The following is a 72,089-nucleotide window of genomic DNA, read 5'->3' as shown; positions in this document are numbered from 1 at the left end:
AAGCACACTCCACTGAACACATCACACTAATTTTTAAGTTATTTCGGTGTTTGGTTTGCATGAAAACGAGTGCCCTCGAAACCACTTTTTGGCGGGAAAAATGCTTTCTTCGCGGGCAAAGTGGTTTTTAAGCTAGGCTTTCGAAATATTTTAATGAAACGTGTTTGGCGAGACTCTGTGGGATGCCCCGGAAAAGTTTGGTGGCCCCGGGGCCTCGTTCAGGGGCCGAAATGCCGAAAAAGTGGCCAAAACCGACATGCCTGCAAATGGCCCGTGGGACGGCCCCCGTACGCAGACGGAGGGTCGTGGCACCCCGGGACTTTGGATTCCGACTCTCCAGGGGCCCCTGACGCGGGGCCCCGAATCCTGGAACTCGAGGGCCTTTGCAAAAAATCGCCCCTCCCCCGCCATCAAATCATTTAAAGGCCTGAAAGGCTCTTTCAGTGTGAGAGTGAAACAGCCTCGAGGAAGAGATTTTGCATAGAGGCTAAAATATATTTGCCTTTACTCTAGGGCCCCGTGCTTTCGGTACGTCGCTCGGGGCGGGCCCAGGGGTCACCGTGCCGAATTTGGGGCCCCTGGGACCTTTCCATGAAAATCCCACTCGCCCATTTAATGAATCACCACAACGGTTTCGCGGACGCCGCTTAGAAACGTCCGATCGACTAGGGGGCGCCATTTTCCTTCTCGCCACGGCCCCCTGGTTCGGCCCTAAAAGTTTGGTGGCCCTGGGGCCTCGTTCGGCGGTCGAAAGGGTGAAAAACACGTCACGGGGTCAAAAAGGTCAAACCGACGGAACGCGCTCCCGTGAGGAGACGGAAGGTCGCAGGGGCCCGAAACTCGCCGAGTTCCGTCGTCTCCCGTCCCTGAGTGGGGCCCCCGAGTTTGAGGGCCCTAGCCGCTTTCTAAGCGTTTCCCGACCCCCGTTTGTGATGAGGCCTTTGATTGTGCTTGGTGACTGATGTGAGCAGCGACGTTTTATTTTTTTGTGATGTCCCACTGGGTCCTACGGACACCAAAATTGTATCACGTTTAGAGGGGGACGAGACCTTTACTTTGAGACCACCCACGGCCCCGTGGGCCCCCGGGGGCCAGAGATGGAGATGGAAATACACATTTACCTAAGCGAAAACGCAACGGATCCGGCCGTGGCTGGGCTCTTTGGAACCGTCTAGTTGAGCTGAAAAGATTGATAAAAAAATTATGAATTTTGGCCGTGTTTTGGCGGAGATATAAGCCGAAAACCACGGCGCGCCAATCAAAATGGCGTCCGCCGTTGACCTCTCGACCCCTGGAACAAAACGGCTCGTATCTTGGCAACGCGAAGACACAGAGAGCTCAAACTCGGGTGAGGATGTCCCGCGGGGACCCTCTCCTGAACGCGAGAGTCGCGGGCCCCGGGGACGCCCCCCCACGGTCGCTGGGGCCCCCGACTTTGAACGGCTGTAGCTCGGAGGCCCTGTTGAGCTGGACATCGTGGGTGGGCTCTTTGGAAAGGCCTCGCCCGGCACTGTGAGTTTGGGGAACATGGAGCAAGGGGCTCCTGTAAAAACGACCAAAAACAAAAGAAACCCATTTGTCTGGAGATTGTTTGTTTTTTAAAATCAGTTGTCGTGACAATTAACGAGGCTGGGGATTGGTTCCAAACAAGGGTGTGAGAAGCCACCATTTCGCTCAGCTCATCACATCTACTGACTTTTGACAAGCAAAGGTGAGATTCTCTAACCCTGTTCTCTAACATCATAGTTTATGCAGTCGTAAATCATTTTAAATTGTACTATAAAGTGTTAGCGTGCAATGATGTTGTATTATACATGGCTTTATTACACGTACATGACTATTTTTTTTTTTTTCGGGCCTAAATTGATCAATCCGGGGATGTTATTTAATGCCAAGTTCCCTTGGAAGTCCTAACATTTGTATTCATTTCATTTTTTAACATCAATGAAGCCCCATGTACAATTGTCAGAAGCTGACTCATATTTTTTTTATTCTTTAAAGATGGTTAAACGATATGGAAATGGTAAGTAGTTCCTTAGGCCACCACAAAATGTTACAAATGGTTTATTGCACATCACATCTTAGGCTTTTTTGTGTCATACACTGTATGTTTGGACTTTTTTGACAAATCTTTTCTTACAGCTATAAGGTGTCCAATGTGTCCAGCCCGGCTGGTGCACATCTCTGAGCACCTGGGGAACGCCCACGGCATGCACAACCTCGGGCAACGGGCGATTCTGACTAAATACGCCCGCCGCAGAGTCAGGCTGTTCAATCTGGCTTGTCCGCTCTGCGGAAAGGTTGTCAAGTACCCGGAGAAACATCTCCTAAATGGGCACCGGGACTTGACAGTAAGTCAGTGTAAAAAAAAAATGACAAGATGTTGTTGTTTGACCCGTTGTAATCATGTTTTTAATGTGTTTTTTCAGACCTGCTCGAGGTCAAAGGCAGTGCGGGCGTTGGAGAAGTCGGTGACCATGGTGAAGCTGCAGCTGCTGTGGGACAGCAAGCCAGCCGTCCCCATGGCCCCCGACTTCTCCCAGGCCGAGGCCCCACCCGATGCCGCCGGGGACGAGGCCTCGTCCCCGGAGCCTGTGCCGGTAGACCGACCGGCTCCGGTGTGGGCCTCGCCGCCTCAGGTGACCGTAGGACCGGTCGGACTGGACGAGATCATTGGTGAGAATCCGTTTATCATCGCAATCCTAAAAATTGCTAAAATGAATGAATGGTTAATTGATGGTTTGTTTTTCAGACGAGCTGTTTGAAAACTTTGATGGCCTGGCGGCGCTGTGGATCCCCGAAGACCTGGAGGCTGCTACAGGTATGAATCCCCTGTGTCATCACAATCCTAATAGTGCTGCAGATAATCGATAAGTGGTCAACTACATTGATGGTTTGCTTTTCAGAAGTACAGCCTCCCGTCTTTGCAGATTTGGTACCATTCGGGCCCACAGCGCCGCCAGAATCCTGGCATGTTGACATGGGTGCGAGTCCATTTATCATCACAATTCCTGATAGTGCTGCAGTTACTCGATGAGCGGTCCACTAAATTTATGTTTTGTTTTTCAGACGAACTCCTCCCCGAATTTCTTTTTCCGTTTTGATTTGTGTCACTGTGTGTGTGTGTGTGTGTGTGTGTGTGTGTGTGTGTGTGTGTGTGTGTGTGTGTATGTTTTCAATAAAGCGTTTATTATTTTGACTTTGGGTGTGTGTGTCCATTGTGTTCTTGTCTTTAATCTTATAAAACAACAAATAATTATTAGAAATTGACAAACTAAGCTCACAGTATCCATTTTTGATATCTGGTGTCTGATTTCCAAGGTCACAGCAAAAACTCACTCCACTTTCACAACTCCTGGGCATGAAATGAGCTCACTCCACTTTCACAACTCCTGGGCATGAAATGAGCTCACTCCACTTTCACAACTCCTGGGCATGAAATGAGCTCACTCCACTTTCACAACTCCTGGGCATGAAAGAGGTCTCAAAAAGAATATAAATGATAACCACATGGGTCAACCTTTTTCATTCAAACTCATACGTTTTCATGATGGAAGACACTATCCTAGTATTTCACATGAACTTTGACGACTGTGAATTCTGCGAGGAGGATGGGATGCCGAAGGAGGAGGAGGACGAGGAGGAGGAGGTGCGGGACAACCCGGAGGGACCCTGCAGGAAGCCCGGCTGCCTTCAGCTCAAGGCCGAGTTGGCTGATCAGGAGAAGAAGGTGGCATCTCTGAAACAGGCCCTAAGGCGCTTTATAAGATTGAGGCGGGCAGAGCAGAGACGCGCCCAAAGACCCCTGCCAACTCTGGGCCAAAGGACACCAGTAGCCGCCGGGTTCACCGCCAGAAGCTGGCAGAAGAGGACACGTCCGCTTCAGTAAGTACATCTTTTGGTGGGTCTGTTTAAGTTTAAATGTGTGCGTGTTCGCTGACTCTTTGTCTTTCTCTTTTTTTGCAGGGGAGGCCGAGTCAACAGGAGAGGATCACCATATGGGGAGTGACATGGAGAGTGACCTGGAGAGTTCTTTTTGTTTTGTTTTTATTTTAAATAAATGTTCTGAAATTTTCCATTTGTCTTGTCTTTTTTTTATGCCAATTGCTGGCGTTATCATATCTTAGTCTAAACATAAAGTACTACAAATAAAGTACTACAAATATAGTGTAGGGTTAGCACTTGGTGCTATGGACTCAGGGGAGGCCCCTGAGTGCAGTAAAATAGTTCCCATCATGACAGGAACTTTAAAAAAATACACATTTTGAGGGCCCTAGCCGGCCATTGATTGTGGATGGTGACTGAGGGCAGAGGAGCAGCAACGTTTTATTTTTTTGTGATGTCCCACTGGGTCCTACGGACACCAAAACTGTATCTCGTTTAGAGGGGGACGAGACCTTTACTTTGAGACCACCCACGGCCCCGTGGGCCCCCGGGGGCCAGAGATGGAGATGGAAATACACATTTATCTAAGCGAAAACGCGACGGATCCGGCCGTGGCTGGGCTCTTTGGAACCGTCTAGTTGAGCTGAAAAGATTGATAAAAAAATTATGAATTTTGGCCGTGTTTTCGCGGAGATATTAGCCGAAAACCGTCGAGCGCGTTCTAAAATGGCGCCCGCTGATGACGTCACGATCTCGGGAACAAAATCGCTCATATCTCGGGAACGCGAAGACCCAGAGAGCTCAAATTCGGGTGAGGAGGTCCCACGGGGGCCCCGACTCGAACCAGGGCGGTGGCGAGCCGCGGGGACGCCCCCTAGTGGTTCGCCGTTCGCTGGGGCCCACGATTTTGAACGGCTATAACTCTGGGACCCGGGCGAGTTGGACCTCGGGGGTGGGCTCATTCGAAAGGGCACGTCCAGCACTACCATCGATTAGAGTTTGGGGAACATTGAGCAAGGGGTTCTCGAGATATAAGCCGACAAAGCTGCGCCTTTGACCGGACCTAACTCCCTGGCCCCGAGGCCCTCGGGGACGGGGGTGGGCTCGTTGGATAGGGCTCCTCGAGGCCTACTGACGACCCGAGTTTGAAATTTTTTCGCCGTGTGGTTTTTGAGATATTCGTGAAAAACAAACATTCCCATGCGTTCAGTGGTTATCTGGCTGTCACCCATGTCTCCAACGGGACTTCCAGATGATTAAAAACTACTTTTTCAGGCCCAACCACCTCTACTGTACTAAGCACACTCCACTGAACACATCTCACTAACTTTCAAGTCATTTCAGTGTTTAGTTTGCATTAAAATGGGTGTCCTTGAAACCACGTTTTGGTACTGTGATAAATGCTACGTGGGATGGGACACATTTTCTGTGAAACACATATTAATGAAAGTTCCAAATCATGATAAAAACTATTTTACTGCACTCAGGGGCCTCCCCTGAGTCCGCAGCACCAAGTCCCATCCCATAATTCCACTGACCACGAACCCATAGTTTTTTATAATGTAATAAATGCTACGTGGTATGTCCATAGCTCTGGTCAGGAAGGGTCTAGAGCCTCCATTTTTGCACTCAGGTCTAAGTCCCATCACCCTCTAACAGAATCCAGAGTTTCAAGAAGATTGGAGAAACTCAAAATCTCGACCCGAAAAAACCGACAGTGGTACCCCTGTCGGTTTTTTCGGGTCGAGATTTTGAGTTTCTCCGATCTTCTCGAAACTCTGGATTCTGATAGAGGGTGATGAGACTTAGACCTGAGTGCAAAAATGGAGGCTCTAGACCCTTCCTGACCAGAGCTATGGACATACCACGTAGCATTTATTACATTATAAAAAACTATGGGTTCGTGGTCAGTGGAATTATGGGATGGGACTTGGTGCTACGGACTCAGGGGAGGCCCCTGAGTGCAGTAAAATAGTTTTTATCATGATTTGGAACTTTTCAAAAATTGCCTATCAGAGAAACTGTCAGATCCCACGTAGCATTTGTTCCATTGTAAAAACAGTGGTTTCGCGGTCAGTGGAATTATGGGATGGGACTTGGTGCTACGGACTCAGGGGAGGCCCCTGAGTGCAGTAAAATGGTTTTCATCATGACAGCAACTTTAATTCAAATGTCTATCAGAGAAACTCTCTGAATCCCCATTCAATCGATGGCACGTGGGATTCTGTCCGATTGCAGCTTGTTGAATGAAGGGCGGGGTTAGTATTTTACAAAAATAGTGGGTTATTGGACAAATAGTGGCTTCGAGGGTCATTTGCCCAAAAGGGTGGACTCCCACTCCACTTTCACAACTCCTGTGTGTGTGTGTGTGTGTGTGTGTGTGTGTGTTTGTTTTCAATAAAGCGTTTATCATTTTGACTTTGGGTGTGTGTGTCCATTGTGTTCTTGTCTTTAATCTTATAAAACAACAAATAATTATTAGAAATTGACAAACTAAGCTCACAGTATCCATTTTTGATATCTGGTGTCTGATTTCCAAGGTCACAGCAAAAACTCACTCCACTTTCACAACTCCTGGGCATGAAATGAGCTCACTCCACTTTCACAACTCCTGGGCATGAAATGAGCCCACTCCACTTTCACAACTCCTGGGCATGAAATGAGCCCACTCCACTTTCACAACTCCTGGGCATGAAATGAGCCCACTCCACTTTCACAACTCCTGGGCATCAAAGTGACCTTAAAAAAGACTATAAAAGATGCCTGCACGGGTCAATCTTTGTCAAATTCATATTCCACAAGGTTTTTGCACACACACACAAGCTCACACATATTGCAACAGGATCTTGACGGGTTCCTCACTTTTTTTTTACCACTCAACATGGGAATCGAGGACTGCCCGCTGTGCAAGAGGCCATACCACCAGCTGAGCCAGCACCTCACCAACACCCATGGGATAAAGAACAAGGACGAGCGCAAGCTGCTTCTCGCCATACCATCTGGGAGGGTGGACGTCCGGAAGGGAACCTGCCCCGTCCCTGCCTGCGGCAAATCCAGCTCCAGGATGGACCGCCACCTTAAGGGCCACACAGAGCTGACGGCCGCAGCTCGCCGGCAGATGATACAGGCTCTGAAGAGGAAGAAGGTGTTGGAGGGCCTCGCCGAGCTGAGGGCGACCAACCCGACGGTGCCACTGACCTCATCCCTGGACCTGGATGATCCGGAGGAGGAGGAGGAGGAGGAGGAAAAGGAGGAGGAAGAGGAGGTGCAGGACGACCCTGCTCTGCAGTTGCCCTGCTCTAAACCTGACTGCATCAAAGTCAGGGACCAGGCGGCCGACCTCAACGAGCAGGTGGACACCCTCAGCCGGGCGCTCAGAGACGTGACCCGCCGCTACCGCATCTTGAAGAGGAGGTCGATGCGCACCGGCTCCGCCCAGGTCGCCAGGGTGACCGGTAGGCTGATGTCCGCTCTCGGCCCCCCCGAGTGTGGAGAGGCCGAGGAGGAGGAAGGAGAGCCCCGTGCCGGGCCATCCGGAGAACCGGCCGGTGAGGCCCCCTGCGAGCAGCCTCCCGCCCCTGACCAGTCACCTCAGCAGGAGAGGCACCCGTTCCCCGACCACGTGCCGGTTCTGAGTGAGTACTTTTTCTCTTCTCCCTCTGCGGCCAATGTTGTGTGTTTTTGTTCTGACCCCATGTGCTCTTGTGTGTTTTCTCTCTTTTCGCAGATCTCCTCCTCGAGGAGTTCCGCGGCCACCAGGAGGGCGCCGACCCCACTCCGAGGCTGGTCAACAATGTGGGGTCGAAGGTGTTCCGCATTAGGAACTTTGTGGCGTTCATGGCGGCGGGGCAAACGGACCTGGCCAGCTTGGCGTTCCTGAACCAGACGGCGAGGATGCGGTCTTGGCACCAATCACTGAAACAGGCCAAGATCGCGGAGCCGACCATTCAGATGTATTTGAAGAATGTCTCTCAGTTTCTGGCCTACGTCACCGAGACCCCGCCGCCCAACTGCCGGCTCTCCCGTACTGTGATGGTCGGCCTGAACCGGGAGATGAAGAGCATGCTTCGATCGGTGAGGCGGAGGGTGGTCGTTCATGAGGTGGCCGTCAAACAGGCCAAGGAGGGCCATCTCATCCCCAAGGCCGCTCTCCGCCAGTGCGTTGCCTCCACCAAGGTTGCCATTCCTGAGATCCTGGGTAAGTTTTTGCCTCCTCTTACCTCTCAAACCTTGGCGTACCACACACACACACACACACACACACACACACATGCCACTTAACGCTGTCTTTTTTTCCCTCACAGCGCGTCTAAAGGAGACTGGAGACAGGAAGGACCAATGGTCATTTTATGGCCACCTCACTGCCTACCTCGCCTGTATCTACGGGCATCGCAGTGGGGTGTTTCAAAATATGACCATTGGGGAGGTGGAGGCAGCGCGACAGGCCGCCATTGATGGATGCTACGTAATTAATGTGAGTGGTTTTATCTCTCTCTCTCTCTCTCTCTCTCTCTCTCTCTCTCTCTCACACACGTGTCTTACATCGTTTTTCACTGTTTCCACAGATTTCCTCCCACAAGACCAACCAGGCCTTCGGAGCCGCTCAGCTGTCATTGGATGAGGAGGAGTACGGGTGGATGGTGGAGTTCCTGGCCATGAGAAAGGAGTTAGTGGGCGGTAGCGACGCCCACTACTTCTTTTTCACCTCTAAGCCCAGCTCATGCAAGAATCTTAATCAGTACTTTCAGGAGGCATGGGCTGGGCTGGACCTGCCAGGAGCTCCAACCTTTACTGATGTGAGGACGTCCATCGCAACCCACGTGAGTTTCCCAGCCCGTGTTTCTGCCTTGTGAACTTCTGATGTGCGCGTGTCTGTTTCCAACTGTGCTTTCCTCTCTGTGCAGGCCAAGAACACCCACAGCCCCGGGGACAGGCAAAAGGTCTCCCGATTCATGTGCCACGACACCTCCACGGCTGACCGCTTCTACGCTCTCAACTTGGACGCCAAGCAGGCAGCGGAACAGCGTAAGCTATTCGAGGTAGCCGTGGAGGGTGAGGAGGCCCCCCCGGGGACCCCGGAGCGCCCCGCCACCTCCTCCAGGCGAAAGGTGGCCAAGAGGACTCGTAAGCGGCCGCCCCCCGCTGCCAGCCCTCAGAAGACAGAGGAGGGAGATGACCCGACGGAGGAGGACCCGACGGAGGAGGACCCGACGGAGGAGGACCCGACGGAGGAGGAGCCGACGGTAAGTCCAACTTTTGGTGGGTCCGTTTAACCGTTTGTCTGACGAGTGGGCGTGTTCGCTGATTCTTTGCCCTTCTCGCTCTTTGCAGGTGGAGCACACCCCAAAGAAGCGGAGGCTGAGGCCCCGCTACTACCCCGTAGTCAGGCTGTCTCCTCTCAAGTCCCCGAGCAAGGTGACCCAGAAGCTCATAAAGACAGCTCGCAAGAGGACAGCTCTCCAGATGACAGTAGTCCCAATGACAGCCCTCGAGAAGACAGCACTCCATAAGTCGGCACTCCAGAGGTCGGCAGCAAAGAGGCTGCGGAAACAGACAGACACTTTTTATTAAATGGCACGTACTTTTTTGTCATGTTTTGTAGTTGTATTTTTGTTCTTGTTCAAATAAAAGTGTTAAAAGTTTCTCTAGTCTTGTCTTTTTTTATGCCAATTGGGGGCCCTACCACCGCTTTTGTCATGATTTGGAACTTTCATTAAAATGTGTTTCACAGAAAATGTTTGTCCTCGAAACCACGTTTTGGTACCGTGATAAATGCTACGTGGGATGGGAAACATTTTCTGTGAAACACATTTTAATGAAAGTTCCAAATCATGATAAAAACTATTTTACTGCACTCAGGGGCCCCCCCTGAGTCCGTAGCACCAAGTCCCATCCCATAATTCCACTGACCACGAACCCATTATTTTTTATAATGTAATAAATGCTACGTGGTATGTCCATAGCTCTGGTCAGGAAGGGTCTAGAGCCTCCATTTTTGTACTCAGGTCTAAGTCTCATCACCCTCTATCAGAATCCAGAGTTTCAAGAAGATTGGAGAAACTCAAAATCTCGACCCGAAAAAACCGACAGGGGTACGTACCACTGTCGGTTTTTTTGGGTCGAGATTTTGAGTTTCTCCAATCTTCTTGAAACTCTGGATTCTGTTAGAGGGTGATGGGACTTAGACCTGAGTGCAGAAATGGAGGCTCTAGACCCTTCCTGACCAGAGCTATGGACATCCCACGTATCATTTTTTCAATAGTAAAAAACTGTGGGTTCGTGGTCAGTGGAATTATGGGATGGGACTTGGTGCTGCGGACTCAGGGGAGGCCCCTGAGTGCAGTAAAATAGTTTTTATCATGATTTGGAACTTTCATTAAAATGTGTTTTACAGAAAATGTTTGTCCTCGAAACCACGTTTGGGTACTGTGATAAATGCTACGTGGGATGGGAAACATTTTCTGTGAAACACATTTTAATGAAAGTTCCAAATCATGATAAAAACTATTTTACTGCACTCAGGGGCCTCCCCTGAGTCCATAGCACCAAGTCCCATCCCATAATTCCACTGACCACGAACCCACAGTTTTTTATAATGTAATAAATGCTACGTAGGATGTCCATAGCTCTGGTCAGGAAGGGTCTAGAGCCTCCATTTTTGCACTCAGGTCTAAGTCCCATCACTCTCTAACAGAATCCAGAGTTTCAAGAAGATTGGAGAAACCTTTTTTTCCGACCCGAAAAAACCGACTGGGGTACCACTGTCGGTTTTTTTGGGTCGAGATTTTGAGTTTCTCCAATCTTCTTGAAACTCTGGATTCTGTTAGAGGGTGATGGGACTTAGACCTGAGTGCAAAAATGGAGGCTCTAGACCCTTCCTGACCAGAGCTATGGACATCCCACGTAGCATTTTTTCAATAGTAAAAAACTGTGGGTTCGTGGTCAGTGGAATTATGGGATGGGACTTGGTGCTATGGACTCAGGGGAGGCCCCTGAGTGCAGTAAAATAGTTTTTATCAAGAATGGAACTTTTCAAAAATTGCCTATCAGAGAAACTGTCAGATCCCACGTAGCATTTGTTCCATTGTAAAAACAGTGGTTTCGCGGTCAGTGGAATTATGGGATGGGACTTGGTGCTACGGACTCAGGGGAGGCCCCTGAGTGCAGTAAAATGGTTTTCATCATGACAGCAACTTTAATTCAAATGTCTATCAGAGAAACTCTCTGAATCCCCATTCAATCGATGGCACGTGGGATTCTGTCCGATTGCAGCTTGTTGAATGAAGGGCGGGGTTAGTATTTTACAAAAATAGTGGGTTATTGGACAAATAGTGGCTTCTTGGGATGATCCCACGTAGCATTTATTCCATTGTACCAAATATAGGCTTCGCGGACAGTTGCTCTACCCGGCTTAGTTCTTAGCACTTTTTGACCGGGCATAACTCAGGAACCAAGACGACTTTGGGCTCCATACTCTGGGATCCTCGGGGGCCCATGGGTACCTTTACACACCCAGAGTTTGGAGCTCCAAGTCGGCTTGGTTCCCGAGATACACCCGGTCAAAACTGGAAAGGAAGTGGCCGTATCTCGGAACCAGAAGGACCTAGGAGCTGGGGACGGTGGGGTCTGAAGGGGACCCATGGGCCCTCCCCACACCAAGAGTTTGGAGCCCAAACTCGGCTTGGTTCCCGAGATAAACCCGGTCAAAGCTGGAAAGGAAGTGGCCGTATCTCGGAACCAGAAGGACCTAGGAGCTGGGGATGGTGGGGTCTGAAGGGGACCCATGGGACCTCCCCACACCCGGAGTTTGGAGCTCGAACCCGGCTTGGTTCCCGAGATACACCCGGTCAAAGCTGGACAGGAAGTTGCCGTATCTCGGAACCAGAAGGACCTAGAAGCTGGGGACGGAGGGGTCTGAAGGGACCCAATGGGCCCTCCTCACACCCGGAGTTTTGAGCTCCACCTCGGCTCCACCCCCAAGATACACCCACTTATACATAAGGGTCTTTTGGACAAAACGGTCAATATCTCGGAAATAACGAGTCCCAGCGGATCGTCCTTTGGGGTGGTGAGGGGCCCCTAGGGGCCCTCTCAGACCCCAGAGTCCCGAGCCTCTGGGACCCTTCCTTCTGAAGTGCACCCTTTCCTGTTGGGCCCCGTATCTCGGACCGTGGGGGAGCTAGAAGCACGGGCTAGGGCGCGTTGGAAAGGGCCCCTGGGGACCTTACTCTGACCCGAGTTTGGTGCCTCTAGGTGGCTTGGTCGCCGAGTTATAGCCGTTCAAAGTTTGGGCCTATGGAGGGTGGGATTGTGTCCGATTGCAGCTTTTTGCATGAAGGCCGGGGTTAGTACTTTTCAAAAAGAGTGGGTTATTGGACAAAAAGTGGCTTTGTGGACAGTGGGAAGTTTGCCCAATATAGTGGGTTATTGGACAAAAAGTGGGTCCGTGGGATTGGGGGTGGGGTGGGGGGGTGGGTGGGGGGGTCAACGGGAAGTTTGCGCCATATAGTGGGTTATTGGACAAATAATGGGTTCGTGGGATGGGGGCGTGGCCCGGGAGTGGGGGGGGGGTGGTCCCGGGAGATTTGGTAAATATAGTTGGTTATTGGACAAATAATGGGTTCGTGGGATGGGGGCGTGGCCCGGGAGTGGGGTGGGGGTGGTCCCGGGAGATTTGGTAAATACAGTTGGTTATTGGACAAATAATGGGTTCGTGGGATGGGGGCGTGGCCCGGGAGTGGGGGGGGGGTGGTCCCGGGACGTTTGGTAAATACAATGGGTTATTGGACAAAAAATGGGTTCGTGGGATGGGGGCGTGGCCCGGGAGTGGGGGGGGGGTGGTCCCGGGACGTTTGGTAAATACAGTGGGTTATTGGACAAAAAATGGGTTCGTGGGATGGGGGCGTGGCCCGGGAGTGGGGGGGGGGTGGTCCCGGGACGTTTGGTAAATACAGTGGGTTATTGGACAAAAAATGGGTTCGTGGGACGGGGGGGGGGGGGGTGGGGGGGGTGGGGGGGGGTCTGGTCACTCTATTGGTCAATCGGACAAATAATGGGTTAGTGGGACGGGGCACGTATGGCGCCCCACCAAGGACGAAGGCAGAACTGCTTGGGGTGGCCTCGGGCTTCGGGGCACTTCCGTCGGGCCCCTGAGGGGGTCGGGTCACCCCGACACTGCCCGCGTGGGTCGGGCACCCGGGGAGGGTCGGCCTGCGGCGTCGGCCGACCCCCCAAAAATTTCGGGGGGTCAGCGCGCTCGTCCGCCAACCCCCGTCCTAATCGCCGCGCCCCGTTTACTGAATGGACGCTTTTTATTTTTCTGGACTATCTAGAGTAAGCACAATCATAACCAGAGTCAACCCAAATCAAAGCCTCCAATATCCCTACTTGGATAACACTGGTATGTCATGGTCCGATGGCTCTGGCGGGGTTAGGTTTTTGAGGATATTACAACAGCCCTTCCCCCTCCTGGTTTCTCAAAAGGGTTCAGGGACTGAGGAAATGCACTGGCCGACGCCTGTCTGACTACCTCGTCGGGTTAAAACTTCGGGACTATCATGGGAAAAACCTGTCTCCCCTGTGGGTATCGAATCACTGTGCTTTTGTGATTCCATCATTGAATCGGGTATGGACCCCATTACACTTGGACAAGGGCCCCACCCAATCCGAAGGGTTAAGCTTAAATCTGAATGGATGAAACCAAAACCTCAACAAGTCTATTGACTCCGTATGCCAACCTCAGAGTTGCCCCTGATTAGGTTAACAGTAACATGTGTACGCCTAGATCTGAATTGTTTAAGGTGAACCTGAATTACCACTCGGTGAAAAAACCATAGGTCTACTATGGGTAGGTTTAGGGAAGTAGCAGGTAGACGCCTAGATCTGACTGGTTTAAGCGAACATGAATTGCCACTCGGTGAAAAAACCATAGGTCTACTATGGGTAGGTTTAGGGAAGTAGCAGGTAGACGCCTAGATCTGACTGGTTTAAGCGAACATGAATTGCCACCTGGTGAAAAAACAATAGGTCTACTATGGGTAGATTTAGGGGAAAATAATCCAAGATCAGGGGCCCGAAGGCCCCAGAAATGGTTAGGCACTGGCCCACCTTCTACTGACCACTAAAGGTGGCCCAACGTCCAGGAAGGAATCGTAAAAAGGCAGTGTTCAAAAAATCACCACAACTATGTGGTTTTCTCTCCAATACTGATATGTGTATATATAATACAATGATGATAATAATAATAATAATGTCAGCCACCACAACAACAAACCACAAAAACTGTCTCATGTTCTGTCATCCTAATTGTGTTTCAATGTTAAGGTTTTTAATCCCTACATATCTACCCCTTGTATAACTGTGACTTGTTGTCTCTGTTTTTCTATTTCTCTTACAGGGCCGTGTTGGCGGGCTGACCAGAACCGGATTCCAAGAAATCCAGATGCTCTCGGCTCTAAACCTTTCTTTCAAAGACCATGCCGGATCCGCCTGGAGACACGTGACCCTAAGTGCAGGTAGACCGTGGGTCAGAAAATGCTCAACCAGATGTCGTCGCTTATTGATTTTATGCATAATATTGTGCGCATGCTGATAGGCTCTGACCCTGAGCTCGTTTTTTGTCTGACCCACATATTGTCTCTGACATCTTAAACAAAAGGCAAGGTAAATACAGTTTTTTGTCTCATGCGTCAGAGGTCTGGGTATTTTAAAGATTTTTTTAATTAAACCTGCTCATTACCCATTGTCTTTGTATAAAGTATTTACATCGACCCACCTTGCCCAGTGGAGCTGTTGTGCGTAGTTTGCTGTGTACCAGTCTGTCTTTTAAATTCAGGTTACGCTTGTATGCTGCGATGGGCCTATGGTGTTGCAGGAAGGGGGTGGGCTCGAGGAACTTCAAGAAATTCTCCTTAATGGACCGGTTGAGAGAGACGCATTGTTTGGAGAAAAGTGCCGTAAGTGGGATCATTTTAGACCTTGTATGTGTTTCCACCTCGGACTGTTTTTTTGTTCTGTCGAAGGTTTTAACTATTTTCCTCAGGAACGGTCTGCTATACCCACGGTTTCTGAGGGCCCTGAAGAGGATGTTCATGGCCAGAAGAAAGGACGAAGGCTGCGAGCAGATCCTCTTAAATCTAAGGAGCTGTGATTTAATAATTCCCGTAAAGGTGTGTCTCGGGTGGAAACTGTCTCTATGCAATAATGAGTGTGTATCTGTGTCTTTAAAGTAGACCCTAAAGTCTAGCTGTCCCGTCTCAACAAATTTAGGTCCTTTATATGAGACCACATCTAGGAAGTTGACCTCTGACCTGTCCATAGTGTATTTGACCTTGATTGACTCCTGATGTGAGTTCAGGTGTGCAATGAAGGCAAGAAACTCATCCTCAGAATGGGTCCAAACACCCCAGATGTCATCCAAGTATCTGAAGTAAGCCAATGGTTTCAAGGCAGAGGTAGATAGAGCCGTTTGCTCCCAATCTGCCATGAAAATATTAGCATACGACGGGGCAAACTTTTTCCCCATGGCCGTACCTTTGACCTGTAAGTAAAATTTGGACTCGAACTCAAAATCATTTTTAGTCAAATTGATCTCCAAAAGTTTTAATAAATGTTCATCCGATCTGTGAGGATCCGGGTATTTGAGCATGAATTTCTTCACTGCTTTAAGGCCAATTGGTGTGTCAATATTGGTGTAAAGGCTGTCAATGTCAATTGTGAATAGCAACGAATTTTGTGGTATTTTTAGTTTGCCAATTTTATTGATGAAATCGTATGTGTCTTTCAAATAGCTTGGATGTCTGGTGGAGAGAGTGTTGAGGAAGTGTTCAATGAATTCTGCTGTGCAATATGTCTCACTGTTGCAGTCCGACACGATGGGTCTCCCCGGTGGCACCTCAAAAGGGACACTCCACTTCACAGATTCTTTGTGGATTTTCGGCAACAGGTATAGTCTTCTGGGTCGTGGCGGTCCCTCACCCATAAGGTATTCTCTTTGTTTTGCACATATGATTTTCTTTGAATACATGTCACTCAAAATTTCCTCTATCTCACTAACAGTGTCAACGTAGATGGGCCCATCAAGTGGACGATAATGCTCAGCGATAGAGAGCTGCCTCAGACCTTCCTCAACATATTGCGTCCTGTCCATAAGGACTGTAGCGTTACCTTTATCGGCTGGTTTGATAACTATGGACTGATTTTGGCCTAACTCTTTTAGTGCTCTCTTTTCACCCATGGTCAAATTGTGTGTATTCCCTAACCCCCAGTGTAGGTTTTTAAAAGCAAAATTGTCTGCTCTGATGATTTTCCCTATCTCTTTTGGTAGGCTGGACAGCGTGGGTTCCCAACCGGAAGGGTGAGTAAACGGAACTTTGGTGTTGTGGCTCTTTTTGCCCTCAAAAAATACTTCGAGCTGGGGGGCGCTAGAGAGCACCACATGGAGTGGACGTAAATTTGGGGAGCTCCCTCAACAAGCCTCCATAAACTAGTAATATTCGACTATTTTCATCGCGAAAGTTTGCTCAACAATATCCAACAGTGAGATGAAGAAGTCTAAGCCAAAGAAAGGAGATTCACCATCCAGCGCAGTCGAAAAACTGGCCGAGAATCCTATCGAGCACGAGACTGATCGCGATCATGACACGGCCACGGACTCAACTGCTATCCTGTCAGCCATTCAAACCATGAATAACGGTATGAACGACAGATTTAATTCGCTGGAAACAACTCTATCTCACTTGCAAACAGCGCTGTCTGAAACCACCTCACGTATCGCAGATCTTGAGAGCGTTAAAGCTGAGCACGAAAGCCGCATTTCTGACCTGGAGGCCTCCTGTCAGGAAATACTATCAGCTAACAAGGTCCTACGTGCTAAACTGGATGATCTCGAGGGCCGTTCCCGACGACAGAATATTAAGATTGTCGGCCTACCCGAGAATGTGGAGTCTGGCCGCCCCACTGAGTTTGTGGAAAAACTTATCCCGAACCTCCTGGGAGCCGAGAACTTTCCTGCAGGGATTAAAGTTGACCGTGCACATCGCACCGGGCCTTTGCCGCCGAAAGGAGGGCGTCCCAGAATTCTGATCGCGAGGATACATCATTACCCGGTCAAGGAGATGATCCTACGGCTTGCGCGTCAACACTCGCCTCTAAAATACGACGGCGCTCACATCTCCGTGTTCCCAGATTTCACGGCTGAGGTACTCTCCCAGCGAAGGGCGTTTGACGGTGTGAAAAGGAAATTGAAGGAGGCTGGTATTCGATTCGGAATGCTGTTCCCCGCACGTCTTCTTGTCACCCAGGGCACTAACAAGAAAATCTTTGGCTCGGTTTCGGATGCTGAATTATTCGTTAACACCATCGCTGTTGAAGACCCTACTTGATCTGCTGCGTAGGATTGTTTTTCAATGCTGTTTCCATGGCTGAATGACTTAAATCATCATTTCTGCTGTTTACCGGCGTCCTTTTGTACAAGTTTGTGAGTATTTTCAAGCGCAAAAAAAAAAAGAAAAAAAAAAAAGAGACATTGTACAGACTGCTTGCGATCATGTTATTTGATCAGATTGTACACGTTATTAGTGCCTTATCTGCACGTATGTTCATACTTTCTTTCATATAATTGATATAATTTAAACCGTGTTTAAAAAAAAAAGGAAAAAAAAAAGAGCTATATTTCTGTGTTACAAGGGTTGTGTACTACACACTAGTTCAGGTTTAGAGCATTTCTTTTGTTGATAACTTAGGTACACGGAGGCTGCGTGGGAGTCCCCCGGTTTTTCTTTTTGAGGTTTTTTTTTGGTAGGCAGGTTTTCCTCTTACTCCTTATGCTGCCCTGCAGCTCCGCTGTTCATATGAGGGTTTTTTCCCGGCTTCATTTGGGGAAGCTGATGGAAGGGGGAGGGTGGGTGGTTTTGTTTTTTCCTGTCGTTTTTTTTTGTTTGTTGTCTCGCGTTGAGTGTCTGTACATCTCCTTCAATGGTTATTCAGTGGTTATTATCCCTTCAAATTCATTTTGCAGCTGCCACTACAATAGATATTATACTTCATGACGTATAGTAGGGGGTCTTCACTTAAAGGTGGCAACGTCACTCTTGCTAGTTGGAATGTCCGGGGATTAAATAACCAGGTTAAGAGAGCTAAAGTTTTTTCTTATTTGAAGTCCATCCCTGCTGACATAATATTTTTACAAGAGACACATATTAGGCATTCTGAACAAAGGCGACTGAGATGCAATTGGATCTCCCAGGTATTTCAATCTACCTTCTCATCCAGGGCCAGAGGAGTAGCTATTCTGTTTCGTAAGTCAGCTCCTTTTAAGCACATATCCACTATCAGCGACCCTAACGGCCGCTATTTAATTGTATCTGGCCTACTTTCCTCAATTCATGTCACTCTGCTTAATGTGTACGGACCTAATTTTGATGACCCTGCTTTTTTTCGCAGAGTCTTTAATCTTTTGCCAAACACTCTGAACACGCACCTGATAATAGGCGGTGATTTTAACTTGGTGTTGGACCCTACTCTAGATAGATTTCCTTCTCGCACTGGAATACCCTTGGCCAACTCTACCTCTGTTCTTAACAATCTGATTACTTCTTTTGACCTCGTTGATATCTGGAGACTAAAACACCCAACGGACATGCAGTATACTTTTTTTACGCAAGTTCATAAATCATACTCCAGGATAGATTTCTTTTTAGTAGACTCTAAAATTATTCCCTGTGTAAAATCAATGAAGCATCACAATAGAATCATCTCCGACCACTCAGCAGTGACAATCTCTCTAGATCTCGTAGAAATTAAGCCCAGCTATTACTGGCGTTTTAATCCTACTCTGCTCTCGGATGTAAAATTTTGTGAACAACTAACAGAGTTGCTAGCGGAGTTCCTCAAATTTAATGACACGGGCGAGGTTTCTGACTCGACACTATGGGAAAGCCTAAAGGCTGTCTTGAGAGGACATATTATTTCATACGAGTCCAGTCTAAAAAAGCAAAGGGTAAAACGCCTTTCAGAAATTGATAATCGTCTTACTCGGCTGGAGGACACTTACAGAGATTCAGCAGACTCAGAAGTGCTTAACGAAATTACAGCACTTAAATTGGAATATAACTTGATTCTTTCGAACCAAGTTAATAATATGTTGCTAAAAGTGAAGCAAAAACAGTTTGAACTTGGGGACAAACCAGACAAATTGCTTTCTCGTCAGCTGAGGGGGCTACAAGCCTCTAGAGCAATTCATAAAATCAAGAACAAAAATGGTGTCGTTCTAACAATTCCCGTTGAAATCAATGATACATTTAAAGAATTTTACGAAATATTATACAAATCTAGGGATTGTTCTGACCCCTCAGCTTTGTCTGATTTCCTTCATTCATTACATCTTCCAAAGTTGGGTTGCGGACATAACGGTAGAGGAAATGCGGACATAACGTTAGAGGAAATACTAGCTGCGATTAAATCTTTCCCCAGTGGCAAGGCGCCTGGCCCAGATGGTTTTGGGATCGAATTTTACAAAAGATTTGCGCAGGTGCTCTCTCCTTTGCTGTTGAGGATGCTTAATCATTCTTTTGACATACATAAACTTCCCCAGTCCTTGTATGACGCAAATATTTCTCTAATTCTTAAAAAAGGTAAAGAAGAAACTGACCCAGCATCTTATCGACCCATATCTCTTTTGAACTCTGACCTTAAAATTTTCACTAAAATTCTGGCTAATAGATTAAATAGCTGCATTGGGAAAATTATCCACCCCGATCAATCCGGTTTTATTCCAGGCCGTTTTTCTTTTTTCAATGTCAGGCGTTTATTGAATATCTTATACACTAGATTCGATTCTAAAGCTAGGGTTGCAATTCTTGCCTTAGATGCAGAAAAGGCGTTTGACCAAATTGAGTGGGATTATATATTAGCTGTGATTAGAGAATTTGATATGGGTGATGCATTTGCCTCTTGGGTGAAGTTGTTATACCTTCATCCTTCGGCTTCAGTTCTCACTAATTTTAACAAGTCATCGCAATTCCAATTGCACAGAGGTACTCGACAGGGCTGTCCTCTCTCACCTTTGCTTTTTGCCATAGCAATTGAACCTCTCGCCCTTGCAATTAAAAATAATCCTTTAATTTCGCCCTTGAATTTAGGCCAAATTAACCATCATATCTCCCTCTACGCAGATGACATCATTCTGTATCTAAGCAATCCTGAACAGTCTATTCCACCCTTACTAAATCTGTTGGAAACATTTGGTAAACTCTCCGGTTATTCAGTAAATTGGCAAAAAAGTGAATTCTTGGCTGTGACTAGCAACATCGATCCAATTTTTATGCGTACTCTACCTTTTAAAATAGCCATAAACAGTTTGAAATATCTCGGAGTTAATATACCCAGAAACCCAAAAGATATATATAAGCTTAATTTTTTAACAATGCTTGAAAACCTAAAGGACAATATAAAATGCTGGAGGACCTTACCACTATCAATGATGGGGCGTGTGAATGCTATTAAGATGGTGACGTTACCCAGATTCTTGTATCTTTTCCAGAATTTGCCGATTTATTTACCCCAAAAGTTCTTCAAAACTTTAGATTCTATTGTGCTGCCTTTTGTCTGGGGCTTCAAAGCACATAGAATATCTAAAATACACGTGTGTAAGCCTAGGTCGCTGGGGGGTTTGGGTTTGCCAAATTTTCAACATTACTACTGGGCTGCCAATTGTAGAGCCTTAACTTACTGGCAGGACCCGCACCCCGACAGTCCCTTAGCTGATATCCCTTCATGGCTTATGATTGAGCAAAGTGCATCAAATTCGTCACTCTCTTCATTACTTTTTGCTGTCCCAGCGACTTTTAAAGCCACAGTAGGATCCCATTTTATGATTAATAATTCTCTTAGGATATGGCTTCAGATTGGTAAGGCATTTAAATTGCCAAATACCTCTTTTTCTTGCTCCTGTCTGTTGTAACCATGCCTTTAAACCTTCACTATTAGACCCAGTGTTCACAGGTTGGGCTAGAAAAGGAATCCTTACCTTGAGAGATTTATATATTGACAATAAATTTGCCACATTCACTCAACTAACAGAGAAATATGACCTTCCTGCTTCACACTTCTTTAGATACCTACAAATTAGAAATGATGTTCATTCCACTGTACCAAATTTTGAAATATTATCAGCCGATAGTGAATTACATAAATTGCTTACTTGCGTTCCCAACACTCCAAAGTTAGTTACAAAATTTGTTGACTTCTTCACAAGTCAGTTAGATTTTTCCACTATTCATCTGAAAAACGTTTGGGAAGAGGAACTAGATGTTCAGCTCTCTGAGGAGGACTGGGAAAAATGTCTTAAAAATATATACACCTGTTCTATTAATGCCAGGCACCAACTTATTCAGTATAAGGTGTTGCACAGATTACATTACTCAAGGGTTAAACTTAACTCTTTCTATCCTACTATCTCCCCTCTCTGCAATAAGTGTGAGTCTGCGGAGGGCTCTCTTGGTCATCTTTTCTGGGCATGCCCAAAACTTGGTGAATTTTGGTCAGAAGTTTTTCAGTTTCTTTCTGAAGCCTATGCTTGTGAGCTTCCCTTGGATCCTGCGACTGCCATTCTTGGCTGGTCGGCCTCTTTGCTGCACTTTAATAATGCTACCCGACTGCCTATACAGTATGGTTTGATGATTGCCAAATAATCTATTCTTTGCATGTGGAAAAAAAATTCGAAGCCACTATTCAAGTTTTGGTTGTCAGAACTTTCCTCCACTCTGCACGTGGAAAGACTCAGATATATTATTTCTGGAAATATAGAGAAATTTGAAGCCTCTTGGAGGCCTCTTTTCAATCACTTGTTAACAATCAATAATGATGAAGCTATTTAATGTTTTTCTATTTATTTTTATTTATTTTTCAAATCGTTTTTTATTAGGATTTTATTGTTATTTCTGTTGATCTCTGTCTTCAATGTAAAGATACCTATGTATATCTCATATGGTCAAGTTGTACAATATGACCTGATTTATAATGTCTTACTAGGCAAACATCTGTTTTGACCTTCCTTGCCTGGTGATGTGGTTTTCTGCACATTTGAATCCCAACTGAAGGAGTTTTTTCTGTTTTTTTTTTTTTTTTTTTTTTTCTCTTTCTTTTTTTGTTTTGTCCTGTGATTGTATTGTCTATTTGTCTGAAAACTTGAAAATCTACAATAAATATAATAAAAAAAATAATAAAAAAATACTTCGAGCTTGAGTCTGCGGTGGTACGCCTGCAAATCTGCTAACAACTCCTTCTTTTTACAACTAGATGGGGTGGGTATATAAGAGAGGCCTTTCTGAAGGACTGAGGTTTGGTCCTCGGTTAGAACAAAGGATTTAGACAGGTTGACGATGAGTTTGTGTGTGCCCCATATTGGGTTTTTCAAATTCAAAAGTTTAAATGGATGCCCAATGTGTGAGAAGAGCCCTTGCTGTGGCCGGTCTCCAATGGGTTCCGTCCTTCTCGACGTGGAAATGCGTGGATGCCAACAGAGGGATAAAGTTAAGGTTATTTTTGATAAAGTTATTCATCTGTTCAACCATATCCTGCTCAACCTGCGGCAATGCTCTTGAGAAATTGATCAGAGGGATCACTACTTCCGTCTGAGGTAAGATTTTGCTCGCCATTTTGTAGGCCTTTTGGATCTCTGTGATAGCAGATATCCTATACCTCTGTTTGCGATTGTTGATACCGAAAGAAAGTATCAGTTTCTCTGGTACTCTCGTCAATGCGGCCTTTTCCAACAGACAAAACGCGTGTTGGAACTTAGCGCCTGGAAAGCTTTCCACTTGGAGGTCAGGGTCGTCATGTCTAGGGAGCCTCGAGACGTTCGAGTCCCCAATGATGACAATTCTCTTTCTTAGGGTAAGGCTCCAATCCACCATTTTCCTATTTGTGTTTATGTGTCGGAAAGGTCTGTATGAGGAAGTGGAGGATGGGCTACTGATCATTTGGGGCTCTATTGTGTTTGTGTCTATTATAGGTATCTGCAACACAGGAGATCGTGCGAGTCGCAGGTCGCTATTTTCACCCTGTTCTACACCTGAGTCTGAACCCGGTTGTTGGAGCGGGACCGCTAACGGGTCGAATCCCTGAAGGAACCGTGTAAGTGGTGAAGGTGGTTTAATCGGGGTTGGCGGATCATGCGGAAGCCCCGTACTGCTGTGTTGGGAATTATCCGAAAAGGTAATAGGGGTAGACATTGGTGGAAAGGGGAACATTATAACGTCCTGTTCAACCATCTGAGGGCTATGTGGGGTAGGATTAGATTCTGGTGGGTTCCCTGGCTCCTGGGGTGGAACAGCAGCAATGATAACCCTATCTGTCACCTGCGGTTCTTCCTCCTGGGCTAGGGGGACTAAAACAGAGGTTTCCGCCTCTGGAGTCCCAGGGCGGCTCTGGGGTAAAGGGGCCACTACAGAAATTTCCGGCCCAGGTGTTTCTGGGCGGCTCTGGGGTGGCGGGATAGATAAAGAGGGTTCCGCTCCTTGATTTAGGTGGCGGCTCTTATGTGTTTTCTTTCTCTGTTCGCAGGGTTGAGGCTCTCCAGCCTGTATGGGCCGGAGGGTCTCTGGTAGGCCCTGGGGAGGTTCTTCCTCCTCAAAGGACCAATCTCCTCTCTGTGAGGAAGTGGCCGCTCTATCCTGTATCCCCAGAGTTGGCGAGGTTTGTATTTCGATGTCTTTTCTATTGACTGTTTGTTTTACAGGAGTGGTGTTGGTAGGAGGTTCGGGCGGCCAAGGCGTGAGGGCCTGTGTGGTGGCCCGGCTGGTGGAGGCCACGGTGGACCCAGGGACAACAGCAGCGTAAGAACGAGGGGGTTCTGTCCCCGCTGTCTGAGTCGTCGTATTGTCGGTGACCGATATTTCTGCCATAATTTAGGGTTAGGGGAAATAAGTTCCAAAATCCAAACCTGAGGTCTGAATCCGGTTATGCACTGTCCTTCGCACAACTGGCCGCTTCAAAAATAAACACCAGAGTGAACCCAAAAACCGTCCAGAGAGAGATGTATAAAATTATAAAAGGGCTAATTTCACAGCAAAAACGAAGGGTAAGTGTCAGAAAAGATGTGGAAGGGACATTCCACGAGCTCAAAATATTAAACAGACCAACTCGACGCCTGTTTGGGCGACGAGAAAAATTTATTTGGCTCAGCAACATAACACCACAAATATGATGGCGGCCATTTTAGTATTTTACAGTCTGCGTCATTCAGGAACCATCTCGCGACGCGTTTCGGGTTAGGATTGTGAAAAGACAACGCCTTCCCCCCAGATCGCCACTATGGGCTGTCCAGTTTGGTTTAGGGAAGCCGCAGGAATGCACTGGCCGGCGCATGTTTTTGATGAGACTGTTCCACCCCTTCCGCTGTGTTTAATTCAACCTGTCTTCTTTTCCACACACCACCCCTGTGGTATTCTTGTTTTCCAACCTCATCTCTCCATCACCATCATCCTATCCCCTCCCCCAGCCCCAAGCCCCAAGAATTCCCATCCTCCTACAGTGGAGTCAAGAAAAAGCGGGTTGTAAGCCGACCAACACCCCTAATCACTGCCCAATCGTCCCTCCTGTGAGGGGTAGTTTATGTCAACCAATTCTGCCTACTTCCCCTCGGAGGATAGGTTTTAGTGCTTGTACTGGTACTGGGATAGCCCAATTACATCCCAGACAAGTCTCCCTCCTAGGGATGCACCGATCCGATATTTGTATCGGGTATCGGGGTCGATACTGCCATTTTTGCCGGATCGGGTATCGTTCAGAAGAGGCCGATCCAAATCCGATATTGTGCGTATATATTCTGTGTTATTGTTAAGCCCAACAAAAGGCACAAAAACATTATAAAGCACCATAAAGTTTTCGTGCACTATATTATAAGTGTTCTGAAGCCATTATATATTATAATGTGAGATAGACATGAATATTTAAGTCATTAAATTCAAGATCACGTAAACTTTTCCATCCGTCAATCTGTCAATCATTCTTCATTCAGCATTCAAACAGCGCGTCGCGTTCGGTTACTACAGTCAACACGAGAACAAGATGATTCAATGTTACTATTATTATACTTGATCTGTAGATAAAGGTCTATGGTTTCGCATAAAACAATTTTATCTTGCTGGACTTTATTGCTGTAACTTAATTATGTTACTTTCTACCGGGTCAGGTGTCTCTTAGATCACAACAATGGAGTACAGTAGAGCACTATAATTGTTCTTCACGCACACAGTAGGCTAACTGAAATTTAAAACTATTAAAAGAAAAGGCTCAATAAACGATTGCATAGATAGATAGCCTACTGTATAATACACTACGCATCAATATGTATTTCCTTTGTGCTTTGAACTTTTCAATGCGGACTCGACGCGCGCTGTGACTCATGTTGCTTCAAGCGCATCATTCTGCGCTCGGGATGCGCATAAGAGCTGTGTGCCGCAATGTATTGGAGCCTTTCATATCATAATACAGTGACGCAATGAAAGATTATTAATAGCCTTTCTTGTTCTGTCCTATCTATCATATGTTCCTGCCTCATTAAACAGCTGTGCTATACATTTAAAACATGTCTCAATTTTAGGCTATATATAAAATAATTTATCTTTTTGATTTTTGTTATCTTGTTTCTCATGAATATATTTTACAACAATACAAAGAGCAATGTGTAACGTTTTACCAGATTTAGTGTTACACTTATTGTCTCTTATTTGTTCCCCACTAAATGTTTTTATCACTAAATGTTCAGATTTTATACAAGTATACTGTGCACTCTTGATTTTTATAGATTACATTTTACTGCTGAATTATCCACTAATCTAGTTTATAATAGCATTTTTGTCATAGATTATGATCATATATTTTGATTTGTTTTTCTTTATAATGAAGTTGTCTATATTAAGTAGATTGTGTTTAATACACAAAAGAGTGATTATCAGTTCAACACACAGAGTTATAAAAATTCTACTTGATTACAAAAAAACCTGCGCTGGTATCGGATCGGTATCGGGGATCGGTCGATACTCAGAATTTTTGGTATCGGATCGATTCTGAAAAAAGTGGTATCGGTGCATCCCTACTCCCTCCTTTGAGGTCTGATTTTTAAAGAGTAGACTCAATGGTAGAATAGTATTCAAACTCAAGCCTCATCCCTCATGCCCCTAGGTCTATCACTATCTCTAAAGAACACATCTTCAGTGGTGTACCTCAGGATCCTCGGGTGTTTCGGCTCTTTAAACACCATACACCCTCCTCTGAGGCGGCCCGCCCTTAGGGGATCAGTCCTAGGCGTGTTCTTACAACATCTAAGACCCTCTAACTCTACTACATATTGCCGACATCCTCCCAGTCCCCATGAACCCATTACTCAAACTACCAAGTACCTGCCCATCAACCCCAACACCTCAACCAAATGTATACTAATCCCGTAATGCTAGCCATCGATAGAAGACTGGGTTCCAGTTACGGCCCTTCAACCCAAGGCCACCGTCTCTGCGTGCTTACCAAGTGGACCCAGAGGGGTTGGATACTTACCTCCTTTCCCAAGTACCCCCTCGTTAACACCGCAAGGTATCCCGGGGCACCCAAAAAAGGCCTGTATCAAGGAGCTCATATTGGCGGGCACTTTTAGTTCCAAGCTTCTACCAATGGTCACCCCTAAGGCATAAGAAAACTCTTAGCAGACATCACCCTTACTGTAGTAAGTGCAACCGTAAGGAACCTATGCCCTAAACCAACCTCTATCTACTTCCCCATCCACTCCTTCTGCACTCACTATCACTCTCCTGGTAACCCCAAATTATCCACAATCCTCCATATTTGATCAACTCTATCGATTTCTCATACCTTCCCTTATTCATCGTGTTTTCATAGTTTTTTTTCTCTCGTGTTATTCCACTTTCCTCCACGATATTTTTGGGATACTCAATTCTCAATTTTACAACTCACCGTCCTCCCGTAACCCATCACCACACACTAAGCCCTCCTCCACCATCCAAATCTAGCCTCACCAGCATCCTTTCTAAAAAACCCGGGGAAGATCCTGATATCGAACTCGGGTTCTCTGCACCTAACTCTCCCCCTCCCCCAACCACTACTCTATCATCCCCCAGGGGCCCCACACCTCCCAGTCCATTATTCTACCCTACTTTACATCCCACCAAATAATAAAATAAGACGGTACCGGGCGATCCTCCTGCAATGCATTTTAGTGGGAAGGGCGCAGGAGGTTTACTCATCTCTAACAGTGGAGCAGAGCGACGACTATGATGTTTTGAAACCATCAGTTCTGAGGTGCTATCAGCTGATCCTTGAAGCATATCGACAGAAGTTTAGGAACTTTAAAAATACTGAGCGTCAAACTTTCGTTGAATTTGGTCGAGATAAAGCAGCTCTGTTTGATCGTTGGTACTCATCGCAGCGGGTTGATAGTCAGGAGAAATTGCGTGAACTAATTCTTTTAGAAGAATTTAAGAACTGTCTTCCAACCGCTGTGGCAACCTATGTAGCTGAGCAGAAGGCCAAGTCTATTTCTGAAGCTGCTATACTTGCAGACGACATAAACCATCCCGTGAGTTGCTTCTCTTAAGAAATGTAATTCTGCCCAGCGAAAGTACTCCACTATTGAGCAAGAGACTTTAGCTTTAGTCTTAGCTATTCAACATTTCGAGGTGTATCTAGGTTCTACGGTACATCCAGTTTAAGTCTATACTGACCATGACCCACTCAAATTCTTCAGTCGCATGTACAATTCAAACCGTAGGTTAATGCGCTGGAGTCTATTGCTTCAACCGTTTAACCCCCTGGGGTCGGCTATCGCGCCGGCGCGATTGTCTCGCTTTTTTTCTTATCAGTGCAAAAGAGACTCAAAATACTCGGTTGATTTTGATCTTACATATAAGTGTGATACATCATTAGATCCTGTTAAGTTTCTATTTTTTTTGTGGGTACTCACAATAAAAACAAAGTGTTGTGCTTTTCACCAAATAAAGAAAAACAAACATGTTGCGAGTTCTGCGTTCTCTCTGTCAGTGAAGTCCATTCTGAAACGCGTCCTAAGATTAACTGTAACTCCGCGATTACTTGTCACACAGGCACGAGAGATTTTTCTTTATGAAGCTTGAATTCTCTTCTTTTAAATGAAGTAATTTATATAAAAAACAAATATTCTCAGTTTATGCAATCTGTATGAAAAGAGAGTGCCGTCAGTATTTTTTTCCCCAGCTCATTACACTTCATTACGCGTTAATCTGACACGCCCACGGAGGACGCGCGCTATTCAAACGCAAATGTCGAGGCAAGCCATGATGACAATGCCCACATCAGCCGTTCCACCGCAGCGGTAAAATGTGTGGTGTATTTGCTGCCTTTTACCGCTAAGAGGCGCTACAATCATAGACTCTCTCTAATGCGTAATCTGCTGCCGCACCGCGGCTGATTCAGAGCGATTGAAAGCTGGTAGCAGATGAATTCAACAAGTGAAATGTAGTTAAAATAATTCATAATCACAATACTGAAATTAGGCTACTGAAATGTAATTGAATAAATAATGAAAACATTTCAACATAAAACATTGTAATAAAAACATTTAGGCTACATCAATGAGGCTTTACAACTTTAACAGCGTACTGATGGTAGCTCAGTGATCAACGCAACAACACGAGCTTCGAGGAGCTTCAATCCACCCGAGATCGAATCTCAATGTAGCATATGCCTACATGTTGTTAACCGATGTTGTCCTACAGCGTTTATATTTTACCACCTTGATGCTTAAATAGGTAACTGTTTATAACTGTTTACTTATTTAAAGTCAAGAGTTTTGTTTAATTATCATTACAACATAAATTTGCTACATTCCTGTAGAACCGCAGCCGCTGCACAAACGACAAAAACTGATGAAGGAAGATGGTCAGCCGATTGCATCAGAAAATGAAAATGAAGAAGCTCGTCTTTAGTCTGCTAAATTATTGTGTAATGTAAAAGAACACTAAAATTACTTAAGTTTGAAACCAAGAACATTTCAAGGTTTAAATAAAGTGTCGGGACAGTTTTTTAAAATTTAAAACAGGGTTGCATCGGGTTTAGAGTTTATTTCTTTTGCGATGCAAAATAAGAAACACTAGGCTAATCTTATTCTTGCGACATTTTAAATTTGTATTGCCAAAGAAATTACAGCTAAATTAAACAATTAAAACAGTACAAAACGAAAATTGTCCAAAGAAACATAATTAAATTAAAAACATGCGTTTCTCTTTGCCTCTCTCGCGCTGGATCTCTTTTTAACAAGTTTATTTAGTCTCCCTCGCTGCGCGCGCCGGGTCTCTCTCGAAATTAAACATTTCAGGGTAAAAACGCATCATACAGCTGATAATACTGTATATGTCGCTGCGTGTCAGCCATACAAATCACGAAAAAATTATTTAGCCTTTAATTGTTGCTTCAAAGACACAGCATGCCTTGTTGAATTCACCTTACAATAACTTCAATTGAAATTTTGTGTGAAAAAAAACTTTAAATAGGCTACAATAAATAAACTACAATATTTATAATTTAATTAGATATGGGGCCTACATTTGGACACAGATTTATCCTTACAATAATTTTGCCTGCTCATCAGGCTGGCTATCCGACACTCTCCATATGAAAGAGGAACATTAACACCTTTGTCCAGCAACTGTCCCTCCAACCCCCCACAGGCTATCGGAGTCTGAGGCTGACTTAACACAAAGAGAAGTCGCAATTCACACTTAAATCGCTATTCTAGACAGTGTTGATAATGAAGGAATTAAATGATTTAAGTTACATGTAGCCTAGTGATATTTCTGTCATAAAAGTTTATTACTAAATATTTAATTATTTCAATAATTGATGAAATAAAACTGGTTTGGGCCAGCTTTTTCCAAGCAAAACTAAATATAATCTGAAAAAACGCATATTAATTAGTTGTCATGAACAAAATGTTCAACTCAATATTAAAGTCTACAGGGATCTTTGGATCCTTACAACCAGGCATGCAATTTGTGAATTAAGTTTTTATTTTATTTTGTATTATTCAAATAAATATCGAAACACGGTGCTTCGTGGTAATGCTGCTAAATTAAATAACATTCATAGAATAATTATGAACTTAAATGAAACAATATCGCAACATTTCGACAAATACATTATTTGATCTGTTTTTACATTTTAATTCAGGGCGATTTAGCCTACATTTAATTAAAGAGCGAGATTTTCACCCTTGTCTTGTCATTTTCTCATTGGGAAGCGCTTACATTACATGTTTGAGTAGATCCTCTGTACCTCTCGTTTTCATATGGATTAGCCTACACAATCAGATAACATTTATTAGCCTAAATATTTAGACATTTAAAGGCTTTAGACATAGCCGATTTCTTATCGTGACTGAGCTGAAGTGGCTTTCGGTTCATTTTTGTGACGCGCAGTTCCCGGAGACAGAGACGACAGATATACTGTTTTTGTCGTTAGCCTAATATGAATACAAGTTTACAGTTTTGAACGATGTAAGCTCTCTACTCTTATCTGTATGACCAAAAAATTACGGAGTCGCCTATTAAGTTATTTTAGCTGTAATAATGAGAAAAATAAATTAATCTAAATGAACGCGCCACCGCGTTTGTCGAACACTAACTCACCATGCCAGAATAAAACCCGACTTTAGAAAAATGCATAGGGCCAAAACACTTAATTATAAACTTCAATATTTCATTCAAAATAATCTCAACACGCTTTGTGAAATTTTGAAAAGCCGTGCATGCATTAGGGCCACTGGAACCAATGAACAACTGAAACGCTGGTTTTGATTTTATTGTTTGTCGTTTAAACTGTTGCATATCTCTATTTTATATATTTGATATTGGTGAAGTAGCCTATAGCATTGATTAGCTGTGGAGGGAGGGGTGTGGGGATTAAAATAATTCAGCAGAAGCAGGGATGTTTAGACCAGAAGGAAATCCCAATCCCCCCTGGCAAATCACACTTTACTTAAAACCATGTTTTTAAAAACTCTAGGTTGTAGGGAACAGACCTCTCTGCCATGCGCGCGCACGGGTTGGAGCACAATATCTGTCTCGCATGCACGCTCGCTCTAGATAGATTACGGGATATTTTAACTAATTTGCGGTATAACTAGTCGATCACGAGTGGCTCAACAGGTAGATCTATAGATAAACTATATCTTTTAGGAATTTGACCGACCGGGTTGACACTTCAGCGTGAGAAATCGGGGGTGTGGCGTGAGAGCGTGAGATTTGGGTCAATTGCGTGAGTCTCACGCTCAATGCGGGAGAGTTGGCAGCCCTGAAAAAAAAAAATATATAGTATATATATAGATATAGGCTATATATAATTTATTTTTTACAGAACTGCTTTTGAAATTACGATTGGTAGCCTATTATTATACAGATGCAAAGTCGTTCTGTTGGATACTATTTTGTTCCTTAGTGTAAAATGGAAATGCATGATAATTGTATTTTATAAATATAAGCAAAAAAACTGTATGGTGTAACAGAGTTTTAGAGTTTTACAAATCTAAATAAATATAAAACTTACAACAGACCATGTTTGTGCAGGATTTGAACCCGTGTCATTTTGATGATGAACCGTAAGTTCTACCGCTCGGCTATGAATTTTCTCACTGAGAAATACCCAAACGTCTGTTTCTCACATGAGCGAGAAAACGTTTTGTCTTTAGCCTGTGAGTGTAGGCCTATACTTTAGCCTTTTACAGTTTTAAAAGATTATATCTTATCTGTATGACCAACAATTACGGAGTAGGCTATAAATGTTTGTTGTAGGCTTATTTGGAAATTACCATAACTTGTAGTATTTCATCCTTAGGCTACAGACATTAGCCCCAGTTACGTTTTGCTAAATGTCCCTTTGCGCCACCTGGCGGTCATTTCGCGGACGACTTTGAAATGCGACGGGTTTATTTTTACCGCGGTGGATGGCTAAAAATGGTATGTGGATGGCTAAAAGGTGTGACTAAAAATGTGCTTTTGGCTTTCATTTATATTTTGATTGTTTGTATATATATATATATATATATATGTGTGTGTGTGTGTGTGTGTGTGTGTATAAATATTTATTTATTTATATATATATTGTCCTTGCATTCTTTCTTGTGTGACACCCCTGAATGAAAGGCTCATTAGTATGCAGTCTGCTCAGGTGAGAACTGCCTAATTATTCATGAGGGGGTTGGGCCGTTCCGCCCATCCGCATATTGCCTTTGCAAACAAAAAAATGTTTTTCACAATTTAAAACAATCTATTGTTTTATGTGAATGATTAGGCAGAATGATTTTCAGATCAATTTGAAGCAAAAACTCTAGGCGACAACATCCACTAGTCAAAAGTCTTGTGGACTGATATTTAGTATGTTATTTGTGGCCTTATATTAGAAACTTTATTTTTTAGTTTTTTTAATAACCACGCATAAACAATATTCTCTCAAAAATACAAACATGTACATACATGTTGCTCACATATTATGGTAGCCCTGTGTGTGCTATATAGAGTGTAATTTCACCTGTGCCATTAATATGTTTATAAGCAACTGAAAAAAGCAGAAATGTCAGAGCATGCCAAAACATCTCAAGGACCCCGAAAACACCTCAGACCCCAGAGGGTTAACCTTCAAATTGTGCATGTCCGAGGAAAAGACAATATTGTCGCAGATGCATTGTCTAGAGTTGATGCTTGATAGTATTCATTTTGTATTATTATTATAGGGAAAAAAAACACGACTTCAAAACACGTTTTGTTTATGAAAATGAACTTGCATATGGCCTTATTGATTGAAATTGGCCTATAGGCTATAGTTCATAATTATTTGAAACTAAAACTCTTTTGCCTAAGTTGGCTCGAAAGAAAAGCTGAAAACAAAATTTATGAGTAAAAAAAAAGAAAGAAAGTGTTTTCTTGTTCAGTGTATGGCGACAAGTCACCATTTTGGGGTGGGGGTGTTACATCCCCCAGCTCTGGTGTTTGCTGCTACAAGTGCATTTGAGTGCAGTGTCTCTCCCCCTTTCTTAATTGCAGATGAGCCACACCTGAGCGAAGCCTAAGTTTGCGCTATATTAGGCTTCTGGGACCGATCCTGAGGGCGCACACAGAGACTGAGAACAGAAGCGACGCACTGCCGTGCTTTCTGTCTTTGAAACATCTGCCTACTTGCTGTCCACCCGGCAGGACTGAAGCGTTCCGCCTTTGTAGTAGATCTTGTTGCTACCTGTTTACTATTTGAAAACCGAACCTGTTAAATAAACATACCCCTATTATTTTGCTACGAGCCGATCTGTGTGCGTCTCTCCTTTATGTTAAGGGCGGTGTCCGACCACCCGTAACAGATGGTAAAACTTTGCAATTAATACGTGAATCATGCATTCTGAACCGGGGTGCAGCTGCCTGTATGGATCACGGATAAACTACGATCCCTATACTTGACATTGCACATCATGCGATGTGACTATCACAGATGTGCACATCACGATATTGATGCCAAAACATTATATTATGCAGCCCTATTTGGACAGTGACCTCTAAAAGTCACTGCCTACGAAGGTAGTCAAAGTCGATTCCAAAAAACCTAGTGTTTGCGAAATTGATTAATTTTTTTATTTACAACCCTGGTTATAACTTGTTTCCTGTTTTTCTATTTTAGATTTGAGTACACTGTCATCATCACAAACCATTGTTATAACCAACGATTTGTAATTGACTAGAGGTAAGTGCAAATTCATTATGTAGTTAGTCCAAAGCGATCTATTTTTTAAAAATAATATATATATATATATTTATTTTGTTCTCTTCTTTTTCAGTGCATGTGGAAGTGTAGAGAGTGTACTGTTGTAGAGTCCAGTAAGTCTCGGTTGCTTAACCATTATAGACTAAATCATAGGCATTATAGTTGTAGCAAGCGTTATCCATGTCCATATTTGGCTTGCCCTAATACCTTCAAAACATGGAATAGCCTTTACATACATTTAAGTAGAGACCACAAAACACACACATCACAAGAACAAATTCCCTTGTCAACATTTAATTGCCCTGTATGTGCACGTAGTGATCTTGCATCTGAAAGGGAATTTTTTCTGCATTTGAATACCCATTTACGGAGTAACGAGACAGTCCAGTGTGCATTTATTGGTTGTAGCTTTCAGACAAATATATATGCAACTTATCAGTCTCACAAGAACAGAAAGCATAATCCACATTCAGTCAAAGATTTCAAGTCTGGTGTAGTTAAACCTGCAGGGGAATCTCATTGGAGGATGAGACATTTTGGAGGATGACGATACGTGTACTGTAGATGCAACAGTCAGTGTTAATCAAGGCAGTGATTCTGAAGTATTAGACTTGTCAAAAATAATTCTGACAAATCTTGCTGCTGCATTGTTGAAATTAGAGCATATTAGTCATGTGCCATCTACTGTAGTCAATGAATTTTTAGAGGAATTACATTTTTTGCATACATCTGCATCGGTGCCCCTCTCGATTAAAAGTATACAGGACGTGTTGCAGAGCCATAACATTATTGTTGATAAAGCAGTTGTACAGGAAATTGCTTAAGCAGCCTCAGCATCTAACACTTTGTTCAAAGCTATTGGCAAGGGTGGACCTCTTAACTCTGCATACCACCGCAAGAAGTATTACAAAGACAATTTTCATGTTGTAGAACCAATTGAATACATTCTTGGTTTAAAAGAAAACAAAACCTATCAGTATATCCCCATTCTACAATCTTTGCAGCAGATCTTGAAAAAAAAGATGTAGTGGACAGCATTGTACAGAACCACAGAGTTCAGCTGCACAGTGAATATTGTAAACAGTACAGAACTTTTCAGGACGGCAAAGTTTATAAAGAGAAAAAAATCTCAGGGGAGGAGTTGAGACTGTCTTTAAGTTTATATGTGGACGATTTTGAAATTTGCAATCCCCTTGGTACCTCTAGGAAAATACACAAACTCTGTGCTATTTATTGGATTTTAAACAATCTACCTCCTGGATCACATTCAGCTTTGTCTAATATTTACTTAGCAGTGCTTTGTAAAACTGATGATGTGAAGAAATTTGGGTACCACAGAGTTCTGGAACCTCTCATTGAAGATTTGTGTACTCTTGAGCAACATGGGGCCCTATTTTAACGATCTGAAACGCAAGTGTCAAAGCGCAAGTAACTTTGTGGGCGGATCCCGGCGGGATAAATGCCTCTTGCGCCTGGCGCAAATCTAAAAGGGGTTGGTCTGAAGTAGCTTCATTATTCATAGGTGTGGTTTGGGCGTAACGTGAAATAAACCAATCAGAGCGTCATATCACATTCCCTTTAAGAGCAGGTGCGCATGTTGCATGGTGGATTGCTATTATAACGGCGGATTTACCAGGCGCGCGCCAGGAGCGGCTCACAGCCGAGGAGACCGACGTTCTTGTCAGGACCGTGAAACTGAAAGACAGAGAAGTGACGTTGTATGGGGATGGGAGAAACCACATTTTTTTTGCCATTTTAAGAACACTGGGCAGTCTATTGTTTCAGTCGCTTTTGAACAAGCGTACGCTAGAAGAGGTCGGACTGTTTTTCAAATCAAGTTTCTGTAGTGTAGTGGTCATCACGTTCGCCTAACACGTGAAAGGTCCTCGGTTCGAAACCGAGCAGAAACAGCAGTCGGGTTTTGACAGAAAATTTAAACTGTTTGCCACAGTAGGAGGGTTCAGCTCACTTTTCCTTTATACACTTTTTAACAAGCGTGCACCAGAGATTTCTGTCTGCACCCAAAAGTCATGTTTCCGTAGTGTAGTGGTTATCACGTTCGCCTCACACGCGAAAGGTCCCCAGTTCGAAACTGGGCGGAAACTTTGGGTGGTAGTTGCTAAAATTTCTTATGTGGTTTTCTGTTGAGCAGGTCAGTACACTTGCAGGGCGATTTGCGGTGTAAACTCTTTAAAAAAGGACTAAAACAAAACAAATGACCATTGAGGTTTCCTGTAGAGTCATAAAAAATGTTTCGTCTGCCACCAAAAATAGCAGCTTTTTGCCATTTTAAAGGTGACCTATAATTCAAAATTGAATTTACCTTGGTATAGTCAAATAACAAGAGTTCAGTGCATGGACATGACATAGAGTGAATCTCAAAATGGACTGTTTTCGCGTTCTCATTTAATTCACGTTTATGAAAAACACCCCTGAAAAACGGTCGGTTCTCCACACAATACCGACTGTGACGCAATAGTCGGGATCATTAATATGTACGCCTCCAAATATTTGCATAATGCCAGCCCTCAATGCCAGGCGGAACTGCGCAGCCGAAGCATGGCAGTTGCTCAGTGTTTGGATGTACACATGAACACAAAAGTTTTTTTTAGTTCCTTCATCTGAGCCTCTGAAGAAACAATGGGTTAATTTTATTTTCTCTGGAAATTTCCAAACATTTCACCGACGACTGTTTCCTCAACTTGGGCCAATACAGAGCTGGCCTCGGATCGAGCTACCAAGCAACACTTTCTGATGTGTAATTGTTCAAGTTCAGACAGGTAATCTTTCTCTCAAAATCGTTCAATACTGTTTATGCATCAGTAAGTCAAGCCAGTGACTAAAATATCAGCTTCACATCGTTTCTTTTAGTAGGATGAAAATAATCGTATTTAAAATGTGAACAAATTATATACAGAAAGTGATCAAAGAACAATCTTTCCACACAGCGCGAGTTTATCTGGACACTTGCCAAACTCGTTATGAAATCAATGATGCACGTTACTGCACAACGAAGCTCTTACTGTATTTACATCATCTTGTTTGCATTGGTGAAAGCAGAGAGAGTGCAGAAACTGCTTTGCAATGATAAGATCTTCATTCTCGCGATCAACACACTGTCATCTGCTCAATGCTCATCACGGCAACATTTTATGTGATGGGAATAGATCTAAATACTTTAAAAACATCTCACGATTCGTTAATCTCGATAGCTGTTATAGTAAAAACGTATAATAGCAGTAGTAAAAGTATTCGGGAGAGAGTTTCACATGTAATGCGTAGCTATTTCATATGCAAGCATGTCAGCCAATCACAGCAGTGGCCGCGGTTACACTGAATCCCACAGCAGACACGCCCCTTCAAACAGAGTGTTCAAATCAGAGGCTAAAAGCAGGCTAGGAAAAATGCCATTTATTTCTAAATTATGATTATTTTTTATCTAAAAAACATACTAACATTATAAGGGTAACCCAGGAAACATTATAAAAAAATAAAAAAACATTCTAGGGCACCTTTAAGAACACTGGGCAGTCTATTGTTTCAGTCGCTTTTGAACAAGCGTACGCTAGAAGAGGTCGGACTGTTTTTCAAATCAAGTTTCCGTAGTGTAGTGGTTATCACGTTCGCTTTACACGTGGAGGCCAGTCGCATGTAGGTGTAGAGCGCTGCGAGCCAATAGGAACGCGGGAAATTCCAGGGAGGCGGGCCAGAAAAAATACACGAAATTAGAGGTTCGAGTCCCGTCTCGAAGACAAATACCATAAAGTGTATCTATTAAAAAATGATTACAAATTCATGTTAAGTACGATTTACATATAATAAACTAACTTTCTGCACAAAATAGAATAAACTTGTGAGATTTGTTCTTGTGTAGGATGTACAAAATGTGCAATTATATTAATAAACATTTACATTATAATAGGGTATAGTTTTCTTTAATATAGAAAATATTTGAATGTGAATAATTGTAAAGAACATTTTGATAATATTTTAGACCTTTCTTTTAGAGATATTACTATGTAAAGAAATCCAATATATATATGAAATATAACCAGTAAACACCAAATAGTACGTTTCTGATTTTATTTATAGCACAATAATATACATATTATTATGTAAAACTGAAAAAGGTAATGTATTAAAAAATGTATTATTTTGTATTAAAAAATGTATTTGTTCTTATAGATTAAACAACAATAACATTAATAATAATAATAAAATATAAAGCTGTGGAGAACACAGGAAAAAACAAGATTTTTAAAATTAAATAATTATGTACAGTGTTTAATAATAACAGTTATTAACATTTAGTGTTTACACATCTGAGCAAGATAAAATAATGCAAGTCAATAAAATTTACTTGCAAACAAGGACAAAACAGTTTGATTTTAATGAACAATGGAAATAAATTTAACAATTTAAATTATAGATTAAACAACAGCAATAATAATATCTAAAGTTGTGGACAAAAGGAAAAAACAAGAAAAAAAGTATTTTAAATTAAATAATTATGTACAGGGTTTAATAGTAACAGTACTTAACATTAAGTGTTTTTCAAATCTGAGCAAGATAAAATAACAATGCAAGTCAAAACTTAAAAAAAACCCCACTAAAATACAATGCAATACAATAAAATACAATACTTTTGGTATTTTAATGAACAAATGGAAATAAATTAAATATTTAAAATATATATATACAGTATATTAAAAGTGCAATAATATGTATATACATATATGCATAACATTGTGCAAGGAATGTCTTTGTGCTATAAACAGTATTTGAGGTCTGGACATGTCATTTGCCAGTGAAGTCATTTTTTCTTTTCATCAATCCACCTCTGCTTCTCAGTCTCATAGAATGGAGACTGCTGAAAGTCTCTCCATGAAATTTCTCCACTCATTCCCTGAGCGTGATAAAGGGAAAACACTTTAGCAGGACAGTAAATGTATTTGCCTGCCACTCCAGGGAAACCAGTGTGAATATGAGGACTGTTGGGTCCTTGTTTCAGTGGCAGGTGGCAGAATCTGCACAGACGACCAGTAGGATGCTCCACTACTGACTTCCTCTTGCTTCTCTCCTCAATCACCATCTTATTTTCTGCCCCTCTCTGCTTAGAGGACTCCAGTTCTCGCTGAAAAAAAGGAGTCTCTGCAAAGTCTTCAAAAGGCATTCTGGGGTTGGTCAGGCCCTCTGCTGAATATGTGTCAAAAACTTTCTTGGAGCAGTAGAAGTATTTAACATCACCACCTTGATAAAAGAAATGTATTGAGGTGCCATCACCCATGTATCGAGACTTAGGCTGACCACAGGCTAAACAGGATCTAGTGTGCTTTTTTTGCAGCATATGCTGTTGTTGTTGCTGCTGAACTGCCTGCTGCTTCTCTATGATGTCCTTCACCATCTTCTCAAGCGCTGCCTGGTCCAGAGAGACAGCCTCAGGAACACTCTTTTTGGGGGTAGATTGACTGGGGCAGGTGGCAGTACTGTCACTGGGACACTGATGGTTTCACTGCCTGAGTGAAGACGCTGCCATAACTGCTGTGTCTCCAGGAGCTTTTCTGGGCTGGTGTTGAGTGAAGCATTAGTGTTCTTTTTTTTAGCAAGGTGTTTTAAGTACCTGCTTATGTGCTGCTTTGTGGTTGAGTGCAAAAGGCTGTTTGGGTCAGTGCAGGCACTCTGTACCATAGCAGCATATTCAGCATCCACCTTTGTCAGGAGGTCCTTGCTTCCGTGGTGCTTGGCCAGCAAACCATCAATGGCATTTCTCATTGGATCTGTCCATCTGTTATGGTCCAACACAAAGACTCGACCACCTGTCTTAATGGGTCCAGTCCGAGCAGCACAGGGAGAAGCAGCTGAAGGCAGTGGTGGTGTGCTTGGCAGTTCTAAAAGAGATTCACAAAATTATTAAATGAAGTATTTGTGTTTTGTGTGCATAGATTAGGCAAACAGATTACACACATTGGCGCCTGTATGAATAATATAATTACCTGCATCTAAAAGAAACTCCTCAGATGTTTGTTCCTTCACTGTCACAGCACTCGGAGTAGAAAAACATTGAAAAATGACAGTCTGTGGGGTGGCCTCTGGTTCAGCAGCAAGAGGGGTCTCAGCAGAAGAGGAATCCTCTAAGCATTTCTGAAATTCAGCAAAATTAGTGTAATATGCAAGATAGAATTATAACATTTTTTGTTTTTTTTTAATAAAACGTCTGTTATCAAATAACTTTAAAGGCTTACCTGAGATGGAAATGAGAACTCAGTGCCAGATGAAGACTCTTCTTGCATCCCTAGGTCTGTCTTCCTGCTTTTGTGTTTGTCAAAGTCAAGAGGCACAGGTCGACAGCCTGGCTCCACATATTGTAGGCCAAACCTCTCTCTTGTGTCCCTACTGGAGATGTGGAAGGCTGGATATTTGGGTTGCCCAGTCACTCTTATAGATGCCCTGTTTAACTCCATCATCAAAACAGGGTCAAACACTCCAGGTAAGACAAGCCCAGGCTGCTTCAGGTCCACCAGCCGCTGATAATTCCAGCGTGCCACACCAGTCATACCCTGCGCCTGGAACAGCTCAGGAGAGACGCGATTGCCCGTTACCCACTGAGCCTGGTGGAAATGAAACCCCTCCTGCTGTGAATTGCCTCTGACAGGGATCCAGATGGGCACAGCAGCTCCTTCACCCTTGACATGATTCAGTTGTAGCGTTCCACCATGTCTGTAGAGGATTCCTTCCTCCACCTCAGGGTCACTCAGGCACCCTCTAAGGATGTGGATACGCTGAATCCACCACAATTTTAGCATCGAGGGTTTAAAAAGGAAGATGTTGTTGGGATCCTTTGCAAGATGAAAATGGTGAAGTACTTCTTCCACTCTTTAGACCAGCTCTCTATGATGTGGCACTTTTGTCCTGCAGTGCCCTCTGATGTGCTGCTTTGTGGGATTAGCAGGCTCAATTCCACAGAACTTGTATGCGTTCTTCAGTTTCTCCAGGTCACTCTGATCTACTACAGAGAAGGCAGAAGAGAGGAACTGGCAGAAGGAGCTATACAGAGGATGGTGCTCCGAAACACATCCCCTGGTGAATCGCCGCATACAGTGAAACAAGTCTAGTTTAACCACCATGTCCTCATTGTACTTCTGCCAAGCGGCATTTTCATTCTTGAGGTTTCCTGATGTAACCTCTGCCACAGTAGCTTCAGTGGTCCTCCAAGCTTCCCACTGCTGGTGCTCATACGGTCCTGGGTCCATCACTCTGAAAGCAGCACAGCAGTCCCTAAGTACATAAAAGGGAAATAAAATTAAATTTGTATGTATTCATTACCTTTGCTTACACATATTGATGTGATGTGTGATGAGATGTGATTATTCTTACCTGTCCACCCACTGGTACTTGGCCTTGGGTATGCCAGCAGCACTGTAGCGATTGGCCATCCCACAGTACATTGACGTCAAGGACTGCTCACTCTCAGACTGCAGCATCACCCAGGACAGGATCATCCAGTTCTCATTCATCACAGCATAGGATGACATTGTGCCAGATGAGAGGGTCACTTTTCTAGCAACTTTGCGTGTGTGATCTGACCTGAACACCTGTCCAAAAGTGCCTTGTGATGGACCCAGGACCGATGGACCCAGGACCTCTCTTCTGCCTTCTCTGAGTGAGAGCTGCCTCTTGCCGCTGATATTCCTGAAGTAGGCACTCCACCAGATAATGTGCAGACACAGACACCCCATGCCACCCATCAGTGTCTTCGTAACCCCCAAACGAAGCAGGTGTGTCATCCCTCCTCAATGCTCCTGTGATGGTTTTCTGGCCATACAGCCCTGCTTCAGCATCCCTGACGTTCTGCACAATGAGAAGGTAAGCAAGGTGGGCTCTTTCAAATTTAAGGTGAAGCACCTCCAGGGAACTACACTGCGACCTTTTGAAATGCCATTGCGACCCTAATTTTTAATGGGTCGCAAATGTATCACTGATTATTTTTGTACCTACCTTATGTTTTAGGCAATATGCTATGATTTACTATGAGCATTTATTAAAACAGAAATGTGTATTTTAAGAATACGTTTTATAACGTGCTCTGAGCATTCAACACATCAAGTTGGCTTCGCGGATTCGCGCTTGTTTAACTGAGAGAACGAGCAGAGAGACGCGCGCGCGCACTCTCTCACCGTCTTCAAACTGTCTTGCTCTCTCTCCCTCCCTCGCTCATATTAATGAATTGAGTTGACTGAATATCTTTGAGAATACACGATGGTAAAAGGTCGGAAGACCGAAGTTTTTCTGAACTACCACTGGTTGTGAATTGTGCTAAAATAACGTTGCCTTATCTTCTCTGAAAAGCTTTCCACACATTCAGATGACATAAACCACACTTTCAATAAACAAACAAAAAATCTATCTAGTGATGAAATGTTTTCTGTGTTGAGACAAATCTTGTGCGATGTCCTAAACTGCCAGGATAATCACACAACGTGTGCCGTGGTCCGTTAATGACACGTCCGATTCGCGAACTAATATGACTCCTTTGAACCGATTCACTTTAATGAATGGTTAAAACAACTGATCTGTCCAACACTGAACTCAAGAGACATAAATCGGAAACACTTTACAATAAGGTTCCATTTATTAAAGTCTAGTTAACTACATTAAAACATTCTATTAATATTTTTTTTTCTATGCGGATTTACTCCATGACAAAACCACTCCAGTCATTCTAGAATGATTCATTCTTTCCAAATAGAGCTATTCAAGTCATCTGGTGAAATTGTTTTTATATCGCAATATATATCGCAGAAAAATAAAATATCGCAATGTCATTTTTTACCAATATCGTGCAGCCCTACTGTAAATTATGTGGGCCTTCAATTGCAGGACTGTCCAAATTTGTAACTGCGTCAAAACAATTCAAACATAAATCATTGAAGCTTCACAATGACAGTATGAAGCACGCGAAGTGGATTATATTTATTTTATTTTTCCTTAAGAGTTCAGAAGTCTGCCCATCTGTGCCAGCCATAGCATGTTGAAATCCAAAAGAAATTCATTTTGCACTTTATTGTGTACTGTATTTTCTATTACAGTAAATCTATCCCAACCAATTTTAAAGAAAACAAGGCATGTGGTTTAAAAGATGGCAAGTAAAATAAAAAGCACATCTGTATGCAATACAGTTTCATTATTGGTCATTATTATCCAGAGCGGCTTACTATAAATAATTTGTGCGACCAAATCATGTTTTGCGCTAGTAACTGAAAAAGTTAGTAGCGTAAGTGCCGCCAGTGGAAAATGTTAGTGTAGTTCCCTGAGCACCTCAGACAGCTGGTTGGCCATGTCATTGGGGGATTTTCCAGAGCGCCTCAGTTCATCCATCACCGTTTTACAGATTGCCTTCTTATGGGTGAGGGAGGCTGGCAAGATGTTTCTAAATCGCTGTGGTAGCATGTCCACCCACTGAGGTTTATCAGCGAACCAGTATTTTTTACATGCCTTACAGCACAGACGTGAAGCAAGGATGTAATATTGCCCACTAGTGCCAAGGATCACTCTGGGTCTTCCCACACCTGAGGACACAACATGAGGATTTGGACAGCTGTAGAGACAGGGCAGGACGTAGTTGTTTCTAAGCCTTTCATTTATACTGTGCTCAGGTTTCCAAATGAAAAAGGGATGGAGCTGGAAGTACTTTGGTGACGGAAGGCCCATGTTTGTCTCTATAAGCTCAGGCTGAGGTGGATAGCGCCACAAGGTGACCATATTCATGAGGTGTCTTACTGGGTGTAATCCTGGCCAGAGCCCCATGGACTCCATCTCTGTTTTCATCCAAATTCTTTGATGAAGAGAGCAGTTTCAGTGGCTAATATCTTGCAAATAGCTAGTAACAGGTGCTTCTGTCTGTGCAGACGCCATTGATGCAGGAGCTGTAGGTGCTGATTGTGCTGCAGGAGGTGGTACAGAGCCATCAGTCTGTGAAGAAGGCCTACACACAGGAGCTGGTGGACTGGGAGAACTAGAGACTGCATGTGATGCTGGTGAAGGCTGTGGCATAACTGAAAGGAAAACAAAGCAAAGGAAATTAATGTATATATGCGTGTATAACACATTTAATGCACGTGTGTTTAACTCTCTTTACTTTTTTTGTTCAAGTAGCTGGGAACAGGGGTTTCAGTCAGTGCAGACGGCATTGGTGTAGGTGCTGATTGTGCTGCGTGAGGTGGTGCAAAACCTTCACCCTGTGAAGAAGGCCTACACACAGGAGCTGATGTTGATGGAGGCTGTGGCAGAGCTGCAAGGAAAAGCACAGGGAGGAAATTAAAAACATTAAAACACTGAATGTACATGATATGTATTTGATTGTCTTGATTACATTAAATGACTAATCATTATTTATTCTTTTATTTATTTATTCTGTTATTTATTCTAGTAATGCACATTCTGATAATGTTCAAATGTCTGTAAGTAAACAGTCCACTTTTTCACAACAAATAAAAACAGTTTAAATAGCATGCATACAATTCATGAAGTGCACTCACTCTCACCACTGGTATATTCAAACCTTAACAGTAGTTAGAACAAAAGAACATGTTTTTTAGAACAGGCAAGAACACTGCCAAAACAACAAATAAGAGAATTAAAATCAGAAATGGAGGATAAGTCTTTATGTAACCGAATAAGCCTCCAAAACTGACGTGTAAAGTAACCTGTTGTAGATAAGACTGTGGATCCTGTGGCTGCAGATGATCCTAAAAATTAAGCATTATAATTTGAATGGTTTCTCTCCAGTATGTACAATTTTATACTTCATAAAGATGCTGAATTTGACATGGGTATATATAACACACATGACACGATACTTGATTAACTTACTCAGCTGTGTGAGATACTTTGTTGGAGAAAGACTCAGCATCATCCTCTCCAGTTCTTCATCCTCCTCCATTACTATAAAATATAACAAATGCATCAGTAGGTAGGCAGGCTTTAAGAATCAATATAAGCAAATTTGCATGAATTTTATTAACTCACCAGGCTGATCAGAGTCGGTAATGGAAGGAACAAGTGGTCTTGCAGCGGAAGCTGATGGTGAGGGCAACGGAGGAGTGTTTTTGGTCATCTGTTTTTGCTGCTGTTTTAAAAGATACTGCTGCAAATTGTACATTTTGCTGCCTGGCACACACTTCTGCCTCATTATAAAGAAAGCATATCCGTCTGCCCTGGTATCCCAAATTTTCCTCCAAGTGTCTTGTGCTCTGGATCCAAATGCAACAGTATTGTCATCCTCTGTCAAAACTGGCACTGGATCTGGCCTTTGAGACAGATACTGTTTAATATCTTCAATTTCCTTGAAGCTTCTTGAATACTCAAGGAAGGAAATTAGTCTATCCTTGCATGGACCCTCTGGGTTGAACTGCCCAGCCTGTTCTTCTTCCTCAACCTTATCGGACAGGTACAAAGCATAGCTGACATCATTCTCTAATAACCACTTGAAAGACTTGCCCTTGTACTTGCCGAACTGAAGAATGCATTCTCCCAACACCTCTTGCTTGTCAGAGACATCCCCTCCTCTCTTTAGGCCGTCACGTTAGGCCAGCGGTCCGCGAGCTGCTTAAAAGGTAGTCCGTGATAGGAGGTTAGCGGAACGCTGCGCGCCGCCCCCTAGATGATTTTTCGGGGGCCGGCCGACCGCGCCCGGCCGCAGGGGGGGACCGACGGGGCGGGCCGGAGGCGTCGCCTCGGGCCGGGGGGCCTCGGGGGCCCCGCGGGAGCCCGACGAAATTCGGCCCCCTCGCTCGCAATACGGGCATCGGCCACAGGGGGGCGACTCGCCGACCGCCTGCAGTCGTTTCGACGCGCGCCGAACAGGTTGCAGGCGGGCGCCCACGGAGCGCACGCGCCTACCCCTGACCGCCTTTTCGGGAAATTCCCTGACCACACCCACCGTCCACTGAGCGCCCTTTCGTCCCAAAGACAGCCTGTGACCGCCCCCTGACCACGCCCACTGACACAAACAGCCTATTCGTCCCCCTGACCGCCTTTGTGACAGCAAACGGCCTGTTCGCCCACGGGCAATCTAAGAGACGGCCCGGGGCCCCGCCCACTGACACGAACAGCTCATTCGTCCCCCTGACCGCCTGTGTGACAGCGAACGGCCTGTTCGCCCACGGGCAATCTAAGAGACGGCCCGGGGCCCCGCCCACTGACACGAACAGCTCATTCGTCCCCCTGACCACCTGTGTGACAACGAACGGCCTGTTCGCCCACGGGCAATCTAAGAGACGGCCCGGGGCCCCGCCCACTGACACGAACAGCTCATTCGTCCCCCTGACCGCCTGTGTGACAGCGAACGGCCTGTTCGCCCACGGGCAATCTAAGAGACGGCCCGGGGCCCCGCCCACTGACACGAACAGCTCATTCGTCCCCCTGACAGCCTGTGTGACAGCGAACGGCCTGTTCGCCCACGGGCAATCTAAGAGACGGCCCGGGGCCCCGCCCACTGACACGAACAGCTCATTCGTCCCCCTGACCGCCTGTGTGACAGCGAACGGCCTGTTCGCCCACGGGCAATCTAAGAGACGGCCCGGGGCCCCGCCCACTGACACGAACAGCTCATTCGTCCCCCTGACCTCCTGTGTGACAGCGAACGGCCTGTTGGCCAACGGGCAATCTAAGAGACGGCCCGGGGCCCCACCCACTGACACGAACAGCTCATTCGTCCCCCTGACCACCTGTGTGACAACGAACGGCCTGTTCGTCCACCACCACCACCACCGGGTGTATCTCGGGAACCAAGCCGAGTTGGAGCTCCAAACTCCGGGCCAGAGTATGGAGCCCCAAGTCGGCTTAGCTCCCGAGATACATCCGGTCAAATTCGGCATCCCACCTGTAGCTTGATAAGTTACACACTGGCCTTCAGCACATATGCTGAAATCCCCAATTCCTTACAGGGATTCACCGGCTGAAAATGTCTAACACTATGCACAATTATTGGCTGTAATGTACATGAGTGTGTTGTGGTGTGTCCCCTGAGTTGTGTACAGTAGGTTTGACCACATAAAACCACTGTCCTATAGGGCCTCTGTCAAATAAGTTGAAGGTGGGCAAAGTAAGGGCCCACCTGTAACTGATTTGACAGGGTCCCTTTGTGCACTCCGTGGTCAATGCATTAATAGGTCATATTTCATAATTATACATGTTTTATTACTCTAAACAGCCAGTACAGTGCACAGGGAAGACAATCCAACATGTTGGGGTACTTTACAGTTCACAATTATGCATTATTAGACTTAAATGGACATGTCCACGGAGTGCACAAAGGGGCCCTGTCGAACAAGTCACAGGTGGGCCCTTACTTTGCCCACCTGTAACTTATTCGACAGGGCCCCTTTGTGCACTCCGTGGTCAATGCATTAAAAGGTCATATTTCATAATTATACATGTTTTATTACTCTAAACAGCCAGTACAGTGCACAGGGAAGACAATCCAACATGTTGGGGTACTTTACAGTTCACAATTATGCATTATTAGACTTAAATGGACATGTCCACGGAGTGCACAAAGGGGCCCTGTCGAACAAGTCACAGGTGGGCCCTTACTTTGCCCACCTGTAACTTATTCGACAGGGCCCCTTTGTGCACTCCGTGGTCAATGCATTAATAGGTCATGTTTCGTAATTATAAATGTTTTATTACTCTAAACAGCCAGTACAGTGCACAGGGAAGACAATCCAACATGTTGGGGTACTTTACAGTTCACAATTATGCATTATAAGCCTTAAAACGACATGTCCACGGAGTGCACAAAGGGGCCCTGTCGAACAAGTTACAGGTGGGCCCTTACTTTGCCCACCTGTAACTTATTCGACAGGGCCCCTTTGTGCACTCCGTGGTCAATGCATTAATAGGTCATGTTTCGTAATTATAAATGTTTTATTACTCTAAACAGCCAGTACAGTGCACAGGGAAGACAATCCAACATGTTGGGGTACTTTACAGTTCATAATTATGCATTATAAGCCTTAAAACGACATGTCCACGGAGTGCACAAAGGGGCCCTGTCAAATAAGTTACAGTTGGTATGTTTTTTTTATATTTTGAGGTCATGGTTGATAAAAATGAATAAAATTGATTAAATATCAATTTTAGGTTCATCTTTGGGCCCCCCTGAGCAATTAGCAGCCTTCAGAACCCAGAAATTCCACTGTCCATGAACAGCCTGAATTTTTGAATGGTATAAGTTGCAGGTGGAACGTCCAGATCTCAGCCTCTGGACAGAATTTGGAGATGAAACCTGCACTCCTGTGCTCATCTGGGCACGCCCTGTCCCTGGTGTGAATTTCAAAGAGATTGGAGAAACTTGAAAATTCGACCCAAAAAATCTCAAAGGGGTATGTATCCCTTGGAGAATTTTTCAGTCAGATTTTCAAGTTTCTCCAAACTCCCTGAAATGCACAGCACTGTCGGGGCACGTCCAGACAAGGGCAGGAGTGCAGGTTTCAGCTCCCAATTCTGTCCAGAGGCTGAGATCTGGACGTTCCACCTGCAACTTATACCATTCAAAAATTCAGGCTGTTCATGGACAGTGGAATTTCTGGGTTCTGAAGGCTGCAAATCGCTCAGGGGGGCCCACAGATGAACCTAAAATTGATATTTAATCAATTTTATTCATTTTTATCAACCATGACCTCAAAATATAAAAAAACATACCAACTGTAACTTATTTGACAGGGCCCCTTTGTGCACTCCGTGGTCAATGCATTAATAGGTCATAATTCGTGATTTTTAATGTTTTTATTACTTAAAAATAGAGTACAGTGCACAGGGAATACAATCCAACACATTGGGGTACTTTAGAGTTCACAATTATGCATTATTAGCCTTAAATGGGCATGTCCACGGAGTAAACAAAGGGGCCCTGTCAAATAAGTTACAGGTGTCAGGTCCCACTTGTAACTTGTTTGACAGGGCCCCTTAGCTCCCGAGATACATCCGGTCAAATTCGGCATCCCACCTGTAGCTTGATAAGTTACACACTGGCCTTCAGCACATATGCGGAAATCCCCAATTCCTTACAGGGATTCACCGGCTGAAAATGTCTAACACTATGCACAATTATTGGCTGTAATGTACATGAGTGTGTTGTGGTGTGTCCCCTGAGTTGTGTACAGTAGGTTTGACCACATAAAACCACTGTCCTATAGGGCCTCTGTCAAATAAGTTGAAGGTGGGCAAAGTAAGGGCCCACCTGTAACTGATTTGACAGGGTCCCTTTGTGCACTCCGTGGTCAATGCATTAATAGGTCATATTTCATAATTATACATGTTTTATTACTCTAAACAGCCAGTACAGTGCACAGGGAAGACAATCCAACATGTTGGGGTACTTTACAGTTCACAATTATGCATTATTAGACTTAAATGGACATGTCCACGGAGTGCACAAAGGGGCCCTGTCGAACAAGTCACAGGTGGGCCCTTACTTTGCCCACCTGTAACTTATTCGACAGGGCCCCTTTGTGCACTCCGTGGTCAATGCATTAATAGGTCATGTTTCGTAATTATAAATGTTTTATTACTCTAAACAGCCAGTACAGTGCACAGGGAAGACAATCCAACATGTTGGGGTACTTTACAGTTCACAATTATGCATTATTAGACTTAAATGGACATGTCCACGGAGTGCACAAAGGGGCCCTGTCGAACAAGTCACAGGTGGGCCCTTACTTTGCCCACCTGTAACTTATTCGACAGGGCCCCTTTGTGCACTCCGTGGTCAATGCATTAAAAGGTCATATTTCATAATTATACATGTTTTATTACTCTAAACAGCCAGTACAGTGCACAGGGAAGACAATCCAACATGTTGGGGTACTTTACAGTTCACAATTATGCATTATTAGACTTAAATGGACATGTCCACGGAGTGCACAAAGGGGCCCTGTCGAACAAGTCACAGGTGGGCCCTTACTTTGCCCACCTGTAACTTATTCGACAGGGCCCCTTTGTGCACTCCGTGGTCAATGCATTAATAGGTCATGTTTCGTAATTATAAATGTTTTATTACTCTAAACAGCCAGTACAGTGCACAGGGAAGACAATCCAACATGTTGGGGTACTTTACAGTTCACAATTATGCATTATTAGACTTAAATGGACATGTCCACGGAGTGCACAAAGGGGCCCTGTCGAACAAGTCACAGGTGGGCCCTTACTTTGCCCACCTGTAACTTATTCGACAGGGCCCCTTTGTGCACTCCGTGGTCAATGCATTAAAAGGTCATATTTCATAATTATACATGTTTTATTACTCTAAACAGCAAGTACAGTGCACAGGGAAGACAATCCAACATGTTGGGGTACTTTACAGTTCACAATTATGCATTATTAGACTTAAATGGACATGTCCACGGAGTGCACAAAGGGGCCCTGTCGAACAAGTCACAGGTGGGCCCTTACTTTGCCCACCTGTAACTTATTCGACAGGGCCCCTTTGTGCACTCCGTGGTCAATGCATTAATAGGTCATGTTTCGTAATTATAAATGTTTTATTACTCTAAACAGCCAGTACAGTGCACAGGGAAGACAATCCAACATGTTGGGGTACTTTACAGTTCATAATTATGCATTATAAGCCTTAAAACGACATGTCCACGGAGTGCACAAAGGGGCCCTGTCAAATAAGTTACAGTTGGTATGTTTTTTTATATTTTGAGGTCATGGTTGATAAAAATGAATAAAATTGATTAAATATCAATTTTAGGTTCATCTTTGGGCCCCCCTGAGCAATTAGCAGCCTTCAGAACCCAGAAATTCCACTGTCCATGAACAGCCTGAATTTTTGAATGGTATAAGTTGCAGGTGGAACGTCCAGATCTCAGCCTCTGGACAGAATTGGGAGATGAAACCTGCACTCCTGTGCTCATCTGGGCACGCCCTGTCCATGGTGTGAATTTCAAAGAGATTGGAGAAACTTGAAAATTCGACCCAAAAAATCTCAAAGGGGTATCCCTTGGAGAATTTTTCAGTCAGATTTTCAAGTTTCTCCAAACTCCCTGAAATGCACAGCACTGTCGGGGCACGTCCAGACAAGGGCAGGAGTGCAGGTTTCAGCTCCCAATTCTGTCCAGAGGCTGAGATCTGGACGTTCCACCTGCAACTTATACCATTCAAAAATTCAGGCTGTTCATGGACAGTGGAATTTCTGGGTTCTGAAGGCTGCAAATCGCTCAGGGGGGCCCACAGATGAACCTAAAATTGATATTTAATCAATTTTATTCATTTTTATCAACCTTGACCTCAAAATATAAAAAAACATACCAACTGTAACTTATTTGACAGGGCCCCTTTGTGCACTCCGTGGTCAATGCATTAATAGGTCATAATTCGTGATTTTTAATGTTTTTATTACTTAAAAATAGAGTACAGTGCACAGGGAATACAATCCAACACGTTGGGGTACTTTAGAGTTCACAATTATGCATTATTAGCCTTAAATGGGCATGTCCACGGAGTGCACAAAGGGGCCCTGTCAAATAAGTTACAGGTGTCAGGTTCCACTTGTAACTTGTTTGACAGGGCCCCTTAATGCACTCCGTGGTCAATGCATTAATAGGTCATATTTCGTAAATATAAATATATTATTACTTACAATATCCAGTAAAGTGCACAGGAAAGACATTCAAACACGTTGGGGTACTTTACAGTTCATAATTATGCATTATTAGCCTTAAAACGACATGTCCACGGAGTGCACAAAGGGGCCCTGTCAAATAAGTTACAGGTGTCAGGTTCCACTTGTAACTTGTTTGACAGGGCCCCTTAATGCACTCCGTGGTCAATGCATTAATAGGTCATATTTCATAATTAGACATGTTTTATTTCTCTAAACAGCCAGTACAGTGCACAGGGAAGACAATCCAACATGTTGGGGTACTTTACAGTTTATAATTATGCAATATTAGCCATAAAATGACATGTCCACGGAGTGCACAAAGGGGCCCTGTCAAATAAGTTACAGGTGGAAGGTTCACCAAACGCCTATGAAAATGAATGGGATAAGTTGCACGTGTCAGTGGCTCCCGTGCGGCCCCCGGGGGTCCGAGGGGCCCCAAACTCGTCAAAAAGTTGCGTCACGTGGCCCTCTGCGACATACCGAGCGGGCGAGGTCGAGACGCGCCAAGTTTATTTTTAGCTATTTTTTATGCACCTCTCTGTCTCACATTGATCTCTATAGGAGCACATGTCTGCTAGGGTCAATTCAGCAGTTAGAATCAGAGGGCCTATTAGGCTCAGGAAGCATCTAGAGCCACGAAACTCTGGGGCCCGATTCGGGGGCCCGTGGCGGTCGTCCGTGGCGAATCTCGAGGTCCTGCGACCTTTTGACCCCCTTGAGCGGCTGTTTGTTTGACGTCCCACGTGCGACTTGTTCCATGGGGCTGTTGGTGGCCAATTAGCGTGAAAAAAAGTCAGAGGGACACGGAACTTTAGAACCCGTCCCCGGGGCCCGTGACGAGACGCGTGTGTCAGTTTCGGGCCGATCGGGCCTTTCCAACAAGCCGCTTTGCTGGAACCCACACTTGGAACCGATCTAGAACCACCAAATCCAGGATCTAGAACCGGGGGCCCCCGGACTACCGCCGTGCCGAGTTTGGGGCCGCTGCGACCTTTCGACCCCTTTTGGCCCCCGTTTGTTTGACGGCCCACGTGCAACTTGTTCCATGGGGCTGTTGGTGGCCAATTAGCGCCAAAAAAGGTCAGAGGGACGCGGAACTCTAGGGCCCGTCCCAGGGGCCCGTGACGGGACGCATACGTCAGTTTCGGGCCGATCGGACCTTTCTGTCCACCCTTCGGCGAGCACATGGTCCGATTAATGGCCGCCCTCTCTCACACATAGACATACATGCAGTCAGAGTGAACCAAAGTGAGGAGATTTTTGCACTGCAAAAACACACACTTGGAACCGATCTAGAACCCTGCGACCCGGGATCTAGAACCGGGGGCCCCTCGACTACCAGGGCGGGGAATTTGGAGGCGGTGCGACCTTTCGACCCCTGCATTTCCGCCCGCCCACGTGCAACTTGTTCAATGCAAACTTCACAGGCGCTTCCCGGTCAAGGGGGTCTTTTTTCGGGCAAACGAGCTGTTTTGGACACGGAACTCTAGAACCCGTCCCCGGGGCCCGTGGTGGGACGCATACGTCAGTTTCGGGACAATCGGGCGTTTCCTTCAAACCGTTTGGCCGAAACACATACCTAGAACCGATCTAGAACCGCGCGACCCGTGATCTAGAACCGGGGGCCCCCGGACTAGCGCCGTGCCGAATTTGGGGCCCCTGCGACCTTTCGACCCCTTTTGGCCCCCCTTTGTTTGACGGCCCACGTGCAACTTGTTCCATGGGGCTGTTGGTGGCCAATTAGCGCCAAAAAAGGTCAGAGGGACACGGAACTCTAGAACCCGTCCCAGGGGCCCGTGAGGGGACACATAAGTCAGTTTCGGGTCGATCGGACCTTTCTGTCACACGTTCCACGAAACACCTGTGAAAATGAATGGGATAAGTTGCAAGTGTCAGTGGCCCCTGTTCGGCCCCCGGGGGTCCAACGGGCCCCAAACACTGCGTGCCGGGCCCCCTCGGGCCCCCGAACGACATATCAGGAGGACGGGTCTCTAGAACTCAGGGCTCATTTTTTTTCCACACTTGTTCAAGTTTCTCTCAAAAGCATCTTGCACTCATAGTGAGCTCATAGACTGACATTCCCTCTCGAAGGGTCAAACTGAAAACACACTCGGAACCGATCTAGAACCCGGCGACCCGGGATCTAGAACCGGGGGCCCCCGGACTACCACCGTGTCGAGTTTGGGGCCGCTGCGACCTTTCGACCCCTTTTGGCCCCCGTTTGTTTGACGGCCCACGTGCAACTTGTTCCATGGGGCTGTTCGTGGCCAATCAGCGCGAAAAAAAGTCCGAGGGACGCGGAACTCTAGAACCCGTCCCCGGGGCCCGTGGCGGGACGCATACGTCAGTTTCGGGACAATCGGGCGTTTCCTTCAAACCGTTTGGCCGAAACACATACCTAGAACCGATCTAGAACCGCGCGACCCGTGATCTAGAACCGGGGGCCCCCGGACTAGCGCCGTGCCGAATTTGGGGCCCCTGCGACCTTTCGACCCCTTTTGGCCCCCCTTTGTTTGACGGCCCACGTGCAACTTGTTCCATGGGGCTGTTGGTGGCCAATTAGCGCGAAAAAAGGTCAGAGGGACACGGAACTCTAGAACCCGTCCCAGGGGCCCGTGAGGGGACACATAAGTCAGTTTCGGGTCGATCGGACCTTTCTGTCACACGTTCCACGAAACACCTGTGAAAATGAATGGGATAAGTTGCAAGTGTCAGTGGCCCCTGTTCGGCCCCCCGAGGTCCCACGGGCCCCAAACGCTGCGTGCCGGGCCCCCTCGGGCCCCCGAACGACATATCAGGGGGACGGGTCTCCAGAACTCAGGGCTCATTTTTTTCCCTCCCTTGTTCAAGTTTCTCTCAAAAGCATCTTGCACTCATAGTGAGCTCATAGACTGACATTCCCTCTCGAAGGGTCAAACTGAAAACACACTCGGAACCGATCTAGAACCCGGCGACCCGGGATCTAGAACCGGGGGCCCCCGGACTACCACCGTGTCGAGTTTGGGGCCGCTGCGACCTTTCGACCCCTTTTGGCCCCCGTTTGTTTGACGGCCCACGTGAAACTTGTTCCATGGGGCTGTTCGTGGCCAATTAGCGCGAAAAAAAGTCCGAGGGACGCGGAACTCTAGAACCCGTCCCCGGGGCCCGTGGCGGGACGCATACGTCAGTTTCGGGACAATCGGGCGTTTCCTTCAAACCGTTTGGCCGAAACACATACCTAGAACCGATCTAGAACCGCGCGACCCGTGATCTAGAACCGGGGGCCCCCGGACTAGCGCCGTGCCGAGTTTGGGGCCCCTGCGACCTTTCGACCCCTTTTGGCCCCCCTTTGTTTGACGGCCCACGTGCAACTTGTTCCATGGGGCTGTTGGTGGCCAATTAGCGCGAAAAAAGGTCAGAGGGACACGGAACTCTAGAACCCGTCCCAGGGGCCCGTGAGGGGACACATAAGTCAGTTTCGGGTCGATCGGACCTTTCTGTCACACGTTCCACGAAACACCTGTGAAAATGAATGGGATAAGTTGCAAGTGTCAGTGGCCCCTGTTCGGCCCCCCGAGGTCCCACGGGCCCCAAACGCTGCGTGCCGGGCCCCCTCGGGCCCCCGAACGACATATCAGGGGGACGGGTCTCCAGAACTCAGGGCTCATTTTTTTCCCTCCCTTGTTCAAGTTTCTCTCAAAAGCATCTTGCACTCATAGTGAGCTCATAGACTGACATTCCCTCTCGAAGGGTCAAACTGAAAACACACTCGGAACCGATCTAGAACCCGGCGACCCGGGATCTAGAACCGGGGGCCCCCGGACTACCACCGTGTCGAGTTTGGGGCCGCTGCGACCTTTCGACCCCTTTTGGCCCCCGTTTGTTTGACGGCCCACGTGCAACTTGTTCCATGGGGCTGTTGGTGGCCAATTAGCGCGAAAAAAAGTCAGAGGGACGCGGAACTCTAGAACCCGTCCCCGGGGCCCGTGACGAGACGCATGTATCAGTTTCGGGCCGATCGGGCCTTTCCAACAAGCCGTTTTGCTGAAACCCATACTTAGAACCGATCTAGAACCACCAAATCCATTATCTAGAACCGGGGGCCCCCGGACTACCGCCGTGCCGAGTTTGGGGCCGCTGCGACCTTTCGACCCCTTTTGGCCCCCGTTTGTTTGACGGCCCACGTGCAACTTGTTCCATGGGGCTGTTGGTGGCCAATTAGCGCCAAAAAAGGTCAGAGGGACGCGGAACTCTAGGGCCCGTCCCAGGGGCCCGTGACGGGACGCATACGTCAGTTTCGGGCCGATCGGACCTTTCTGTCCACCCTTCGGCGAGCACATGGTCCGATTAATGGCCGCCCTCTCTCACACATAGACATACATGCAGTCAGAGTGAACCAAAGTGAGGAGATTTTTGCACTGCAAAAACACACACTTGGAACCGATCTAGAACCCTGCGACCCGGGATCTAGAACCGGGGGCCCCTCGACTACCAGGGCGGGGAATTTGGAGGCGGTGCGACCTTTCGACCCCTGCATTTCCGCCCGCCCACGTGCAACTTGTTCAATGCAAACTTCACAGGCGCTTCCCGGTCAAGGGGGTCTTTTTTCGGGCAAACGAGCTGTTTCGGACGCGGAACTCTAGAACCCGTCCCCGGGGCCCGTGGCGGGACGCATACGTCAGTTTCGGGACAATCGGGCGTTTCCTTCAAACCGTTTGGCCGAAACACATACCTAGAACCGATCTAGAACCGCGCGACCCGTGATCTAGAACCGGGGGCCCCCGGACTACCGCCGTGCCGAGTTTGGGGCCCCTGCGACCTTTCGACCCCTTTTGGCCCCCCTTTGTTTGACGGCCCACGTGCAACTTGTTCCATGGGGCTGTTGGTGGCCAATTAGCGCGAAAAAAGGTCAGAGGGACACGGAACTCTAGAACCCGTCCCAGGGGCCCGTGAGGGGACACATAAGTCAGTTTCGGGCCGATCGGACCTTTCTGTCACACGTTCCACGAAACACCTGTGAAAATGAATGGGATAAGTCGCACGTGTCAGTGGCCCCTGTTCGGCCCCCCGAGGTCCCACGGGCCCCAAACGCTGCGTGCCGGGCCCCCTCGGGCCCCCGAACGACATATCAGGGGGACGAGTCTCTAGAACTCAGGGCTCATTTTTTTGCCTCCCTTGTTCAAGTTTCTCTCAAAAGCATCTTGCACTCATAGTGAGCTCATAGACTGACATTCCCTCTCGAAGGGTCAAACTGAAAACACACTCGGAACCGATCTAGAACCCTGCGACCCGGGATCTAGAACCGGGGGCCCCCGGACTACCACCGTGTCGAGTTTGGGGCCGCTGCGACCTTTCGACCCCTTTTGGCCCCTGTTTATGTGACTTCCCACGTGCAACTTGTTCCATGGGGCTGTTGGTGGCCAATTAGCGCGAAAAAAGGTCCGAGGGACGCGGAACTTTAGAACCCGTCCCCGGGGCCCGTGACGAGACGCGTGTGTCAGTTTCGGGCCGATCGGGCCTTTCCAACAAGCCGCTTTGCTGGAACCCACACTTAGAACCGATCTAGAACCACCAAATCCAGGATCTAGAACCGGGGGCCCCCGGACTACCGCCGTGCCGAGTTTGGGGCCGCTGCGACCTTTCGACCCCTTTTGGCCCCCGTTTGTTTGACGGCCCACGTGCAACTTGTTCCATGGGGCTGTTGGTGGCCAATTAGCGCGAAAAAAGGTCAGAGGGACGCGGAACTCTAGAACCCGTCCCAGGGGCCCGTGACGGGACGCATACGTCAGTTTCAGGCCGATCGGACCTCTCTGTCCACCCTTCGAGGAGCACGTGGCCTGAGACTAAGACCATGGTGAAGTTCGGGTGGTCAGGGGACCCCCCAGGCACTCCGTGGCAATGAAGAAGAGGATAGGTTGTTAGGGGTCAAAAAAGGCTCCTCGTGGTACTGAGGAAGACTGTGGTGAAGTTCAGGTGGTTAGGGGACCCCCCAGGCACTCCGTGGCAATGAAGAAGAGGACAGGTGGTTAGGGGTCGAAAAAGGCTCCCCGTGGCACTGAGGAAGACTGTGGTGAAGTTCAGGTGGTTAGGGGACCCCATAGGCACTCCGTAGCAATGAAGAAGAGGACAGGCGGTTAGGGGTCGAAACAGGCACTTCGTGGACCACGAGGAAGACTATGGTGAAGTTTGGGTGGTTAGGGGACCCCACAGGCACTTCGTGGCGATGAAGGAGAGAAAAGGTAGTTAGGGGTCGAAATAGGCCCTCCGTGGCACTGAGGAGGACTATGGTGAAGAGCAGGTAGTTGGCGGACCCCAAAAGCACTTGGTGGACCACCCAGTAGTGCACTGGCACCCCTATAGGCTACCACACAGAGCCTATGTTAATTTATGCTGATTTTGGCTACTTTATATGCGATTTCGGAAAGAGTACCACTCACCATCCGAATAAGCAGGATCTGGCGTCCTTTTCGAGCACGCGGACTTCGGAGTGCCTACGATGACAATGGCAACTTAAATGAATGGGAAAATTCCCACAGACAGCCTGGGTTCCCTTACTCTATGTAAGACAACAGAACGGGCATTCAGCTTGACCAGGGGCTCGTTCTTCGTACGTTGCTTAAAACATCCGAGATCAAATGAGACATCTAAGATGATATCATCGTGCTAATCATGATCCGGCTAATTGGGTTCTTCGAACACACCTGTTGTTTATGATTAGTATCGCTGGATTGAGTTATCTGAGATAATTGTGCGTTCATGCGCTGGTTTAAAAGGGGATATGCATCGATAGTAGAAACATTGATCAGCAACGCTGCTATTGGCTGCTCACCGTGGCCAAAGAGCGCGCTCAGTTTTACTCTGCAGCAGAGCAAGAGCTATTGCTAGAAGGTTATGCTGAATTTGAAAACTTAATTACGTTAAGTTTTCACCTAAAATGTGCAAAGCCAGGAGAGAGGGCTGGCAAAAAGTAGCCAATTAAGTTTGTAGTGACCATTTAGATGTTTTTATCACTTATTACCGTATATATTTTTTTATTTGAATAATTTCTAAATAATTATTAACTTTGTTCATTGTAATCTCAGTCACCACCCACTACTAGAACATGGGAACAAGTAAAAGTGAAGTACTAGAATATTCTACATAATGGTAATTTGTAGCCTACTATAGGCTACTATAGTCTCTTTTAAAAAGGCACTGTTAATAAATGTTTGCTTGTTTATAAAAGCAACCAAGAAAAAGGCTGAGAAAAAAAGAAAAGAAAAACAAACAGGTGGTGTCGTGCAACCCCACATTATACCCCGGCAGAAGAGCTGACCTTTGGGTAGAATGTGAACCGACCCGTCCGGGGTTCAGCTCTTCCTCAGACACACAGCAGGGACCAGTAGCAGCAACTCCTTCATTACTGGTAAATGAACTTTAAATGATCTTACACTGTAAAACATTTGTTTGCTGCATTACAGGCCTATAATCCCAATGGCTGGTCCAGTCATATCAACTGTTAAACCTTGAGTAGGCCTAGTGATGAATTACTTACTTGTGAAAGTGTGCATGTGTGAAACTACATGTAGCCTAGTTAATGAAAAAAAAATATGTTGCCATGAGTTATTGATCACATTTCCCCCCAGTGTACTTCATTATAATGAAATTGTGTTTTCCTCTTTTGTGCAGTTTTAAACACCAACACATTTATCTGTTCCTGGCTGAAGCATGTGCAGTAAGTGGACTTTTCCAAACTTTACATCAAAAGGGAAGAAAGAACAACACATTGTAATGCCCATTTCCCCACCAATGCACAGGACAGTGAAGAAACTCTCTCAGATGACTGTCTTTTGGAGAAAGTATCTTTAAATAACTTTACTTAATTTACACTTGAGTACCTATTATTTCTGAATGCAACATGTGTTGCAGGAGTCCACGTCTACAGAAAGGCCTACAGACAGAAGAGTCTGCACAAAGCAGTTATACAGAGGTGGGCAGTGTATACTTTTCCTTTTATTTTTTGTTGCATAAGGCTTGTGTTGACAGGTTTAACCCAAGCCCCCCTGCCCCTAGAAAATAGAGTATTTTGAGGGGGAAAACTTGACAACTTAAAGAAAAAAAAAACTGGCACTACAGAGTTAGAGATAGAGTTGCTTCAAAGGAACTTCAGAGTAAGTGCTAATTATTATTTCACACAGAGTACTATTGCTGACCTTGCATAGTATCTCTTATTGCAGGCAAAATATGACTTGATCACTGGCTTTTCTTTACAAAGAACAATTTAAATAAAAAATCAAAGAACTAAGCATATTTGTCTTGTCTTTTATTAAACATTTAATGAAATGTTTTATATTTTTGCTGATGGTGGAAATGTTGTGTAATATGACACATGTAATGTCACAGGCCCTGTCAAGTGCAACCCTCAGGCTTTTTTAGACACTGAAATCTTCCCTTTAGTTGGCCAAAGTTCATTTCATTGTGTGACCTTGTCCTGGCTAGAGCTGCATTGTAACTGTGTATGTAATACAGTGAGCTTGATATTGATACCATGTTCAAGTAATGTGCATAAAAGTGAATTTCTGTGCTTCCACATTTGTGATACGGAACAGTCACACACCATCTAGAGATTTTAGTCTGTCAACTGCCTTTTTTTAAATTTGATATATTACTAATCTGGAATATTAAGAATTGTAATAGTAACTTGGCTGCACATTTACATTGTGATCCTCCTTTCTGTTCACAAAATCCCCTTCATAGAGGCCTTGATTGGAACATTTGTGCAGTCTATTGACCAATCACATTAGTGAAGCCTGAGGGACATATCTGTGTCATATTAATCGGCATGTTCATGATTGAGAGAGACATCTTTATTCACATACATACTAATGCCAAGAACAAAGAAGATGATCAAGTATGTGAACTGGTCCCCAAAGAAGCTCTAAAGCTTATACTCGGGGGCCATAACAATCAAAGTAAAAAAAGTAAAAAACAAACAAAAACAAAAAAAACAAAAAAAAAACGATCGCAGATGTGTGACCATACATAGAAAATATTTCATACAACATTCGTACAACAAATAATAGGGGATCCCATTTCACAAGTACAGTTTTTCTTCACAGTGTACCATGAGATTATAAAATTAATACTGACATACATACAAAGTAAGAGATAATACATACTTCAAGAAAATGAATACAGACTCAATAATTGTTTTTTGAGCTTTTGTTTAAAATAAAGAAAAGAACTTGAATTTTTTAAGTTTTCATCCAGGTCGTTCCAAATCCGCGGTCCCCGGCACACCACACTCATACCAGTGCTTTTTAATCTCCGTTTTTTTCCAGTAATAATGTGCTTATTTCTAGTGAGGAAAGTGTGCCGGGGATAGCGAATAGGAACAAGTTCACACAGCCTACCATTTAGTCCATTGACCACCTGGTACATAGTACATGCATTATGAAATTTATTGTGTTCACTTAGTCTTAAAATACCATACCTAAGAAACATAGAGCAAGTTGGAGCATTAAAATCAGCCCATGAAATGGCACGAATAATTTTTTTTTGCAAAATTTCTAACTTTCTTAGGTAAGTACAGTAAGTGTTGCACCATATGATATTGCAGTAGTTTAAATGAGGTTCAAAGAGGGTTTTATAAAGAGTGATTAATGTTGCACGAGGAAACAGATATCTAAGCTTAAAGAACAGACCAACATACTTTGATAGCTTTTTAATAAGGTATTCAATATGGTGTTTAAAGTTTAGGTGATCATCTATAAAGACACCCAAGAATTTAGTCGTCTTTACTCTCTGTAGTTCCTCTCCCTCTATTTTAATCTGTAGATTTAAATCATCAAGTTTAAGTTGTTTTTTATTTGAACAAAATATTATGTAGTTAGTTTTACTAGTATTTATAGACAATTTATTTACTTTAAACCAACTGTCAACATTTTGAAGCTCTTTGTTAAGTAATTGTTGAAGTTCAAATTCATTTTTATGTGATAAAAACAAATTAGTGTCATCTGCAAAAATTACTTTATGCAGAATCTTTGATGAGTTTTCCAGATCATTAATGTAAATAATAAAGAGGAGAGGACCTAATATGGATCCTTGTGGAACACCACATTGAACATATTTGTTTTCTGAAGTCTGTTCGCGTATAGTTACATATTGTTGCCTCTGATATAAATAACTCTTGAACCAATTAAGAGATTGACCTCTAATTCCATAATGGTGCAATTTATACAATAATATGGAAAAATCAATAGTATCGAAGGCCTTTGAAAGGTCTAAGAATATTCCGATACCATATTCCCCCTTTTCTATGGCATCATTGATCTTTTCAGTAAGATCAAGGATTGCCATACTGGTGGTATGTTTTTTCCTAAAGCCATACTGGGATGGATTAAGTATATTCAATGTATTGAGATAATTAATCAATCTATTATACACTACTCTTTCCAGTATTTTGGAAAGACTTGGTAAGATGGATATGGGACGATAATTTTTTATTTCATTTTTGTCACCAGTTTTGTAAATCGGAATTATTTTTGCAATTTTTGTCATTCTGGGGACAATTCCTGTAAGCAGTGAGAGATTAATGCAATGTGAAAGTGGTTCAATTATTTCATTCGCAATACCTTTTAATATTTTGTTACTAATTTCATCTTCTCCAGCAGAATTTGAGCTCTTCAGAGCCATTATGATATTATATAATTCTGTGGCATCAGTAGGCTTTAGGAAGAAGGAGTTTGGATAATTGCCTGTCATATATTGTTGGTAAGTGTTACGATTTGTGTGTGGTTGTGAAATGTTTTTTGAAAGATTTGTCCCAATCGATACAAAATAATTATTAAAATCATTTGCAAGATCAATATTATTTATTGTGTCTGGGAGCACGGTATCTTTATGGCCCTTATTCAAAACATTATTCAGCACTTTCCATGATTTCTTAGAGTCTCCCTGCACAGTTTGTATAAGTTCAGAATAATAACTAGATTTACTTTTTCGAATTATATGTGTCAATTTATTCTTATAAGCATTATATTTAATTTTATTCTCTATATTTGGTTTTTTAACATATATTTGGAAGAGTTTATTTTTTTGTTTAATAGAGTTCAAAATTGCACTTGTTAGCCAGGGTTTGTGTTCTGCCCTTCTACGTGTGACATTTTTAATAGGAATAATGGAACGAATAGAATTAGTTATTTCATTTACCAAAGAAGCATATGCAGTATCAGGATTGCCGGAACAATAAACAGTACCCCATGCTTTAGTCTGCAAACTTTCCTTAAGCTGATACATTGTTCTATCGTTTACTACTCTAATTTTTACCGGATGACATGACGGTAGGGATTTATAATCAAATTTAAAATACATCAATATTGGATAATGGTCAGATATATCAGAGAGTAATACTCCTGATTCAAGCTTGACATTTCGTACATTTGTAACAATATTGTCTATGACAGTTTTAGAAATATTTGTGACTCTGGTAAAGATATTTATAGTTGGAAAAAAAGAGGAGGAGTATAGTGTATTAATGAAATCATTTTTGACTGCATCGTTCTTGGCGACATCAATATTGAAGTCTCCAAGGAGGACGCAGTCTTTATTTAATTTATTTAAATATAATAAAGTTTCTTCAAGTTTACTATTGAAAACATTTAAATCAGAATCTGGAGGACGGTAAATCACACCCACAATAATGTTTTTGCCTTTATCCTTTTTTATCTCAATAAAAAGAGAGTCTGTATGATTATCATTTACAGCAAGATCGCAAACATCGGCATGAATGTTCGAACGTACATAGAGGCATACCCCACCACCAAGTCTACCTACTCTGTCCTTATGAAACAATTTATAGTCTTCAATGTTTAAGGCATCTATGTACGATTTATCATTTAGCCACGTCTCACTACAACCAATTACACTAAAGCAACATTCAGTATTTAGGAGTAGGGAGACAAGCTCATCATAATGTTTATTCAAGCTTCTTATGTTTAAGTGCAGGAATGAAAAGTTATTTGCTATATTCAGACATTTTACGTGCTCAGGGTCATAATATTTACAAGTTATGTTATTTTCAACGTCAATACAGTGATGCATGTCATCTCCATCGTATGTCAAATCTTCAAATCCCATAGATAATAAAACAAAAAAGCATTTTCCCCAAAACTCACAAAGCAATCCAGACACACACACACACACACACACACACATACGCGGCCACAACAACACAGACATACAGGACAAGACAAATGAATAAAACCTTTTTGCGAAAGGCATTTAAGTGACTAAAGAATAAGCAAAAAAGAAAACGAAAAACAGAAGAAAAAAACAACAACAAAGAAAAAAAGCGTTCCAAGCACCCGCCCATCTTTACATCCTTATGATATATAATTGGCTATATATCATATGTTAATATTTACATTTCAGTCAGCCAAACAAACAAAATATTAAATCAGCGGCTTTCCATCCACATTAACATAATAGACTATTTTGATTAGTAGGATTAAACCTTTGAGTATTTTCATGAGTCAATCACATTGTCCTTTGCATGAGGAGAGGCAATAGCCTACTGTTTATCCGTGATGTTAAAATAAGGTAGTCCTCCCGGGTTCACGCATGGGAGAATATATATCACGCAAAACAGATCCTACCTTTCCAGCAGAGACACCCCCCTTCTGTTCGTCTAAATCCATAAATAAGAGAGATCTGATCCAAAAGGTGTTCAGCTAGTCCTTAAGTTTAGTCAAATATTCACGTGCTTCAGCTGGGCTTCTAAATGAGCGGTGAATTCCTCCATGTGTCAGGCACAGAATTGCAGGAAACTTCATGTTGAATCTGATATTCTTGTTGATCAGCGCCTCGCACACCTCATTGAAACCCCGGCGTTGTTCACGAACAGCTGGGGATAAGTCTTGGTAAATGAGCAATTTTTTATTCTCAAGCATCAGTGACCCCTTAGCTTTCACAGCACGCATGATCTTATCTTTGTCGCTGGGATTGTGTAATTTTATAATCATTGCTCGCGGTCTATCATCCTGCTTGGGTCCGACACGGTGAGCCCGATCAATCTTCACCCTGTCCTTGCCAGTCTGGAGGCCCAGTAGTTTCGGGAACATAGATTCTAGGAATATTTTCGGGTCAGTCCCTTCAATTCCTTCTTTCAAATTTAAGATTTTGAGGTTGTCCCGACGACTTCGACTTTCCAGATCGATCACTTTATCATTTGCTGTTTTCAACTGTGTTTCCATTGCAGCCACTTTAGTTTGTAGTATCTTGACGGAATCTTCCACAGTTGAAATCCGCTCTTCTGCTAATTGGAGTCTCTGCTCATTTTGTTCCACAACAATTGTGAGTTTATCAGTAATTTTTTTTAGCTTGTCGTCCATTAATGTAGAAATTACTTCAGTTAATTCCGCAATCAAGACAGCGTTGTCAGCCCTCGCTGTACCCATGCTTTGTTCCTGAAGCGACACGGTAACTTTTCCTTTCAGCTTTTTCTTCTCTCCTCTCGTGATATTAGGAGCGTCCATACGCTATATTGTTATTTTAGACTATATTTCCACTATAAGTGCCAACTAAATATCATTAAAGCGCAGTTTTTATTCTACAGACGAGCAGGTGCGTCAGGAGTGTTCACCTAATCCGCCATCTTGTTTTTCCCCTTAACCCGATTGCATGATCTTCATTAAAAATTATAATACCTGCGTTGGCTAACATTTAAAAAAAAAAAAAACCTGCTAGCCTACAACCTTGGGTCTAAACTGGCTTGGAAATGCCACAAAAAAACACCCTAAAAACTGCTTGAGCGCCAGGGTAAACTTTGTGAATGACACGACAGACAGCACTTATCAAGTCCTCCGCATCTCCAATATAGTTTAAAGGAAAAGAGCCACTCGCAAATAATATCAGGACAATGCACACAATTTGTGCTGTTATTAAAGGCCGACTCCGACGAGTCGAACATTTAATGTGCGTTTCCAAAAAATAATTGATGTAAATGACATCCTCACGAGTCATGAGAAAAATTATATCTCTCAAAAAGTACACTATCGCGCTGCGTTAAAAGACTTCTCGTTTCACCTCCGCTTATAAAGGCGCGATCTAATCCTGTTTACATGAAATAAGCCTGCTCACGAGCAGGTTCAAGCTAGCGCACCTGTTGCTATGACAGCAAGTCTAGGATGAGCTTCGAAGAACCAAACGATCCAAGATCATGCCAAATCGTCAACAATCAAATCCAGCTAACTGAGTTAGCGACGTACGAAGAACGAGCCCCTGATCTTCTCTTTGAGGTGTTGACTTGTCCTGCAGTGAAGGGTTGTCTTTAATTCTTTTTGCCTCTTCTGATGGGTCCCGGCATAAATGGCCTGATGGGCCTTTCCTGAAAGACACTTTGACTTTCCCGGGGAAAAACACTGTTTTCTTCATGATGCTGTTCTGAAATCAGAATGTATTCATTAGTGTATCAGCATTAGCATTTAAACACTTACAGTAACAAAGTGAAATAAGACAGTTAATACTAAAACATCAGTGATATATATAAAAGAGTTATTTTAAAATGCTATAATATTCCATAATATTACTGTTTCTTAACTGAATAAATGCAGCATTACAGCACGCAGTGTTTATTAAATTTGCATTATTTAATATTCATTATTTAAATTGCTTAAAAAAGATTTAATATAAAAATGTATGTGCATAAATGTATATATGTATATATAAAAAGTTTTAACAAGTTGAACTAATTAAAAATGTTAAATTATACCATTAAATTGTACACATATACACTCACCGGCCACTTTATTAGGTACACCTGTCCAACTGCTCATTAACACTTAATTTCTAAGCAGCCAATCACATGGCGGCAACTCAGTGCATTTAGGCATGTAGACATGGTCAAGACAATCTCCTGCAGTTCAAACCGAGCATCAGTATGGGGAAGAAAGTTGATTTGAGTGACTTTGAACGTGGCATGATTGTTGGTGCCAGAAGGGCTGGTCTGAGTATTTCAGAAACTGCTAATCTACTGGGATTTTCACGCACAACCATCTCTAGGGTTTACAGAGAATTGTCCGAAAAAGAAAAAACATCCAGTGAGCGGCAGTTCTGTGGGCGGAAATGCCTTGTTGATGCCAGAGGTCAGAGGAGAATGGCCAGACTGGTTCGAGCTGATAGAAGGGCAACAGTGACTGAAATAACCACTCGTTACAACCGAGGTATGCAGCAAAGCATTTGTGAAGCCACAACACGCACAACCTTGAGGCGGATGGGCTACAACAGCAGAAGACTCCACCGGGTACCACTCATCTCCACTACAAATAGGAAAAAGAGGCTACAATTTGCAAGAGCTCACCAAAATTGAACAGTTGAAGACTGGAAAAATGTTGCCTGGTCTGATGAGTCTCGATTTCTGTTGAGACATTCAGATGTTAGAGTCAGAATTTGGCGTAAACAGAATGAGAACATGGAACCATCATGCCTTGTTACCACTGTGCAGGCTGGTGGTGGTGGTGTAATGGTGTGGGGGATGTTTTCCTGGCACACTTTAGGCCCCTTAGTGCCAATTGGGCATCGTTTAAATGCCACGGCCTACCTGAGCATTGTTTCTGACCATGTCCATCCCTTTATGGCCACCATGTACCCATCCTCTGATGGCTACTTCCACCATGTCACAAAGCTCTAATCATTTCAAATTGGTTTCTTGAACATGACAATGAGTTCACTGTACTAAAATGGCCTCCACAGTCACCAGATCTCAACCCAATAGAGCATCTTTGGGATGTGGTGGAACGGGAGATTCGCATCATGGATGTGCAGCCGACAAATCTGCGGCAACTGTGTGATGCCATCATGTCAATATGGACCAAACTCCCTGAGGAATGCTTCCAGCACCTTGTTGAATCTATGCCACGAAGAATTGAGGCAGTTCTGAAGGCAAAAGGGGGTCCAACCCGTTACTAGCATGGGGTACCTAATAAAGTGGCCGGTGAGTGTATATATTTGTTTGTAATTTAAATGTAATACATGTGTGTGTGTGTGATATTAATTACATTATAGGAGGACCAAAACTGCAGAAATTAAAAATTAATAAATAAATATGTAAATAAATAAAAAGATAAATTTGATAATAGGAAAATAAATAAAGGAATAAACGACTTGATAAAATAAATATGATTTATTCTTAAACTAATTTTTGTATTTTTCCCTTAATTTATTTTCTGCTTTTATTTATTTGTTAATTGAAATTTATATTTGGTAAGCAAGACCAACCAACCTAATTATCATGCACATCAAAAAAATGTGAGAATAGATATAAAACTAAAGAAAGAAAATTGAAATAAATAAAGGTTAAAATAAACAAATCTGAAAATAAATACATATTGGAATAAATAAATGAATGCATAAATAAATATAAGAATAAATGGAACAAACAAATAAATAAAATAATAAATAAATACAATTAAAAAGATTACAAATACATTAAAATATAAAAGCAAAAAATTATAAATTAGAGGAAAATTATACAAAAATACATTTGATTAAAATGAATCATATTTATTTTATCAAGTCATTTATTCCTTTATTTATTTTCCTATTATCACATTTATTTATCTACCTATTTATTTATTCATTTATTTATTCATTCATTTTTAATTGCAGGTTTGGGTCCTCCATACTACTGCACATTACATCTTACTGCACTGTAAACATATATTTTAAACATAGTAAGAGATTATGATGAAACATTCACCTTTACAAACAAAGATACTCTTATAAAATAACAACTGTATTTACAACGAGGAGTTTACTGTTTCTTATCGTCACAATCCATTCAACACGATAACAATACGCTTACATTATAATATACATGCAATTTAAATGATAAAATATTTGAATAATAATGTATATGTGGTCACCTGAGGTAAAATCTGTCTGCAGGTAGTTTAGACAGTAACAAAACAAAACAAGTTTGCTGACAAGTCGGTAAACAAATATCTCTTAGATCGTAAAACGGGTCTCCCCCTCCTCCACTGCGAATGATTGACAGATCACACTATGCTTTTTAAATTCCCGCCACGGAAAAGCGAAACAGCGCCAGGAAGTCTACGTGTGGCCAAAAGTATATTGCATCCGTAGTGTTAAGCACTACCATAGAGAATGAATGAGAAAAGTTAAGGGAAGTTAAGCTTAACCATTTTCGGCTCCCGCGCGAAAGGTCCTCAGTTCGAAACTGGGCGGAAACAAGTGAAGCCGTTTTTAATATATATGCTGAAATTCGCTACAAAGTCCTTGGACTTTTGAAATAGGTGAAGGCCATCGTACCAAGGAGCTGTAGGCAGACTGTCACTTTTCCATTATACACTTTTTAACAAGCGTGCACCAGAAGATTTCTGTATGCACCCAGAAGACATGTTTCCGTAGTGTAGTGGTTATCACGTTCGCCTCACACGCGAAAGGTCCCCAGTTCGAAACTGGGCGGAAACTTTGGGTGGTAGTTGCTAAAATTTCTTATGTGGTTTTCTGTTGAGCAGGTCAGTACACTTGCAGGGCGATTTGCGGTGTAAACTCTTTAGAAAAGGACTAAAACAAAACAAATGACCATTGAGGTTTCCTGTAGAGTAATAAAGAATGTTTCGTCTGCCACCAAAAATAGCAGCTTTTTGCCATTTTAAGAACACTGGGCAGTCTATTGTTTCAGTCGCTTTTGAACAAGCGTACGCTAGCAGAGGTGGGACTGTTTTTCAAATCAAGTTTCCGTAGTGTAGTGGTTTTCACGTTCGCCTAACACGCGAAAGGTCCTCAGTTCGAAACCGAGCAGAAACAGCAGTCGGGTTTTGACAGAAAATTTAAACTGTTTGCCACAATAGGAGGGTTCAGCTCACTTTTCCTTTATACACTTTTTAACAAGCGTGCACCAGAAGATTTCTGTATGCACCCAGAAGACATGTTTCCGTCCCAGCCAACACACCCATGTGGGGCCCAAAGGGGTTACACTTGGGCTGATATCTGGGGCCCACCTGGGCTACCCAACTGGGACCCAGGTAATTTTGTCCTCAGTTTCCATGGAGGCCCCACATGAGTTAGCCCAGATGGGATCATGATGGGCTCATATCGGGTTCAGCTCCATAACCTAGGTAGCTCCCATTTAGGGCCTACAGGAGTCTGCCCACATGGGTTGATGATGGGACCCAGATAGGTCTTATCTGGGGCTCTTATGGGCCACAACAGGTATATATATGGGCTACTATATTTGTTTGTTTGGGTTACCTTATTTTACAGTAAACCCCTAAATACAAACACTACATGTGATGCACTAAACTGTTATAGGTATTCAATGATCAGAAAGCAGTAGTTCATGCTTTACTTTATTAAGCAAGTTATTATAATAATTTTAACATGACTATTAGAACATTGCACATTTACAACTTTATAAAACACAAGTATCAAAATGTTAACTATAAAAAAAGTTAAAGCTCCTGACAATTTCCAAAACAGCTTCTCACTCCTCTGTTGTCGCTCTCCCAACGGCCCTTTGAAAAGAGAAAATAAATTAATCAACCATTATGCCACTTTTTAAATTCCTTTTCACAGTTCAAACAGATGTGTCAGGTTAGCCTTTTGGTGCCCCACATCAAGTTTATCAAAATAAGGGGATTGCAAACCTGTCCTGGAACACCATCTGCACATATTGAATGCACAAAATGTACATTTTGACCCACTTTTACCACTTTTGAAGTCATTTCAATATTCAAGTCATTAAATGTTCACTTTGTTTTTAAACTGTTATGCTGCCTCATAAGTCTGTCTGAAATCAGTTTTGTGAGGCACCTTAGTGTGTAAACGCTGCCTGCTAAGACATTGCCTGATAGGGCAGCGAGGCAATGAGTCAGCTGCCTAAGTTTTCGGATGCAGACTTTGTATGTCTCCCACATTAGCTCATTAGTAGAAACTGCAAGATCTGAAGTGGGTGTGCAGTGCTGAGGGTTCCCAGGACAAGTTTGAAAACCCCCGATTCAATATCTTTTGGCAACGATCATTCTTGTCTTTTTAAAGTTTGTATTTCCAAAAACAAGCATATCTTAAGACTTTTACCCATCTTGCTCTCCACCATGTGCCCTCGCAGTACGCCTTCTTCCCCTGTCCCTGGCACCGATTAGCCACTTTGACACTGCCTTTTCGGCATCTCTTCTGGCAATTTGGTTTGTAAGGGCATTTTTTTCCAAGTCTCCTGAAAAATACATAAAGAGCATTAGAGTGAGATTAAATTCCATATTTGAGCCCTTGCAGCAAAGCAGTTATCTCCACCTATCTCCATTTCATTTTTCAGGAAATACAATAGTATTGGATATAAAATTCATTGTCAAGACATAGACTATACAGTGTAAAGATTGCATAAGGCCATCCTCAACCTTACAGTAGGCTACTTGTATGACACTCCATCTGACACGATTTCTGTTCAGCAATCAACGATTGTTGTTATGCACTGGGCTAACGTTAGTTAGTTACCGAACTAAACTGCCAATGTGAAAGCACCCTCAGTCACTTAGCCTGGGAATTCCTAGCTAGCAGTTACTGGCGTAAACAAATAGGCGCTAACGTGTACAGTAGGCTACTAAAGTTGGCTTACTTGAAAAGTCTAGGGTGCTTTCACACTGGCAGTTTAGTTCGGAACGGAGCACTGTTTGCATGAAAAATCACTAATGTGAACGCTGTCATGCGGACCCGGGTGCGCACTGGGGTACCGAACCCGAGACAGCCTGGAGGAGGCGCTCTGAGTTCGGTTGCACTCGATCCGTGCTGCGGTTCGCGTGAATGTGAAAGCAACACGGACTCGGGTGCGCACTTGTTCAGGAAGTAAAGTGACCTGCGCATGCTTTTTAGCTGATTATGATGTATTTAGTTAAATAAAACACATGTAAGGGGTGATAGTGTTGATAATTTACCTTGGATAAGAGCGAGAGTGAGTCCACCATGCCAACCTAAGGAAAAACAAGATTATCATTATGGGGGGAGACAACACAAATTAACCTGAATAATCGCAATTACATTTCCTCCCAAATCGTGCAGCCATAGGTTAATCGATGGCTATTTTACATCAGTAGTAATCTATTGTGTATCGAGTCATACACTAGATGTCACGTTCACACTTAGGAAAAGGAGAACTCAAGTGCATAACAAGGAAGGTTTATTTACAAAACAGAACAAACACAAATCAAAAACCCACGAGGGGGAAAACATCATAAATGAACATGAAACAAACACTGGGTCAAGAATACAGGGAACACCAACCAGGAACAGAGAAACATCTGACAACGACAACGAACCGACAAAGACTGCAAACATGAGGAGACTTATAAAGGGAACAAATCAAGAGGGAACAGGTGGAGAAACTCAAACACTAATCAGGTAACGAGCGGGAGGGATCAAACAATGACAGAGGCACATGGCTCAACATAACAACCACCCATGTGCAACACAAGACAGGACAGACATGTGACATAACCCCCTCCCTACGGAGCGGCTACCAGACGCTCCATGAGGCTAGGGCGGGGCAGGAAGGAAACATCAGGCGGAACGGGAGGAACAGACCAGGGCGGGACAGGGGGAACAGACCAGGGCGGGACAGGGGGAACAGACCAGGGCGGGACAGGGGGGACAGACCAGGGCGGGACAGGGGGGACAGACCAGGGCGGAACGGGACATCGACCGACCAGGGCGAGACAGAGTTCATCAGGCGGCCAGGGCGGCGAAGAACCCTCGGCCGGCCTGGGCGGATCCGACCTTT

The 72,089-nt window shown here is 44.2% G+C and overlaps 2 protein-coding genes and 4 non-coding genes across 6 annotated transcripts; 4 read left to right on the top strand and 2 right to left on the bottom strand.

Moving 5' to 3' along the window:
* Positions 1-35,509: 35,509 nt before the first annotated feature.
* Positions 35,510-35,582, top strand: trnav-aac (transfer RNA valine (anticodon AAC)). Its single transcript has one exon. It is a non-coding gene; the product is annotated as a tRNA-Val (tRNA).
* A 122-nt stretch (positions 35,583-35,704) lies between these two features.
* Positions 35,705-35,777, top strand: trnav-cac (transfer RNA valine (anticodon CAC)). The gene has a single exon. It is a non-coding gene; the product is annotated as a tRNA-Val (tRNA).
* A 2,589-nt stretch (positions 35,778-38,366) lies between these two features.
* Positions 38,367-40,490, bottom strand: LOC130091949 (uncharacterized). Its single transcript, XM_056260109.1, has 3 exons — positions 39,915-40,490; positions 39,666-39,813; positions 38,367-39,560 (listed from the first exon to the last, which is right to left on the bottom strand). Exons 1-3 carry the CDS (start codon positions 40,473-40,475, stop codon positions 39,070-39,072), a joined length of 1,200 nt encoding a protein of 399 aa, XP_056116084.1. The 5' UTR covers positions 40,476-40,490; the 3' UTR covers positions 38,367-39,069.
* Positions 40,491-41,229: 739 nt separating this feature from the next.
* On the bottom strand, positions 41,230-43,986 carry LOC130091944 (uncharacterized). The gene is made up of 3 exons (XM_056260105.1): positions 43,808-43,986; positions 42,988-43,724; positions 41,230-41,574 (listed from the first exon to the last, which is right to left on the bottom strand). The coding sequence occupies exons 2-3, from the start codon at positions 43,495-43,497 to the stop codon at positions 41,230-41,232; spliced, it is 855 nt and encodes a 284-aa protein (XP_056116080.1). The 5' UTR covers positions 43,498-43,724; positions 43,808-43,986.
* Positions 43,987-68,715: 24,729 nt separating this feature from the next.
* Positions 68,716-68,788, top strand: trnav-cac (transfer RNA valine (anticodon CAC)). The gene has a single exon. It is a non-coding gene; the product is annotated as a tRNA-Val (tRNA).
* A 266-nt stretch (positions 68,789-69,054) lies between these two features.
* Positions 69,055-69,127, top strand: trnav-aac (transfer RNA valine (anticodon AAC)). Its single transcript has one exon. It is a non-coding gene; the product is annotated as a tRNA-Val (tRNA).
* Positions 69,128-72,089: the final 2,962 nt, after the last annotated feature.

This window comes from Rhinichthys klamathensis, unplaced genomic scaffold (genome assembly GCF_029890125.1).
Source record: "Rhinichthys klamathensis goyatoka isolate OS25496 unplaced genomic scaffold, OSU_Roscu_1.1 h1tg000173l_1, whole genome shotgun sequence".
Lineage (NCBI taxonomy): Eukaryota > Metazoa > Chordata > Actinopteri > Cypriniformes > Leuciscidae > Rhinichthys > Rhinichthys klamathensis.
Note: the sequence above shows the minus strand (reverse complement) of the source record. Positions and strands in the feature narration are given on the sequence as shown.

What these genes read in the sequence shown, in the direction of transcription:
- LOC130091949 (XM_056260109.1), bottom strand. Translation starts at nt 40,475, where the DNA reads ATGCTAAAATTGTGGTGGATTCAGCGTATCCACATCCTTAGAGGGTGC. An exon ending in AGTTCTCATTTCCATCTCAG is followed by an intron (nt 39,814 to 39,914) that starts GTAAGCCTTTAA and finishes GCTGAATTTCAG; the next exon opens with AAATGCTTAGAGGATTCCTC. An exon ending in GGAGTTTCTTTTAGATGCAG is followed by an intron (nt 39,561 to 39,665) that starts GTAATTATATTA and finishes AATCTCTTTTAG; the next exon opens with AACTGCCAAGCACACCACCA.
- LOC130091944 (XM_056260105.1), bottom strand. Translation starts at nt 43,497, where the DNA reads ATGAAAACAGAGATGGAGTCCATGGGGCTCTGGCCAGGATTACACCCA. An exon ending in TGGCCAACCAGCTGTCTGAG is followed by an intron (nt 41,575 to 42,987) that starts GTGCTCAGGGAA and finishes AGTTCCCTGGAG; the next exon opens with GTGCTTCACCTTAAATTTGA.